We start from the raw sequence: 72,089 nt of genomic DNA, 5'->3' as shown, positions 1-72,089 counted from the left end.
ATAGTTTAATTTGTCATTGTTTTCTATGTACTTATTACATACATACGTACATAAAGAATATATAGTTTTGTGTACATAAATAATATATAAAAATACATCGTTTTGTGTAACTAGTTTATAAAATAAACAGTACTGTAATGTGACTATTGGTCTACAGCTTGCATTTTTACTTTATATTACACCTTGGAGATCATTCCACATTGTGTAAATTTTTTTTTTTTTCAGAAACCTCCATGATGTTTTCAGTAGTGGCAGCACTGATTTACATTATCTTTTCTTTATTTAATTTTTTAATTTAATTTAATTTATTTTTTTATACAGCAGGTTCTTATTAGTCATCAATTTTATACACATCAGTGTATACATGTCAATCCCAACCTCCCAATTCATCACACACATACACACCCACAGCTTTCCCCCCTTGGTGTCCACACGTTTGTTCTCTACATCTGTGTCTCAATTTCTGCCCTGTAAACGGGTCGTCTGTACCATTTTTCTAGGTTCCACATATATACATTAATATATGATATTTATTTTTCTCTTTCTGACTTACTTCACTCTGTATGACAGTCTCTAGATCCATCCACGTCTCAACAAATGACCCAATTTCGTTCCTTTTTATGGCTGAGTAATATTCCATTGTATATATGTACCACATCTTCTTTATCCATTCATCTGTCAATGGGCATTTAGGTTGCTTCCATGACCTGGCTATTGTAAATAGTGCTGAAATGAACATTGGGGTGCATGTGTCTTTTTGAATTATGGTTTTCTTTGGGTATATGCCCAGTAGTGGGAATGCTGGGTCATATGGGAGTTCTATTTTTAGTTTTTTAAGGAACCTCCATACTGTTCTCCATAGTGGCTGTATCAATTTACATTCTCACCAACAGTACAAGAGTGTTCCCTTTTCTCCACACCTTTTCCATCATTTGTTGTTTGTAGATTTTCTGATGATGCCCATTCTAACTGGTGTGAGGTGATACCTCATTGTAGTTTTGGTTTGCATATCTCTAATAATTAGTGATGTTGAGCAGCTTTTCATGTGCCTCTTGGCCATCTGTATGTCATCCTTGGAGAAATGTCTATTTAAGTCTTCTGTCCATTTTTGGATTGGGTTGTTTGTTTTTTTAATAGTGAGCTGCATGAGCTGTTTATATATTTTGGAGATTAATCCTTTGTCCGTTGATTCATTTGCAAATATTTTCTCCCATTCAGAGGGTTGTCTTTTCATCTTCTTTATGGTTTCCTTTGCTGTGCAAAAGCTTTGAAGTTTCATTAGGTCCCATTTGTTTATTTTTATTTCCATTACTTTAGGAGGTGGATCAAAAAAGATCTTGCTGTGATTTATGTAAGAGTGTCCTTCCTATGTTTTCCTCTAAGAGTTTTATAGTGTCTGGTCTTACATTTAGGTCCCTAATCCACTTAGAGTTTATTTTCGTGTATGGTGTTAGGGAGTGTTCTAATTTCATTCTTTTACATGTAGCTATCCAGTTTTCCCAGCATCACTTCTTGAAAAGACTGTCTTTTCTCCATTGTATATCTTTGCCGCTTGGTCATAGACTAGTTGACCATAGGTGCATGGATTTATCTCGAGGCTTTCTATCTTGTTCCATTGATATATGTTTCTGTTTCTGTGCCAGTACCATATCGTCTTGATTACTGTAGCTTTATAGTATAGTCTTAAGTCTGGGAGTCTGATTCCTCCTGCTTCGTTTTTTTCCCCTCGTATATACCTTTCTAAGAATTTGTCCATTTCTTCCAGGTTGTCCATTTTATTGGCATAGGGTTGCTGGTAGTAGTCTCTTAGGATGCTTTGTATTTCTGCTGTGTCTGTTATAACTTGTCCTTTTTCGTTTCTAATTTTTTTGATTTGAGTCCTGTCCCTCTTTTCATTTATGAGTCTGGCTAATGGTTTATCAATTTTGTTTATCTTCTCAAAGAACCAGCTTTTAGTTTTGTTGATCTTTGCTATTGTTTTCTTTGTTTCTATTTCATTTATTTCTGCTCTGATCTTGATGATTTCTTTCCTTCTGCTAACTTTGGGTTTTGTTGGTTCTTCTTTCTCTAGTTCCTTTGGGTCTAAGGTTAGATTGTTTATTTGAGATTTTTCTTGTTTCTTGAGGTAGGCTTGTATAGCTATAAGCTTCCCTGTTAGAACTGCTTTTGCTGCATCCCATAGGTTGTGGATTGTCATGTTTTCATTGTCACTTGTCTCTAGGTATTTTTTGATTTCCTCTTTGATTTCTTCAGTGATCTCTTGGTTATCTAGTAATGTATTATTTAGCCTCCCTGTGTTTTTGTTTTTTACGTTTTTTTTCTTGTAATTCATTTCTAATCTCATGGCATTGTGGTCAGAAAAGATGCTTGATATGATTTCAATTTTCTTAAATTTACTGAGGCTTGATTTGTGACCCAAGATGTGATCTATCCTTCATTATGTTCCATGTGCACTTCAGAAGAAAGTGCAATCTGCTGTTTTTGGATGGAATGTCCTATAAATATCAATTAAAACTATCTGTTCTATTGTGTCATTTAAAGCTTCTGTTTCCTTATTTATTTTCATTTTGGATGATCTTTTGATTGGTGTGAGGTGTTAAAGTCCCCCACTATTTTTGTGTTACTGTCGATTTCCTCTTTTAGAGCTCTTAGCAGTTGCCTTATGTATTGAGATGCTCCTATGTTGGGTGCATATATATTTATAATTGTTATATCTTCTTGGGTTGATCCCTTGATCATTATGTAGTGTCCTTCCTTTTCTCTTGTAACATTCTTTATTTTTAAGTCTATTTTATCTGATATGAGTATTGCTACTCCAGCCTTCTTTTGATTTCCATTTGCATGGAATGTCTTTTTACATCCCCTCACTTTCAGCCTAACGTGTCCCTAGGTCTGAAGTGGGTCTCTTGTAGACAGCATATATAAGGGTCATGTTTTTGTATCCATTCAGCAATTCTGTGTCTTTTGGTTGGAGCATTTAATCCATTCATATTTAAGGTAATTATCGATATGTATGTTCCTATGACAATTTTTTAAATTGTTTTTTGTTTGATTTTGTAGGTGCTTTTCTTCTCTTGTGTTTCCCACTTAAAGAAGTTCCTTTAGCATTTGTCGTAGAGCTGGTTTGGTGGTGCTGAATTCTCTTAGCTTTTGATTTCTGTGTGGAATCTGAATGAGATCCTTCTCGGGTAGATTAATCTTGGTTGTAGGTTCTTCCCTTTCATTACTTTAAGTATATCATGTCACTCCCTTCTGGCTTGTAGAGTTTCTGCTGAGAAATCAGCTGTTAACCTTATGGGAGTTCCCTTGTATATTATTTGTCATTTTCCCCTTGCTGCTTTCAATAATTTTTCTTTGCCTTTAATTTTTGCCATTTTGATTACTATGTGTCTCAGAGTGTTTCTCCTTGAGCTTATCCTGTATTGGACTCTCTGTGCTTCCTGGACTTGGGTGGCGATTTCCTTTACCATGTTAGGGAAGTTTTCAACTATAATTTCTTCAAATATTTTCTCTGGTCCTTTCTCACTCTCTTCTCCTTCTGGAACCCCTATAATGCGAATGTTGTTGAGTTTAATATTGTCCCAGAAGTATCGTAGGCTGTCTTCATTTCTTTTCATTCTCTTTTCTTTATTCTGTTCCACAGCAGTGAATTCCACCATTCTGTCTTCCAGGTCACTTATCCGTTCTTCTGCCTTGGTTTTTCTGCTATTGATTCCTTCTAGTGTAGTTTTCATTTCAGTTATTGTATTGTTCATCTCTGTTTGTTTGTTCTTTAATTCTTCTAAGTCTTCGTTAAACATTCCTTGCATCTTCTCGATCTTTGCCCCCATTCTTTTTCCGAGGTCCTGGATCATCTTCACAATTGTTTTTCTGGAAGGTTGCCAATCTCCACTTTGTTTAGTTGTTTTTCAGGGGTTTTATCTTGTTCCTTCATCTGGTACATAGCCCTCTGCCTTTTCATCTTGTCTGTCTGTCTGTGAATGTGGTTCTTGTTCCACAGGCTGCAGGACTGTAGTTCTTCTTACTTCTGCTGTCTGCCCTCTCCACATTATGTAAATATTGATATATCTTATCCTTTTCAAGAGCTACATTGAATGATTTTACATAATCATTTTTTTGTTGATAGGACTTAGTTTGTTTTCAGTTTTCAGTGTCACAGACAATGTCACTAAGAATGTCATTGTATATGCCTTCTGCACACAGATAGGTATTTCTTTAGAGAATATATCAAAGAGTACAATTGCTGAGTGATAGCCTAGGATAGTTAAAAGTATATTTTGACTTCTGATGGTACTTATGAATTATTTCCTAAAAATCTGTGCCAATATACACTTCTACCATTAATGTATGACAATAGCAAATATTCCACAAACCCAATATGTGATAGTATAAAACTTTAAAGTGTTTTTCTTATTTTCTATGATTTTTAAATTGATTTGTATAAGCTCTGTATCTGTTGTTGGAAATAATCCTTTTCCCATTATAAAGATTCAAAAATGTATTATTCTCATCTTTAGCTTTTCTATTCTGGATATTAATCCCCTCTCTGTTATATAGGTTGACAGTACATTTTCCCAATTTGTAGCTTTTTATTATCTATGTATCTATCTCTTTTTCTATCTATCTATCTATCTATCATCTATCACATCTTCTTTATCCATTCATTTGTTGATGGATACTTTTGGTTGTTTCCATACCTTGACTCTTGCAAATAATGCATCATTTAACAGGGGAGTGCAGTTGTATCTCCAATATTATGTTCTTATTTCCATTGTATATATTTCCTGAAGTAGGATTGCTGGATCACGTGGTAGTACGATTTTTAATTTTTTGAGGAATCTTCATACTCTTTTTCCTAGTGGTTACACTAGTTTACATTCCTACAAACAGTGCACAAGTGTCCCCTTTTCTCCACATCGTTACCAGCACTTGTTATCTCTTGTCTTTTTGAAGATGGCCATTCTAACAGGTGTGAGGTGCTATCTCATGTTGGTTTTGATTTGCATTGCTCTGATGATTAGTGATGTTGATACTCTTTTCATGTATCTGTTGGAATGGTATTGTATTTTTAAATTTCGAATCCCTTTTGTTCATTCCTGGTATATAGGAAAGCCTTTGACTTTTCTATGTTAACATTATGTCCTGAAAACTTGCTTATAGTTGCTTATTAATATCAGGAGGTTTTTTTTTTCATTAATCCTTGTATGTTTTCTACATGAGTCATCATGTCATCTGTGAACAAAGTCTTCTATCTTTCTTCCCTATCTATATGCCTTTTATATCCTTTTCTTATCCTTTTACATTAGCTAGTATCTCCAGTACAATGTTAAAAGGGGGTGGAGAAAGGAGACATCCTTGCTTTGTTCCTGATCTTAGTGTGAATGCTTCAAGCTTCTCCTCATTGAGTATGATGTTAGCTATAGTTTTTTAATAGATATTCTTGATCAAGTTGAGAAAGCCCAATCAGTAGCTTTGTGTTTTACTTTTTGAAGTTTAAATTTTGGTGTAGTCAAAATTTCAGATGTTTTCTTTATGGCTTCTGTGGTTCTATATTGTTTTTAAAAGCTTCTATCCAAAGATATAAGCATAAGTTTCTATAATGAATAATATAATTTTTCTTATAATGTGTTTGAGGGTTTTTTTTACCTTTATAGCTTTAATTCATGTGGAATTTATTTTTTGCCAATGGTGTAAAATAGACATTCAACTTAATTTTTTCTCTAAATTTGAGAAAAAATTCAGTACATGTCTGTCCTCTCCCCATTGAATTGTTTTACTGACATTATCAATTATTGCACATTTATTCATATGTGGGCCCATTTCTGGACTCTATGCCTTTACAATAATCCATTGGTCTCTTCCTGCAGCAATACCATGATGTTTTAATTCCTACTTCCTTCTGACTTTACAGTACCTGCCACTTGCATGTTAATATTACCAAACTAAATACCATGTTTCCCAGAAAGGATTCTGGCACAGAGTAGGAGTTAAACTGACATTTATTGAATCTTTTTCTTTAGACTTCGAGTTGCCTTTGGCAGACTAAAAAAGTAATGTACTTGAGAATAAGATAAATTGGCTTTTCTATTCTGTTCTCCATCTTCCCATCATAGAAATTTTGGATTCAAGTAAACCCATTTTATTAATCCCCACCCAGGGGAGAAGCTGGTAAGTCACAACTCTTGTATTTATAAATAGTTGTGTTTACAGAAAGATGTAATGGGCTGGAACCTCCAGTAGCCCCTATCATCAAGGGTTTAAAGAAATTGCAGTTCTTCCTTTTGATTGTTATTACATATCTTTAAAGAAAATGGCATGATTTGGACATGTTAACTAACTGAGAAAAATATATTCCACAAACATTGCTTTCAAAATGTTTTATTGATGATTTTAAAATTTAAGTCAATGTCAACAAAACAGCAGAATACACAACATGAAAGAATCAAAAGTTAAATAATTGGAAACTTTTGCTAAAAGGGTGAGTTAGATTAATAACAATATTGTGAAAAGAAGTCCTGAATATGGTAAAAAAGGAAAATAAACCTAAGGAGGATAAGGGCTGAAATAAAATAACCCTAGAGACGATTACCCCGTTTGGAAATTAAGTCATTTCTCATTGCTGGTGGGAAGTAATTTTATTTTTAATTTTATTAACTGTAATCCCTTTTCAAAATCATTTGGATTTTGGCCAGAATAAAGAGCAATATACTTTTAAGTGTTTCTAAAATGTACATTAGAAAAACTTACTGCTTAAATGAAATAATTAATGCATGATAACATTCTCCCTCTTGTATTCTTATGAACTTTTCCTTTTATTATTCATCATGGAACTCTTTTGCATTTATGACCCTTATCCTTTCTGAATGTTCATGCTAAAGCAGTAAATTTAATGTATTTGATATTGTTACCTTGAGAAACTATGGCTACAAATAAAAAAATCATTGGTCATTATAATTCATCAGACACTGTAGACAGTAGGACGTAGAATAGGAATGGTGCCTATGTATGCTGTACTAGAGAGTTGAGGGAGGCCAGGGTTGGGTTTTGGGGGAAAGGAAAAGTGGGTCTTGCTCTTTCTACTTCCAAGGTCTTTCTTTTGCTAAAGTCTTTAGGTTATTGATTCTTAATCATGTGCCAGGCCTAAGAAGAAAAGCACTTTGCAGCAGTTGGGAATCCAAGTGTGACTCTGTGTGACACTGATCAACCACATTTTCTTTGGTCCTGCTAGACTTTCACTCATATTCTATAAGATATCTAGCTATGGTTGGATATTTTAAAAATAATGAGAAGACATTTAATTGAAATTTAGTTCCTATGATAAAAATTACTTCTTGAAAATCAAATTATTTCAAAATATGTTCATATCTTAAATTGATCCTATTTAGTGTTTAGGGGTAGGGTGAAAATTTTTATTTTTTATTTGCATATGTTGATGTATGCTACTGCCATTTAAATAATTTTAATCCCATAGTGCTTTGCATTGCTATTAGATATTATTGAAGCTTTTAAAAGTTCATCATCATATTTCCTAAAATAAAGGAAATAAAAGCAAAAATAAACAAATAGGACCTAATTAAACTTAAAAGCTTTTGCACAGCAAAGGAAACCATCAACAAAATGCAAAGACAACCTAATGGATGGGAGAAAATATTGCAAATGGTATGACTGATAAGGGATTAATATCCAACACATAAAAACAACTCATTTCAAATATTAATTAAAGGTAAATTATGACAAGGGTATACCTCTTAGTCCTAGTTACAAATACTTTTTCTTGTCTGAGTTTTTATATAGATTTGGCAAAATTAATTATGCATCAAGGCCTTTCCAAGAAATTAAAGGTAAGAAAATATTTGTAGATTTGAAACATTAAGCTTACTAGGGAATCAAACCTAGTATCAATTAATTGGAATTAGAGACCAGTACAGGAAGAAATAGTGGATAAATAACCTCTTTCATCTTATAAATAATAACCAGTCTGAGAAACCCCTTGATCTTCCTTATCTGGTAGCTTAGACTCATATTAATACTTCAGTTACAGCCTAAACAACTTTCAAACACAGCTGTAAAGAGAAATGTAAAAAAATATGGATAAATGTCCTACAATTCTGTACATTATTGGAAATTCCTACCCAAGTGACACATTTATTCAAAATTTACCATCTTAGTACTTTGATGCCTTTAACCACTTAATAATATAATTCATTAGGGGATATTTGTTGATAGTGCTTAATGTAACCACATTCCCTCATTTCAAATGAATAAGTGAATATGAAATGTGGTTGTTTATACATTAGTCTAAGTAAATGTAGGATTAAGCTCAAAGTATAGGGAATAAGTTCCCTCCATGAACACAATCATTCAAATATGTTCAAGTTCAAATACAATATTTTTGGTATTCATTTACCCATGGGAGGAATCCACATTTGCAAAGAAAAGAAACAACTTTCTGAGTGCATTTCAGAAAAAGGTCACTTGGGTGACAAGCTCTGGATGGCTATGAACTAATTGCATAACTGAAGGAACAGCACTGGAGGTAGATTCTTAAATATAAAAAGCTGTTTGAGGGACTTCCCTGGTGGCACAGAGGTTAAGAATCCACCTGCCAATGCAGGAGTTGCAAGGGACATGGGTTCGAGCCCTGGTCGGGGAAGATCCCACATGCCGCGGAGCAACTAAGCTATAAATAAAAAAATTGTTTGACTTTGAAAAATACCCCATAAATACATAACTTTGGATTTGACCTAAACACATTGGCTCTTGCAATCTTGGGGTAATTGGGTGGATTTAGACTCATCCCTGAAATCCATTCATCAGAAAGAATACTAAACCCAGTATACATATAGTAGAAGTTCTCTATTGTAAGTTATAATTTATAATTGTAGTTTATCAGTTAGTCACTTAATTTGGCTTGTGTTAGTTCTCGATCACCTTTAAATCAGTTGATTAAAGCTCAGGTTTTCTCACTGGCTGTTAAGGTAAGGAGGAAGGTAATAAAAGACCCAAATATGTGTTTCTACTGACTGCTGAGTAGTTCTCCTAAAGAGGAATGAGGGTCACGTAGCTTAGTGTGGAGTCACTTAGCTTAGTGTGGACCAGGACAGAGATTACGTACATAGTTCCCTCATTACTCTATTTTGGAACAAAAAATTGCTGGACTCTCTAGAGGAGAAAGTGAAAGGCTATATTTTAAACCAGGCAAAGACAATATATAATCAAATAATGAAGAGAGGCCAAAATGAGAGAATCATTAGCAAATTAATTGGACATTTTTAGTCAATTCTAAATATATTGTTTAACTTTGCTTTAGCATTGCTGCTTAAATAAGAAAACAATAATTTAGTCACAAGGAAAGAAAGATGCAAAATATAGACTCAATTAACTTCATTATTGTGACACTAAGAAAATTAATCTCATGGTTATTTGACTTAAGAAAAAATTCAATAGGGCTTCCCTGGTGGCGCGGTGGTTGGGGGTCCGCCTGCCGATGCGGGGGGCGCGGGTTCATGCCCCGGTCCGGGAGAATCTCACGTTCCGCAGAGCAGCTGGACCCGTGGGCCGTGGGCGCTAGGCCTGCGTGTCCGGAGCCTGTGCTCCGCAGCGGGAGAGGCCACAGCAGTGAGAGGCCCACGTGCTGCAAAAAAAAAAAAAAGTGCTTCAGACACGGAAAGAGATATTATTATTCTTTGTTTCAAAGCCTCTCATTTGTGCAGGTGAAAAACCCTTGAACACCCACACTCAAAAAACAGCTGTACAGTAATTTAGGACTGTCTCACACCTCCTACTTGATGAGGGTTGGAAGCAGATTTACCTTATTTTGTTTGCTTTTTTGTGAACCTCTTGCCCAGTAGGTTTTCTGTCTTTTCTTTGAATTGTAATTTGTATTGTTTTTAGACTCTCCTGTTGCGTTTACAGATTATTATCATTACTGGAGTTTTCTGATGCAGGCAAGTTCTGATTTTCCCTTATATGTAATTCACTTCAGTGCTCCTAGAGGCTTGCACAATATGCAGATTCAGGTTAAACAGTAGCTCAAAATTAAGTAAAATCAGATACAATTTTAGATTATACATTTATAGACAAAGTTTTCATTTAAGTTCTGCTTCTTCCATACAATCTAAAAATAGTTTACCCCCAAACTCTTCTGGATGAACATGAATGGTTCACCAATCTCAAGTTTCAGTACTTGAGTACATGATAGATATACTTTAAAAAAAAGAAAATTATTGGTTCACATCTCTCCATTCCCTTCTGTTACACCGATCCTTCAAACATGCATAAATTGGACTTTGGAATGCTTTGGAGGGAACACAAGTTTTGAAAAGTCTGGTTCTTGGACCAGGGACCATGTCTTTGTATTAAGCACATTCCAGGTACATAGTAAGTTGCTCAGTGAACACTTGTTGGTTTTGAGTGGGGTAGGAGAGCATACCAGAAATAAAAGAAATGCACAGGTTGTAAAGTAAGTCTTAAAAACCAGAGGTGTATGAGCCATGTGAAGAAGTCCAAAATAGAACTTAGGATGAGTCAGAGTTCATACGATATAACCAATGCTGTATTCCATGGGGAAACTGGGGTCTGAAAGATGTGTTCAGCAAAGCTAGCTGAGTCTACATGTTGGCAGAAGCAGAATCCAGGGTTCTCAACTAGAGTTAAACGATCTCTCTTTTAGAGAAGGCTGGGGAACATCTTGAGAGAAGGGAGCAATCAGAGGATCCTAACTACAAAGATAGTGGGTGAGCGAGAACCCGTCTGAGTATTGTGATAGGAATAACTAATGCAGAGCAGGAGGAAACATAATGGCAAATTGTACATGTCAGGGTGAAGGGTGGAGACTGACCTAGTAGCCTCTCTTCTGTACTTCCTACTTGGACATCAAAAATGTCAAAAGTCACCTGTATTGTAGGATGGTCAAAATGCAAAAGCTGTCCTGTAAGGAAGAATGCCAGGGTCGGGTTGAGAGAACTGAGGCTGATACTGGAATACAAATCCTGGAACTGAAGTTTGGCCTTAGGACAAAGACAAATAGGATAAGGTATATTAAAGCTATTTAAGAAAAATGCTGTAAGCTTTCTAAGACCTCTAAGCCTTATCAGAGGTAAATCATTTAACATTAGATAAGACCTCATAGGACATATTTTTAAAGAGAATTCCCATAATTAATATACTTTTGTACCAATAGAATACTGTTTTTTCATTTATAATTTAATATTTCCATATTTTAAAGCCCTCAGAGAGTTAAAGGATTGGACCATATACAAAAGAGAGTATGTCTAACACTAAGAGAATTGTAAGAAATTCACAGAATTATGGAAAGGCTGTTTTTACAGGTATATACAGACCAGGAGCAGTGCAGAGTCAATCAGAAAGTGAATTGGAGACAGAACAAATGGGAGGCTTTTGATCTAGCTAGAGCTTGACAACATTGCAAATATGGTATCAGAGATAACATTTGTATAACTAGAGCACTAGAGAATCTAATTTACCGTAGTGACATGTCTTATAATTTCTAGTTTCTAGAACTAGCCATTTCCTCACAGATATTAAGGTCTGTTTCTTAGTATCACAACCTGTTTTGAAAATCACTGTTTTTCTGATAATTTATTCAAACAAAATACCATGGACAGGGATTTAGATCGAATAAGTTCTGCTTTGGATACATACCACTTGTTTGAACAGATCAGAAAATGGAAGGCATTGCTGATATTTGATTTTTTATGCTATGTTTTCCTTCCCATACTTATAACAATTATATGTTTTAAAAGTATTGTTTGTTGTATGCATATCCAATATAACTGTTTGAAGAAATGGCTGAGTTTCTTTAGCACCGGAAATATGTATTTAATTATAAGCTACTGAACCTCAGAAATAATAGCTTCATGAAGTAATTGAATCTCATTTCCGTTATAATAGAAGATATTTTGATTAGTACAAGATACAATTACTTCACTTATTAGGCATCTGATAAGGTCAACTTACACTTTTAAATACAAAGCAATTTAAATGTCTAAGAGACATTAAACGTCTGGCATACATTTCAATACACAGTCTCCCCTGAAACGAACACAAAAATGCATCCATCAATGGAACATTGTACTGAATGCAATAAAATCAAGTTACTGTCTTGCAACTTCATGCTATTACAATCGTTCTTCAAGAAACCTCAAAAGGAGTGATTAATGTGAATTTTAACTGTTGGAATATTTATATTTGTCTACACTAACATGCATTCCTTATATTAAAAGGGCACAGGAAATACAATTTATTGATTTGTGTCATGAATCTACCCAGAAAGTATAATGTTAATGATGGTTACAGTCAAAATTCAGAAGAAAAGGAAAACGACCAGTATTCAAAGGATATTGATGTTTTGTTTCAAAACTTTTTTTTCTAGAAAATTAGACGTATTTGAGCATAGGTTTTTTTTTTTTTTTTTGCGGTACGCAGTCCTCTCACTGTTGTGGCCTCTCCCATTGTGGAGCACAGGCTCCGGACGCGCAGGCTCAGGGGCCATGGCTCATGGGACCAGCTGCTCCGCGGCATGTGGGATCCTCCCGGACCGGGGCACGAACCGGTGTCCCCTGCATCGGCAGGCGGACTCTCAACCACTGCGCCACCAGGGAAGCTCGAGCATAGTCATTTTTGATCTTTCTGTTCTCTTACGTGTGAGATACCTACAGATAGCCCTCCGATTCTGATTAGGGTGAAAAAGCCCCTTCTTCAGTTGAATGCACGATTATCTGGTATGTAAAAAGCATTTAGGAATAAGACCCAATGTGGTACAAAAATACAATTCTTTCAAAACAGAGAAAAATTTCATAAGCATAGGCTTCGATCAAACTGTGGCTTTCTTTGCTGACCAAAAGTAGTTAGGGTAGTAAGGACTGGTCGATTTTTCCAACAACCTTGAATGAGATCACTGGGTGTGCTTGGGGAAGCTAACAAGATTAGGTGGATCCACAGAACTTGAGTTCGCAATCCATTGGTGATTATATCATGTGAAAATTTATAATGCATTTTAAATCTAGGAAAAAGTTGAAGTTAATAATTTTTATAAGAAAGAGTGATAATGTTACTTATTTTGTAGAATTACATTTCCCACTCTGTCTGGATACACACGTATTCATTGGGACAAGTACATACAGACTCATATACATCTATGTACATGTACAATCTTATTTTTCCTCAAGATTTTGGCACTTTTGATTATTCTTAAAAGTTTACAAAATACTTGAGGACTATAAAAATTGTTTACATGACTTATAAGATATATGGGCAGCAAAGGAAAGCATATCTTAACATGCCTTTAAATATTTATATATAAAACTGAAAAGCCAACAGAACTAATAACAGAGTACAGTTGAATGATGCAGTGCAAGATAAGCATGCTAGCATTATTATATTTCATGTACAATAGCACAAAAACTACACAGTTCTATCTGAATAACTTGTCACTGTACTGTTGAACATAAAACTGAGCAGAGTAAATGTAGATACTTCCTGTGTCTCTGAATGGGAAGACTAAAGGGTTTATAGATGTAAGTTTTCCTTAATTAAATAATAGCCTAATGCAAACAGTAATGGGGATTTTATGGGACTTCAAGCTGTTTCTAAAGCTTATATAGATGAGCAAATAAACAGGATAGTAATACACATTTGAAACATTTATATTAAAACATGCTATTTAAAGACTGTCAGTGTGGAAACAGAAAAACAAATGAAGGAACCATAGTACAGGGTCCAAAAATAGATCCATGTACCTTTGAAATTTAATTCATGATAAATAAGATATTTAAAATTATCAGGAAAAGGGTAAGTGCTGAAATCCAGCTGACTTTCTATAAAAAATTCCTACCTCACACTAAACACACAAAAAATGCCAGATCAATTAAAAGCATAATATAATTTAAAGACTATTTAAGAAAAAATGAAATATAGGGGGATTTTTTTATAGTCTTGCAGTAGGAAAGACTTCCTAAGTGAGACACAAACTCAGAGGCCACAGAAGAAAACGGACATATTTTGACTACATAAATTAGGGTAACTATATGGCAAAAAAAACCATAATACAAAGAAAGTTAAAAGATAAAGAATAGGTTGGGAGATTATATATATATGTTCAAAGGATAATATTCGTACGAGAGAGTTTCTACAAAATCGTATTAAGATGCCAATGAAAGAAATGGAGTCTAGATAGTTTATATGGGGTTAATAAATGTTTTTTTAAAGGTATTGTGAAATTTGTTGTGGGGGCTAAAATAAAAAGTATAGCCCAACTCTACATTTTTCTTTTAAAATATTCAATGTATTCTCTCTTTTCACCATGTAACTTGCCAGCCTGCATCTACATGAATTTTTAATTTTAGTCTTCTATTTTTACACACTGACAGGTACAAGATATCTGTTTCCTTAAACCTTGATTCATATGTTATTTTTCTAGCAATTCTTCTTATTGCAGAAGGGTATTCAAGAAATGAACTTTCATAAGCCTGCTATTATAAAATATCTATTTATAGGTAAATGCAACTGGCAGAGTTACCATAGAAACTAAAACAGCAATCAATTCAGAAACCATAAAAGTGTAAGTAAAGATGTGAGTATTATGAATAGAAAGCAATAAAACACAAAATCCCTCATAATTATTAGAAAAAATGCAAAATAGATATTTTTTTCAAAGGATGATAACAGAAGGAAGAACAGTTTACAATTACGGTTTGTCCACTAGTATAAATTCGTGCAACTGCAGCGAAGTTTGGCATACTCTCATTTTAAGATGCTGTCAAGAAATCAGAAGAAACTGGATAAATATAAAACTCTACTGTACTTTGAGAGGCCTAAATCTTAAGACAAACCACTATTATTCTTCTCTCTTAATTTCCAGTATTAGACTTATCTCAAGTGCAATTTCCAAATCATTTTGATTTGATGGAGAGATATCTTGACCCAAACTCACACTTGCAACTACCATTACACAGACTTTGTGTTAAATCCACTGGTTGAAACTGAAGAAGAGGTTAGGAAGTATAATATACCACCACCAAAGTGATAAAATCCCATAAAGATTAACTGCATTTGTATTTCCAGTGGGCACTTTTGGTGCACTAATGCAATCATTCCTGAATTCATGACTGTGACTCACTGATAAGACTGCAGTAAGAATTACAGCTAATTCTGGTAGGAATGGAATTTATTTTCCCTTTTAAAAATATTTTTTAATTTATAAAAGGTAAAAGAAAAGAAAGCAAATATTCCATTCATAAATGTTTAAATGAATGGATTTTTCTCACTTGTGGGTATTCAGTGTTTTAACATGGAGTTGTATTAAGGGAATGTCAGAAAGTCAAGATTCTTTATTCAGTAAGTCAATATCAGTTACCCTAAACTCCAAGGCAACTTGTAATTGAATCTCACATAAACCAATATGAGTACCTGGATTTTTTCCTAAATAGCGAAGAAAGTTTATAATTTACTAAAGAGCATAAAATAATTCATATATCTGTGAATATCCTTTTGTTTAATTAATGGCTTCACAAAAGTTGACTTGGAAAAACCAGTGACTAGTGATTGCTTTCCCATCTGTCTACTAAAGGAAAAGGAAAATGATTAGAGTGCAAGAATAGATACTTAATTATGCTAGCTATCTCCAATGGTCAAGAGTAGGATTATGACTCAATATAGACTTGTTCAGCTGCAGAAACAATGCATTCCATTCCCAAAGGGAAACAGCTCAGGTAGCTACCACCATACTCAGGGAGCTATAAACTACATTACACTGTAATTCAAAAAGGATTACATAGGAGGACAGGGGAATTTCAGAGTCAGTTGTTCACCTCAAAAATAATTCTCTTACTGAAATAGTAAACTTATTATTTGACTTATTATTTGAAAATGGTAAAGGTCTCCCATTCATTTGAGCACCCAAACAGTACATGGTAAGTATGAGAACTAATAGAACAATAGAGGCCATTTTAACTAAGTGTAATGAGAAAAAGAACGGTGGCTGGCAATTCTCAGCATAAGAAATCCTGATAATGAAGATATTTTGGTGGTGACTTTTATGAATCAAATTAAAGACAAAGGAAAATATTTCTTTTGTTTTTATTTGAGCTTTTAATTGAAATATAATAGACAGTATGTGTGAACAAATTCTGTGTACAGACCAGTGAATTTTCACCAAGTGGACACTCAAATGTCAACAGTGCACAAGTTGAGGAACAGAACATTGCCAGCATCCCAAAGCTAGCTTTATGCCCCTTACCAGTTACTACCCACAACTCCCAAGGCTAAACATTACTAATAATATTACTCTGACTTCTACCACCATGAAATAGTTTTACCTGTTTTTGAAATTTATATGAATAGAATCATTCTGTCCATACTACTTTATCTGTGGGGTTCCTTTTACTCAACATTACCTTTATGATATTCATCCAATTTTGCATGCATTTGTATTTTATCCATATTTATTGTTGTGTAGTATCTAATTGTGTGGCTATGTCATATTTTTAAAAAAATTTTTCTGTTGCCAGACATTTAGGTGTTTTTTATTTTGGCTTTCACAAATAGCGCTACTCCAAATATGATTGTACATACACAGTTTTTGGTCAACATATGTAAACATTTTGCAGGGTGTTCACTAAGGAAGTAAACTGCTGAGTCATGGGCTATGCACATATTCATCTGTAGCCATTACTGCCAAACAGCTCTTCAAAGTGCTTAAACCAATTTAAACTCCCACCAACAGTAGCTGAAATTTCTGGTTGTTCCACATCTTTGCAACACTTGGCATTTCCTGTCCTTTTCATCTAGCTATTCTGGTGGGTATGTAGTGAATTCTCATTGTTTCTAATTAGCACCTTCCTAATATGTGATGAAATTGAAGACTTCTGCATATGTATGTTAGCCACATGGATCTCCTTGCTGTGAAGGGCATACCACAACAGTGATTGCTTCAGAAGAGAAATCTGTAATTTGGTTTACATATTAATGATTCTACATTTTAATGAGTACCCCTGGTAGTGATTTTTCATGCTAATATATGGCAACCTTCGTACAGGCTGTATTCACCATCAGGACAGGGACTGTATTTTTGTTCCCATTGTATTCTGGTGTCCAACAGAGTGCCTTGTTTCAGATAATTGGCTTTGCGGTTAAATATGAACATTTTAAACTATACATTTCTTTCTAAGTACTGCATTAGTACTTCTTTAACTACATCCTGCTAGTTTTGGTCGGTCGTGTTATTATTATCATTTAATAAGAAATATTTTCTAATTTCCCTGTGGTTTTTTCTTTGCTCCATTAATTATTTAGAAGTTAATTAATTTCTGAGTATTTGTAGATGTTCTAGATATCTTACTGATTTTTTTAATTAAATGCAGTTGTGATATGAAAACACATGATTTCAGTTTTTTAAAGATTTATCATGACTTGTTTTATGGCCCAGCATGTGATTTGTCTTAGTGAGCATTTCATGGTGCACTTGAAAAATGTATATTCTGCAGTTTTGTGTAATGTGTAAGTATCAGTTAGGTCAAGTTTGGCAGTGTTATTCAAAACTTCAATGTTGTTACTTATTTTTTTTTGCCTGTTCTATCAATTACAAAGAAACGGATATTAAAATCACCACCTGTGAATGGGGATTTGTTAATTTCTCCCTTTAGTAGTGTTAATTTTTGTTATTATATCTTCTTGATCCATTGATCTCTGGCCTGGTTCATCTGGCTGGGCTAACATCAGCACCTTTAGTTCTTTTTTCTTGTGCCAATCAGATTCCTCAAAATGAATTTTTCAGTCTTTGACCTGGAGATTATTAGTCTACTTGCCATCCTTCTGAGATCCCAATGGGGGAAGAAGTTGGGTTTTCAAAATTCAGTATATGACCAACAGACTTTCACTTAACTTTGAGTTTTTAATGTGATTCCTGCCTCCATCTGTGATGTGTCCAAGGGACAGACTTCTTATTCTCAAATAAGCCTCTGTCTCACCATCTCAAGGACAAATGTTCAGTCTTCTGCAGAGGTGGGGAAGGGACTGTGAGGAACAGTTTTTGGTGGCTCTTGCTGATTCTTAAACAGCCTCTTGTTTTCAGCCTCACCTTGTCTCCATTTTAAAGGTACCCCCCGGGGGAAAAAAAAAATGTACCCAGTGCTGCAAGCTAAGCATTGTGGGAGAGGTGGTGAAGAAGAAATCAGGTTGCTTCTAAGTTTCCAAAATTTTGTTGCAGAGCTGTTGGTTGTATGTGAAGAGCTAGTTGCCAAAAGTGTGCAAATTAAGAGACTGTTGCAGTCTACAGTTGTGTTATTGCTGAAATTCTAACATCATTGATTTATTCTTCCTATGAATATTCATTTGTTTACTTACTTAAATAAAAAATTGTTTCTCCCATTTCTAAATGATCTGAATGAACAAATTAATTTTTTTGGATTATAAATCTCCGTTTTAAATTCAGATCACCCTGGGTGGGAAGTGTAACACACTGACTGCCCTATCAGTCATTTACATTATATTGTAAAATCATTTTATCAGTCCCTCCTGGCAAACAAATGAGAAACTGGCCAATTTGGACTGGGAGCGAGGGCTAGTAAGTACAAGAAAGAATTGTGATTCTGCTTGGAGTGGAAGCTTGCCGGGTGGGGAACTAGAGCAGCTGGGATAAAGGGGTACTCGAGCGTGGTCATGGGTTAAGGATGAGTATTGACAGAACACAGAATTTTATGAGGAGTTGGGTGTGGAGAGAGAGGAAAGAAGAAGAATTGAAAGATAATTCTGAGGTTTCCAGAACTTAACTGTTGTCATTATTTTAGTACTTAAATACTCTTCAAAAGCTATAAGCAGAAATTTTAAAGTTTACGTGAGAAATTTTTCTAAAATGGAACTTTTCCTCTGGGCCCTTAAAATATACTACAGTTCAGACTTGTTTCCTTATATTGATTGTGAGAAGTTATTTGTAAGTTACCAATTTTTCTTTTAAATTGAATTTTTCCTATCAGTTCATCTTGTAAATTTAGAAAAGCTTTACAAGTTATTTATTACTTTATTCTTATTTTTGATTCTTCAGGCTGCCTATCAAGTACCTAGTGTGTTTTACAGTTAGATGTACTACAGAGTTATTATTTAAGAAAAAGTAATTCTTTTGTAATGCCTTAATTTTCTCCTAGAATATCTATGCTTCAGCTGACTTCCCTGCCACACACACCATATTCAAATGGTACTAGCCCAAATAAAAATATTGTTAATTTTCTGATTTAAAATATTTTTATTTTCAGAGGCCAGATAGTTCATGTTTATATGGTAGTTCACTATGGAAGATTTTTAGATATGACTCTTGAAAATGCAATTGAATTAGGTAAATGTATTGTTCTTAACACGCTGGTGGTACGAGTTCAGTTTCCCTACAGGCAATACTCTAGCTTTAACCGGTTTTTTCCATGGTTACCTTCGTTCCTGGGGAAACCGACCTCTCTTGCACTCTTCTCTCTCTCTTTTTATCACTTTAGAAACAGGTTACAGAAGCAACAGCCAGGAGGAAACATGAAATATTCATACACCCACTACTTAGAAGCTTCAACTAACATACTAAGAGGTGTATGTTTTCTCTTAAAGGCTATGCGCAGGCATGCACAAACCCACACACCACATATTTATATATATCTAACAATCTAGTCCACAAGAACTGAAAGAATTTCTCTGGCTTGGTAATGAAGCTACCCAATGATTATGCTCCAGGGTCTTGCAAGACATGTGTGGAAGTGGACAGAGCAGGGATAACAGAGCTGAAAGGTGATGGTTACCTACTGGGAACATTTCAGAGACCATATGAAGGCATAGGCTCCTGCCGTGCTCCTGGTATCCATCAATTAACAAAAAAGTTAGAAATTGATTAAAAGCTCAGTTTAGAGATAGGAATCCTGATCTGGATAGTCTTGGATTTTGGAAGAGCCCCTTAATTTTTTTTCCCCTAAGACTACTTCTAAGGGATTCTAAATAAACTGTAGTGTTTTTTTTTAAATGAAAAAAAATTAGTAAATGATAAACTGAACTCATATTAGAACAAGGCCTCTGTTCAAAAGTCCATTATCAAAAGAAGCCATACTTTTTCTGCTATTGACAAGGAACTTTACAATCTAAAGTCCTTTGATGGGATTTTGGTGGATTAAATTCTTTGCTCCACCTCCCTCCAAATCTGCATGTCTTCTCCAGCCTGAATGAGTGGACATTTTTGAGTCAGATACTCACCAAGAAGGAAGAAAAAAGTCAGATTTGGGGGGAGCACCATCATAGACATAGCTGCAATTGCAGAACCTGGATTTAAAAATCTGGCTTGTCACTAGCTAGTTAGTGTACTTGACAGAGTCTTCTAACTTCTTAGAGTTTTTGTTTCTCATTTTTCAAGTTGAAATAATAATAACTATTAAGTTGTGAGAAGAATTTAATAAATTCATATGGATGATTTTGAGTTTCTCCAACACCAGTACACTGTAGTTGACACTAGAAATACAATGGAAAAACATAGTCCTTGTCCTCCTGGTGAATACTGCCCATGCAATGTTTTCCAAATGCTAGTGTGAATGTTTATCACCTGAGGTACTTATTAAAATGTAGAATCATTAAGATGTAGACCACATTACAGTTTTCCCTTATGAAACAATCACTGTTTTGTATGAAATTATTTATAGCACTTTCCTTCAGATCCATGGCTGGATTTTATATTTCTTAAAGTCCTGCTTTAAATGCCACTTTCCTTATGTTATGAATTAATGAAAAAAATGATTCCTTTCAGAGAAAATTTCATCAGTAATATTATGTGTTTTAGACATGGACTAAAATTTTAGGACAAGAAAATTTAAGGCATTTGTTTAATATAAACTGACTAAGCAAAGTGAAGAAAAAGACTGGGGGAGGAAGGATTACTCAAAGAGACAAGAGAATAAGGGTACCCCTTACAAATATGCTTTACTTCAGTAACCACATTTGGATTGAAAAGTGAGTTGCAAAGACACACTTTAACATCTTAGTAAAGAGATGTGCAACATTTTTTTTTCTCAATATTTTTCCCCCTTGAATTAGAAGATGAATTGAATGATCAAGGGTAAAAGTAAAGACTGAAAATCCAATCAGGAAGTAAAAGTCTATCTCCTTTTTATCAAATATACAAAATTAATAATTTAGAAATAAACCTTTAAAAATTGTTAAAAAGAGAATTCATAGTTTGAGATGTTCTATTGGAGAAACCTTCCAATTATGTGGAATTATGAATTGTCTCTTTAGTTACTATGATCACCAAAATGTTCATGTCCACTAAAATTGACATGTGGAAACCTAATGTGCAATGTGATGGTATCAGGAGGGTGGTCTTTGGGAAGTGCTTAGGTCATGAGGGTGGAGCCCTCATAAATGGGATCATCACCCTTAAAATGCAGGACTGAGGGCTTCCCTGGTAGTGCAGTGGTTGAGAGTCTGCCTGCCGATGCAGGGGACATGGGTTTGTGCCCCGGTCCGGGAAGATGCCGCGGAGCGGCTGGGCCCGTGAGCCTGCGTATCCGGAGCCTGCGTGTCCGCAATGGGAGAGGCCACAACAGTGAGAGGCCCATGTACCGCAAAAAAAATGCAGGACTCAGAAAACTCCTTTTCCCCTCTTCCACCATGTGAGGTTACAGGGAAAAGATAGCCATCTAGGAAGGGGGTTCTCACCAGACATCAAGTTGGCCAGCACTTTTTTTCTTGGACTTTTCAGCCTCCAGAAGTGTAAAAAATAATTTTCTGTTGTTTATAAACCAAATAATAATAATAATAACAATAATTTAGAAGTAGCCAGAAGAGGCCATTTAACAAGACTCTTTACTAAGTTTTGGAAAAACAAGAAGTTTCTTGAAGGCAATGATCCACTCTTATTCACATTTTTTTTTTTCTGTAGAGCCTAGTTTAGAATAGATCCTGGATAGCATTTTTAAATTTTTTGAAACAAGGCTAAAGGCCTTTAAATGACTCAGGTCGTAATATTTTCAGAGTCCTGTATAAACCATGTACAGTTCAATTTGGGGGACTTGAACTGGAATTTTTTCATAATAGCATTATCTATTTTATGATTTTTAGAATTAATAATAATTTTTTTAAATTAATAATACATTTTAAAATTAATAATAAACCAATAATAATAAAATAATAAGGGTTATATTATCTATAGGCAGTCAGTCATGGGGCAAGCTCTGCACCTAAAGAGCCTGGGTTTGAGTCCTAACTTATGACATTGGGCAAGTTCTCAATCTTACAGTTCTTCAGTTTGCTCATCTGTAAAGTGGAAAGAATAACAGTGTCTACTCTATGAGGTTATCCTGAGGACTCAAGTACACTGCTACTGCAGGTGGTAGGCACCTGTTGAGTTGGTGCTGGAGTTCTGCACAGGTGCAAAGAATGTCTGCTATCTGGTTTCTAGTTTGTCACAGCATTGAGCGCAGCTTGTGACAGCAACAGCAATACTTGCAGTGCCTCTTAAAGCAGTTGTGCTGGAGCCTGTGTGGCCCCGAGTCCCATTGTTTTGACAGGAGGAGAGGAAAGGAGCCACTTTGTTTCCACATTGAGGTGGCAGCAGTGGCTTCAGGGGCTGGGAAAGCAACTCCTTCCTGGTGCAGAATGGAGTTTGCACTGTGTTCTCCCCTAACTGTTGATTTATACAGTGACTAATATTAGTGTAAATAAACCAACAGTGCTTTATGGCTGGATCTTATATTTCTTAAAGTCCTGCTCTAAATGCCATTTTCTTCGTTATTATAAAAATGTATTTATTTAATATTTGAGCAGTAGATTTATTATGATTTTAATAAATATCAAGTAGCTTATTCATTGTAATTTCAATTACTATACTGAGATAGTCTAGTTACATAACACAAATGGCACTCCTATCTCCTGGTGGCAGCCAGCTGAATTACAGGTAGAAATACTCAAGCATTGAACATAACTTGTCAAGCCACAGATATACTTGAACTGTTCACTGAAACCATTTACTTGACTATATCACAACTCATTGGATTTACAACCTCAACTATTTATAATGAGGAAGTTAAAATGTAAAGGGGATAGCAGGGCAGATAAATTAGGAGTTTGGAATTAACATATACACACTACTGTATATAAAATAGATAAACAACAAGGACCTACTGTATAGCACAGGGAACTATAATTAACATATTATATTAACCAATAATGGTAAAGAATCTGAAAAAGAATATATATATATATATATAAATATATATAAACTGCATCAGTTTGTTGTACACCTGAAATTAACACAACATTGTAAATTAACTATACTTCAATTTAAAAAATGGGTAAAAAAACCCCACAAAGTATCTCCAAATAAAAATCTAAGCTCATTCAAAAAGAAGTAAGTTTCTTAACAAACAAACCCTAAATTATTCTCTAATTTATATTCATGTCATTTATTAGTCTGTGGTTTTAAAAGAAATTGTACATGTATCATCCATTTTATTCTCAAAATTCATATTCAACTATCAAGAATAATTACAAGGCATACCAAAAGGCAGCAAACACAATTTGAAGAGACAGAGCAAGCATCAAAACCAGGCATGGCAGGAATGTTAGAAATAACAGAATGAACAGAAAGGCCACAGACTGGGAGAAAATATTTGCAAAAGACTCATCTGATAAAGAACCATTATCCAAATTATACAAAAACCACTTAAAACTCAACAATAAGAATACAAACCAACTGATTGGAAAATAGGCCAAACACCTTAACAGATAGCTCATCAGAGAAGATATACAGGTGGTAAGCAAACATATAAAAATATGCTCCACATCATGTGCCAGCAGTGAAATGCAAATTAAAACAACAAAGAGACACCACCACACACCTATTAGAATGGCCAAAATCTAGAACAGCAGCAATACCAAATGCTGCCTAGGATGTGGAGTAACAGGAATTTTTATACATTGCTGAGGAGGATGCAACATGGTGCAATCACTGTGAAAGACAGTTTGGCAGTTCCTTACAAAACTAAACCCACTCTTACCATGCGATTCAGCAATCACACTCCTCAGTATTTATTCAAAAGATTTAAAAACTAATGTCCACACAAAAACCTGCACATGGGTGCTTATAGCAGTTTGTACACAATTGCCAATACTTGGAAACAACCAGATATCTTTCAGTCGATGAATAGATAAATCAACTGTGGTATCCAGACAATAGAATATCATTCAGTTTTGAGAATAAATGAGCTATCCAGCATGAAGAGACATGGAGGAAATTTAAATGCATATTACTAAGTGAAAGAAGCTGATCTAAAAGGCTACATATGGTATGATTCGAATTATATGATATTCTGGAAAAGGTGAAACTATGGAGACAGTTAAAAGATCAGTGGGTGATCATTTCACAATATATACAAATATCAAATCATTATATTGTACACTTGAAACTAATATAATGTTATATGTCAATTATATGGCAATGAAAAATACAAAACCAAACCAAATCAAGAAAAGATCCGTGGTTTCCAGGAGTTGGGGAAGGAGGAGAGCAGGATGAATAGGTGGAGTACCCGTCTATAATGGTGGATACATGTCATTATACATTATACATTGTGTAAACCCATAGACTATACATCACCAAGAGTGAACCCTAATGTACACTATGGACTCTGTGTGATAATGACGCGCCAGTGTAAGCTCATCTATCGTAACAACTGTACTGCTCTACTGGGGGGTCATTGATAATAGAGAGGCTATGCATATGTGGGGGAGCAGGGAGTATGTGTAATATCACTGTACCTTCTGCTCAATATTGCTGTGAAACTAAAACTTCTGTAAAAAAGTAGTTTAATTTTTTAAAATCCTGGAATATTTGTTTAAGATAACAGGGCAGTAAAGATGTCTCCGCACAGTCTTTCAACAAAGGGTAGTTTCCCGAAGAAAACTGATTTTAACTTGAGGCTTAATCAGAAAAGGACCGGCCTGGGACGCATGTAAAGGTTTAGGTTTTTTTTGTTTTTGTTTTTTGTTTTTTAGAGGGGGACTAGATATCCAGGAGGACAGAAAGAAACATAATAAACTGAAGATTAGTGAAGACTAAACCGAGGAAAATATTGTCATAAAGATTAATGAACACTTGTTCTTGAATATCAAGAAATAAACAATTCTCTGAGAAGAGATATAAAAACTCAAAGAGTCATAAGAAAACATAAGAGAATGAAAACAGATAGCGGTGCTTAGGAAAGAAAGGAAGGATAACAGAAATATTCGCTTTATAAAGAGACACACAGAGAGAGAAAGAGAGAGATTGATTCAATAGTTAACTGGTGAAAGAATCAATTGTCCTATGTGCAACTCATTCTGATTCTCAAAGGGTCCAAATTTAAATTTCTTGGTGGAACTTAGGCAACGTTCTTGCCACACTGTTCCCAGAACCTCTCTTCCTAGGACCTCATTCTAACACTTAGGCAGAACTTAAGAAAAGATAGATGGAATGGGCTGAAACTGGCCCCTGTCGGTAGGAAATGAGAGATTTGCTAAAGGAGATTAGAAAAAAGAAAAGGTGTTTCAATAATAAAGAAATTGAGGTAGAGTGAGAAACTGAGGCAATCAATCATGGACCTTTATGAAGAGTTTAACTTCCTAGATTTTTTTTCTTTAATTATAGGAAATTAATTTTTAGCACAAATTGTTAATATTTTTTCCTCCTATGTTTATGCTGATAATTCCCTATGATTATTTGGTTACATCAGTATAGGCTCACATGTATAGTAGTGTGAAGAACAAAAGAATGGAGCAATAACAAGAATTTTGCCTTTCCTCATTCTTCCTCCCATTAAACCTAGGTGAAAAGAACAGTATTGTATTAAGCCACCATGTCTAATCGTCCTTGGTGGTGACAAGAAGAGAAATAAGAACGTAACAGCACAGCAGGCTGAGCAGCAACTGGTGGATGGAAAACTCAAGACATGATCTGAGGTAATGATCAGCCTTTATTTCCTAAAAATACTAGGACATGACTCTTAAAAAGGTTGACAAAAATGACGGTTGGTGTACACATTTATAATCTTAATTCTCACAACAAAGCATTTTTAAATAAATTTATAATTTAAAAAATAATAAATACAGAGTTCTCAGGAAGGGTGGAAGAGTTGCTCAAGGTCACAGAATTGTTGAGTGATTGAGCCAGGACTGTACTCAGTGCTCTCCACTTCTAAAATGTGTTTCCTCTTCACCACTCATGGCAGTACCATGATGAATGGTAAGGGAAAAGAATGGATTAAGTCATAGTTTAGATATATATTTTTTTCTTTAGCCATAGTAGTGGGGGAGGATAGTTTGCTCTTATTAAGATGGAGAAATAAATTTGGGAATATAAATCAGAAAATGTATTTTGAGAATGTTAAATCTGAGATAATTATAGATATTTAAGTAGAGATATCAATCAAGTAGGCAGTTGTATATTTGGTTCTAGAGTTCTAGGGAGAGATGAGGACTAGAGATAAAGAAGTCAAAAAATAATGCCCAAGATTAAGAACTAATATACTGCCACACAGTGTTTTAAATGCTTTGCCTATATTTATTCATTTAATCTCCATAACAATGCTAAATTATTATCCTTATTATACAGAAAAGAAAACGGAGGCACACAGTAGGTAGAGCTGGAATTTGAATACTTGTCAGCCTGACCCCAAAGACTCTTTCGCTACCCCATAATTCTGAAAATAATTGTGATATCCTAGTGGCAGATTGGGTGACAATACGAGACCAGTGGACATGCCAGATCTAAATAAAGTATTGATACTCTAGTCCCTGGACTCTAATATCTAATTTTGAATTTGAAAAATACCTTGAATGCTGACTACAAAGAGGGCTTTCTACCTTTTTTCTTTTAATGATAAAGTAAGTATTCTTTATTGGCACTTGCCTCTACGGAGATTACTGTGGAGGTGGGAACGTTTGAACAAACAACTTTTGCAAAATCTTATCTATTGTGAGGAGACAGCTTGTTCCAAAAAATCTGGCTTAACAACATGTCAACATTTTTAAAAGATGCTTCAAATAAGAAAAAAGAGAAAAATATAGATAAATTTGGCTTCAAAGTCGTGAAGGGATTTCTGAGAACTATGGGACTTCAGGGAACAATTAAATGGACAACCATTTTTTCTCTTCCAAACACCCTCATATATTTTCCCTTGTATAATATATTCTATTTACTTATTTTCATAATTTTTTTACACATAGTAGGTAGAACATACTGTATTCATTCAATTATTATTATATTTATTGATCACCTATTGTGTTAGGTGCTACTTATAAAGAGCTTACAATTTAGTGTGTAGTAAATATTCAATGCCTTGTTAATTAAGGTGATTAATTGTACAAACTATATAATTGTGAAAACATTGGCCATGCAAAACACAGATCTATAAATATTCTCAAAAGGGAGAGATAGCTTAGCCTTTTTGAAAAATGTACCAACTCTGGTGTCATAATGTTTCATTCATTCATTCATTTCAAATGTTTATTGAGTGTCTAACCTATGTGGCAGGTGATGTGCTAAACATTAGGGATTACAAAATGAACAGAAGATAGTTGTTCCCCTCTCTCAGTGCCCTCCTGACCTCTACCAGTAGTGTGACTTTGAGTATATCACTTCTCATGTGTTTTACTTTTCTCATGTGTAAAACATAGATAATTATAGTGATTTTACCTAAAAGGATGAGTGATATCTCAAATCCCTTCTAGCTCTAAAGTTGTATAAGGGAAGATTGAGATTTAGTCTTGAAGGGCAAAATAGATTTAAAAAGCAGTGCAAAGACTCTCTGGAAGGAGAGTTAAAAATAAACCACATGCACACAGGCAAACACACACACAAATGAAGAAGTGAAGCCTGTTGCACCAATAGGTTTGTATGGAGAAGTAGTGGCCTATAAAGGTCTGTAGGTTGTACTGTGAAGAGTCTTGGAGCTGTATGACAGAGACTGATCATTCTCATCTAGGAGCCATTCTCATCCTTTTCCATCTAGTTAGAGAAGACACAGACTTTTAGCTGGTAATAAGGCCTTTCAGCTAGAGACTAACTACATCTTCCAGACTTTTTTGCAGCAAGATGATCTAGTTTGCTCCAATTGGGTAGATTATACATGACAGATACAACTTCAGTGTCATCTTCTTAAAGAGAAAGCTGCTTATCCTTGACTCCCTCCTTCCCACCGCCAATCCTGCTGGGAAATCATGACAACTAGAGAAACTTTGGAAGCCATGAGTTACAGAGGGAAAAGCTACTTCTCCAACTACTGGCTGCTCATATCTGTATTATATGGAATGGAATCATACAGGGTGTAACCTTTTGGCTTTTTCATTCAGCATAATTCCCTGGAAATTCATTCAAGTTGTGTGTATCAATAGTTCATTTCTTTTTATTGCTGAGTAGTGGTCCATGGTATAGTTGTATAACAGTTTAACCATTCACCCAAGGAAGGACATCTAGATCATTTCCAGTTTTTGGCTATTATTAATAAAACTGAGATGAATACATAGGTACCATTTTTCTTATGGACATAACTTTTTATTTCTGTGGGATAAATGCCCAAGAGTGCAATTCCTGGGTAATGTAAGTGTATCTTTAGTTTTTTTTTTTTTTAAGAAATTGCCAAACTATTTTTCAGAGTGGTTATACCATTTTACATTCCCACCAGGAATGTGTAAGTGATGCAGTTTCTCCACATTCTTGTTAACATTTGGTATTATCATTATTTTTTTAATTTTAGTCATTCTTATAAGTATGTAGTAATATCTCATTATGACTTTAATTTGTATTTCTCAAATGGCTAATAATGTTGAACATCTATTTGTGTGCTTATTTACTATCTGCATATCCTTTTTGAAATGTCTGTTCATGCCTTTGCCCATTTTTTTATTTTTGCTGTTTTTCTCTTTTAGTCTTTACTGTTTACTGTGTTACTGATTTTTTACTGTTGAGTTTTGAGGATTTTTTTAATGTATTCTAGACTTGACTTTCAAAAAACAGCACATAAAGAGAAAAGATAAATTGGACCTCATCAAAATTTTAAAACTTTGCTCTTTCAAAGACCCTGTTAAAAGGTTGAACAGATAAACTACAGACTGGAAAAAAACATTTGCAGACACTGTATCCAACCAAGGACTAGCAGCTAGTCTTTGTTCTGTATCCTACAGATTTTCTCCTGTGTTTTTCACTAAAAATATTATATTTCTACATTTTACATTTAGGTCCTTGACTCATTTTGAGTTTATTTTTTAATACCTCTTTTTCTACTTCCAGAAATATCTGTGATTGTTTAATTTAGACACAGAATAGGAAAGATTGGGCTGGGGGTGGAGTGAATTAGTTTTCCTAATACTCAAAGATGACATATCTTCATATCTTTTCTCAGAAGGCTATCACAGGCTAGAAGGTACAAACCACACAATGGGGGGTAGGGGGGAAGTTCCTACTATAGAGAATATCTGGCTTGTTTTCTATAAGGTAGTAGCCAGGTACAAAGTGTACGGAGGTGATTAAGAGAAAGGGAGATTTTATATTAATACAATTTTCATATTTTTTTCTTCAAACTCATTCACCTACTTGTCAATTGTACTATTTTTAAAAGCTACCATTAGAGTTTAGATGGATTTTTCTCATAGGCAATGGCTGAGAATCTTAAGGTAGGGGGAATAAAGGAGATAAAATGGGCACTCAACAAGTTTGTTAAATAGAATTGGTGGCAGAACTATTGTTTTGTTCAGTTTGCCCTTCTTTATCATTGACAATAGTGCACAAACACTAGCAATCAGGGACTTTCATTGACCATTGTATGGTCAGTGAAATGGAAGTCATTTCTGTATCAGAGGACTCATCTAGACATTTTTTTTTTTTTTGCAGTTAGGAAGCATGGTCACTGGGAATTTCCTATAATTGGGTCTTACCTATAATATCATATACTATTACTGAAATCTATACTTCCTTCAACCTGCAGCATTTGACCCTAGAGTGTTTTAGAAGCTTTCTACAGAATAAAGACAGGAGACACATTTAATAAGCAGGGGAAATGAAATATCCAGTCACAACAGACCATTACCCATTTTCCAGGCCACATTTTCCTTTTAGATTAAACCATTTCAATTCCTTTTGGTTTCCTTTAGTTATTTTAACTAAATTACTCTCTGAATCATGCATAAATTTCCGTATTCCATTTGAACTGCAATATGAAATGACCCATAGATATCAAGTAAAGACTTGACCTGTAAAAGGCAGAAAAGATATTGCTCTAATGATAGTTTCTTATGTATGTAACCCAGAATCCACTCACCTGATACATCATGAGAAAGGTACTAGGATCAGGGGTACCTGTATATAAATCACCAATTTTGATATATTATGTAGTAAAATGGTTGATGTAGGCTTTTAGCAACCCCATTGGCTTGCTTATATAAACTTTATGGTCAAAGATGATAATACTTGTTAGTCATTTTAGACCAGCAAGTTATTTCCTATTTTCTTGTCAGTTTTTGCTCTCTGGATAAAATACATAATAGTAATACATAGAAAGAACATTAGGATATCCTTTAGAAAAGATAATATAGCTGAATGTCCCCTTTCCAGAGAGGAAAAATTCAAAACCCAGAGAGGCTTAATATTATATTTCAGCCGTTATAAGGTACACATCAATTTTTCACATGTTAATGTTTCTAAAACAAGTATGTTTTCTATAATCAGTAGCATCTTACAATGGCTCTTGGCCAGGTGGCTGTCATGGTGTAGTTGCATGGTATGCATGAATTTGGTTGCTGTTGGCACTTGCATGAACTTGGTGGCATCACTGGACAACTGTAACTTCATGTTTTAGTGAACCAGCCACTTAAGGATAATTTGATTAAATCATAAGTCCTGGCTGTGGTCTAAAAACTTGTGTGTTAATACCTTCTAGGGAGATGGACAAAGTATTAGCAGTATAACTCATATAACAGGTGTTAATGGCTTGGAAAACAATCCTGGAGTTAATAATAAAGCATTCTTTTTAAGAGAACCTGACTCAGAGGGTAATAATGCACATCAACTACTCTTAGTAAAAAATTAATTGAGAACAATTGACCCTGACTTTTTCATATTTTCTTTTTCAATACTCTATAACATTGATATATGAAAAATCTATGTCTAAAAAAATCTAAAAGAGCTTCTTTATAAGCATAAAATCAAAGTTCTAAAAGATAAGGAAACATTATATCATAGTTTGAGAAGCTTTTCCTTCTTAGTACAATACTCTTTCTTCTAAATAATTATGAATATAATCAGTCTGAGTCATTCTTATTTCTTCAGCTGTTTTCCTATAAGTCAAGTGATTATCCATTCATACTCCATCTGAAGTAAAAGATCAAAATGCTCCAATTTTGATGAAGAAATCTAATCTTTATTTCTATGATGTTAGCACAATATACTCACACAATAGCTCTGATCTGTACTTAACAAAATACATTATAGCACTTTACAAACTTTATCAGTTTGGAAAACATTGCATAACATTTTATTAAACACAATACTTTATATATATATATCATATATATTTTCATAATTTTATTTACTTTAAAAAGATAATTAACTCTCTTTATTCAGTACTTGATTTTATCAATAAAGCACAGCCTAACAAGGGAAGAAGTGCTCTCGTTAGCAAATAAGATAAATAGAACACTAAGAAGAGATAACACCTGTTAGTCTCATTTATTTTAAATTAAGGTACCAGTGGAATGTAAACAATTTTTTTTGTAATTTTTTTATACAAAAGATGTGTTATCAAATATACATGCAGAGGTCTGAGTTCTAGTGACTATCATTATATTTCCTTAACAGTGTGGTACAATTTAAGTCATTAAAAACTGTAGCCTTTGGCACTTTGAGTAGAAAACGAATATATCAATATTTATGTAAAGAAAAAAAAACTTCGATGACTAGAGAAGTACTTTAAAATCTTCTGTTAAGAAATAGGAAAGATTAGGAAATATCATACTGCACCTGAAATGCTGCAGCTTTTTTTTTCCTTCAGAGCACTAAAACCAGTCCCCCTTCCTCTCTATAAATTGGCAAAAGCCAGTAGGAGTGTCATAATGGTGGTGGTAGTGGTTAAGAAATGGGGAAGGCAACATTGTACTCTCACTCCCCTCTCTGAGATGGAAATTGCCAGAAGGGGTATAGTTGAATCTGCATTTTATTGCCAGAGTTTTCAATTCTGCTGGTTTCAGCTAAATCCCTAATGCTTTAGGAGGTTGGTTACTCTACAAATCTCTGCCCTTTTCCGGTAGACGTTGATAAGAATGTGGTACTACTCATCTCTAAACAACTACTTCTGTTCTCACTGAAAATTAAACTGAGATCAGATCAACCAGCATTGTTGTTACCTTTTGTCCCCTTGGCAATCATCAAATGCACATTAGAATTCTTCAGAAATAGTGTAAAAAGGTTTAATACTATGGGCTTCCCTGGTGGCGCAGTGGTTGAGAGTCCGCCTGCCGATGTAAGGGACACGGGTTCGTGCCCCGGTCCGGGAAGATCCCACATGCCGCAGAGCGGCTGGGCCCGTGAGCCATGGCTGCTGAGCCTGCGCGTCTGGAGCCTGTGCTCTGCAACGGGAGAGGCCACAACAGTGAAAGGCCTACATACCGCAAAAAAAAAAAAAAAAAAAGGTTTAATACTAAATTACAGGAACCAAATATTTCTTCACACTTAAAATAAAATTTTAACTTGGAAAACACTTCAAAATGTTTTGTTTTTATCTTCTTATTGATAATATTGGTTTTGTTTGATTTAAGTTGAAGGCTTCATTCAGGATAGGTAGCAAAAACTGTCATTTGTATGTTGAGCACAAAAACTGTGCCTATCTAGATATTTTGAAGAAATACATTCTTAACGTATACTGTGATTTTCTTCTTAACAATTTACATCTTTTTCAGATTCTCCCTGTTGGTATCCAATTAACAAAAATACTTTAGAGAAGACGGTAAAACCCAACTACTGTGGCTCTAATTTACTGGTTATTAGGATATAAAAAAAAGTTAATAATCTGGAACAAACGAAATTTTTGGATTACTTAAGATAGCAACATAAGCCAGTTGGCTGGAAACATCTAAAGTTAGACATGACCAACACTGCTGTCAATGTAACCCACAATGTCGAGTTTTGGTTCATATTCCTTGTTTATAAATTCACAGCAGTATATTTTGCTCAAAGAATGTCAACTGTTATTTTTGCTTTAAAAATAGAACAACATATCTATAACATAAAAAATTTAAATCAGTAAAGGAGAAGGCATAAAATGCAAAATATGATCACAATTTCAAAAGACTCTCTAAAACAGTATTTTTTAAATTATTCAAATTTACTCACTAAAAACAGATTTTTCATTAGCAGTAACTATATTTAAATAAAAAGTAAGCAGCAAAAAGCTATGCAGAAAAGTATTCTCTTTCACTGAAAATATCCCTATCAATTTTTGTTGTTGAAGAAAGCATAATTTTGAAGAAATGCACAAAACCTTTTCATTTTTTTTTGACTGTGACAGAGCCACTACAGAGAAGCCGCAGGGTGTCCTATTCTAACACAAAGAAGCCAACATCTTCTTAATACAGTAGCATTTCTTTGACAAGGAGTTGCACATCACTATTTCACAGCTAAATAGAATTTGAGAGTTTACATGGTATACGTACTATAATGATCAGCACCACCCGTATTGAGCTCTTGGTGCAGATTCTGCAAAATGAATATATAATACTGCATGGCCTCTGCTATAGGGAAAACATGTGTTCTGGATTCCCACAGCTAATTATAAAGAAAGATCCCTAAAGTTGGCACATTCAGGAAGTACAATAGTATACATTGAAGGAAACCACTTTCTTTTGATACTACCCTCTGCAAACCATTTGAGTTTGAAGGTAGGTCTTAAGAAGAGTCTTCACATTATCACATTAGTTAGGTTCTTGCATTGTGCTTTTCCCTCCCCTTGATGTGAAGTCTACAAGCTTGGGTAGAGTAGTTCTCAAGAGTCACTGAGTTCCGGGCTGATGGTGTATAATCTAGTTTGGTGAGAAGGTTCTCGATTCGCTGGAACAGAGCACTGGTAGAATCTACACGTGGTCTTTTGGGGGTGGCCCAAGTGATTGAATGGCCATCCCTCAATCCTTATAAGCCCGCGTTGGGGAGGTTCCTTTGTAGAAGATATTCCTAGTGTTTTCAGGGCTGCTGCTTCTTTCAGGAATTAAGATGATGTTGCCCTTTCTCCGCAGGGTGGAGTCGCGGGAGGAAGAAATGGACAGGGTCTCTGAACCAATTTCGCTGCCCTCTACTGGGGTGACACGGATGGTGGTGATTCCATGGTGGTGATGCTCATGGTTATCAATGTTGCTTCTCTTTCGATCTCCAGAACCATAACTGTCTTTCAGGGACTCACAGCTTTCGGAGTCCCTGTTGAGATCGTTGAGTTCATAAGTTTGGCGAAGGTTGCCCTTTTCAGGGGCTTTCCATTTCCAGGAGCCACTGCCTTCACCTTCGGTAGACGGGATCTGTATGACGGGCCTGTTGTTCTCCGGGTGAGCCTCAACCCTCACGATCCCACTGGGCTCGTGGTCTGTCAAGGTTTTGTAGCGGATGGAGCCAGTGCAGGAGACCGTACTGCCTTCGGTGTTCTTGGGGCTGCTTTGGAGGACGCCCTGCTGCTTGGACATGGCTATGACTTGCATGATTCGAGGCTGGCTGTTGCTTCTATTACAGGCCACGGTCTTCTCCGCAGCTTTCAGCCACTTGGCCCGAGCGGAGCTGCTTTTGGGGGAGGTGCTTATGTTTTCCTGCGTCTCCTCAGGGATGTGCACTAACTGTGAGGACCCGGGGCGGGACTGAATGGACACTCTTGGTCCCCCAGGCATACTGTTGTTACACCCGGGGACGGTGCCAGGCTGGATCTTGAGGTACTGATTGCCGGGACCATGGTGGTCTCCATTGACCCCCACCCTCGACGGCTCCGAGCTTGACCTCATTTCAATGGATCTGGGTGGTGACTGTCCAGGCTCGGTCTCTATAACCTGCAGGGACAACTTACGACTTTCATTCTTATTCTTCCACTGGGTGAGGAGCTGCTTGGATCTAGCAGAATCCATAGAGGCATGAATGGTGGCGTTTCTTCTCACAGGGTCTTCCACGGATGGGGTGTTGGCTCTAGGCAAGGTATTGCTGAAGGTAACCATGTTTTCCTTCCCCATGGGGCTCCGTGGAGTGATGATTTCTACATCAGCATTTGCCCTTTTGAGGTTTGTCAATGAGCTAGCATCTCTATGGTTTCGGTTGAGGATGCCTTCTGTGTGAGCAATTCCGTCACTACTGCTACCATTTTTAGCAGATAAAACTCGGCTGGGGTCTTGATTGAGGTCTGTCAGAGACCTGAGGGCTTCTCTGTGCTGAAACATACTCTCTTCGCTAGGCAGAAAATTCCCCACAGCATACAGACCCTAATGTTGGAAGAAACAATAAATATCATGCATTAGAAGACATGGTTACTGGGAGTTTGCCTTGGAGGATGTACTGAGGCACATAAATAAGTGTGTGTTCTCTATAAACCATTGACTAATACAAATAACCAAAACCTAAAGGTACAATTACTCAGGAAATAGTTTGTAAGTTATATCATAAATCACTGAACTAACTGTTCAGAACTATGGAGTCCATTACTTTTTTTTTTTTTTTTTTTTTTGGCGGTACGTGGACCTCTCACTGTGTGGCCTCTCCCGTTGCGGAGCACAGGCTCCGGACGCGCAGGCTCAGTGGCCATGGCTCACGGGCCCAGCCGCTCTGCGGCATGTGGAATCTTCCCGGACTGGGGCACGAACCCGTGTCCCCTGCATCGGCAGGCGGACTCTCAACCACTGCACCACCAGGGAAGTCCCATTACTTTTTATTATTAGTTGGATTTTCTCTCCTTTCTCCATCCCACTGGGATGTTTTTGACAATCTTGTCCTCTGTTTTGAGAAGAGAAGTCAGACAATGAAAGAAATCAGAGCATTCTTCCCCTTTTCAAAGGAATTCATTTTTCTGGATTTATGAACCACTTGTTGAGTGACACCTCAAATGGCTTAACTGATTTATATTGTCTACCATTTTCAATCATACCTCATGATGGAAAGCAGAACAGATGTGGAAATACAGAACAATGAATCATTCATAAAACATGATATCAGATTTTGTAGTGGGGCCAGAGACACATATTTTCACAACTCACATGGAGCACAGCCCTCTGTTCGACATTTTCCAGAATGTTCTTGGAAGAGAGGGCAGAAACTGTCACTAGATTGGGGCATTCATGTTCTTTCCTGATTTAAACCTGGTCTTAAATTTTGAAAGCAATATTTGATCAACTCAGTACTATTACAGTAAATTTGAACCAAACTTTATTTAATCTTGTCTTCATACTCAGGTCGTCAAGTTTTTGTTTGTTTCAGATTTGGGGGATAAAAATCTGAAAAAGCCTAAAGTTCAGCTTCAGAAATTTTAGGCTTTTGACACATAGATGCTCTAATCCCTGCTGGATTTTTAGTTTTTGAGATGTTTAGTTTAGAGATAAGAGCCAGCAGCAAATACCTATTTGCAAGCTAATTTCAATAGAAGGTAGCCACTGTCTGCTTTTCAAATCAAATGGAAGGAATTTTACGGATTTGACATTTTATAGAGTGCCTAAAAATGAACAACAGCATTGGCTTAGAACTGATAAATTTACAGTTTCAGGGCAGAATGTAAACAGGAATGGAATATAGTCAAGATTCTGCCTCTCCAAGTACTTTAATTCCTGTTTAAAATCTTCTTCTAAATAATACCTATCTACGCTCACACTGCCAGAGTTTCCAGGATGAACAGTCCCTCCCTAATGTTCCATTAATAATTACTGTATAGCACAGGGAACTCTACTCAGTACTCTGTGATGACCTAAATGGGAAAAAATCTTAAAAAGAGTGGATATATGTATATGTATGACTGATTCACTTTGCTGTACAGCAAGAACCTAACACAACATTGTAAAGCAACTATACTCCAATAAAAATTAGTTTAAAAAATGATTGTATTTAAATTTGTTAAGTCTAGGACCATCCTCCACTAGACTGTACATAACCTCTGCTTATATTGTTCAAAATTCAGTGCCCAGCAATGGGCTTAATAAATATAGCTGTTTAATCCTTCTTATGATACGAGGCAGATAGTTATTATCCTCATTTTACAGGTGAAGAAAACTTGGCCAAATAGCAGGAGAATTGAGATTCAAGCCCAAACCCTTGGGACTCCAGGAAACCATGAAAATCAGACATGTACAAAAGCAATACATGAACTGGAGAGAAACAGTTCTCAGTCATACTCTGTAACACCCGTTGCCAGTGAATACTCCCATGGGCAACACAGGCTTATGCACAATTCCTGACACACTAACTTTCATTTGATGGCTTTCTCCTCCACCGAAGAAAGTATATGAGGCAGTATGAGATTTGAAGTGACAATCCTGACTATGCTAGAATATAAAAATGAAAAAAAAATAAATCAATGCTCACTTCAGTACGTTTACTATTTTTTGTAAGCATTTTCTCGTAATGCCTTTCACAAGTACACCAAGACCACAAGATTTAGAATGGTTCCAATAGACAGTTAATTTTTATTTCTCTGTAGATCCTCTTAGTTTCTTTCATTGTTGCCTTTTTTCTTCTGCAGGCGGCTTGCATATTGGTGCTTCCCTGGCTCCTTTTGTTCTTAGGACCTGGCAATTTTATATACCGCCATAACTATAATGGTACTTCCACCGATAATGTCCATGATTCCCGAATCTATTCTCCACCACTCATTGCTACTTTAAGCTCCAGACCCAACTATTCAACTGCCTGTTGATCCTTAAATTGAGTTTGTACACCTCCTTTGCCTCCACCAGTTTGCTTCCTCTATTATTTACCAGGTCAGCTAATGAAGTCACCATCTGCCAGTCTTTCAAGCTAGAAACCTGGCCACTATCTCTCATTCCTTCTGTTCCCTCACCCTCCACTTAGACTCGCTCATTCACATGTCCATCTTTTTGCATATGCAGTTTCTTCAGCTTGGATGCCCTCCTTTCTTTACCCTAAGAAACTCTCATTTTTTAAAAACCGTATCACTTCTATGAAGACTTCCCTAACTTCCTTGGGCAGTTTGCTATCCTCAGAGCTCTTTGTTCATACCTAATACATCATTTAACATGTTGTAATCATTTATACTTTTATTAATCTTTGCACTGAAACTCATAAAAGATGTACCTTATTTATTAGTGTTCCGATGCTCAGTATAGTACCTGGCATGGATCAGATATTGAATAAATGTAAAATGAATGAATGAATGAAATGGACAATCTCAGTTTCCTTATGTTGAGGGTATTCTTGAAGGAAGATCGGCCTTGAAAATAGAGTACTGCTAAAGAATTCAATATTAGTTGGATCATAGTTATATCCAGATGCTACATTTGTGATGTTGGGCAAAGTATATAATTTTCCATTAAACTTTCACTTTCACTAACCTTACTTTCCTTATCTATAAAATTATACTAGTAATAGTAGCCCCTGACTTTTGTTTTTGGTGGGAGGGGTAAGGGTAAAATGCAATAATCTTTCTAAAATCACAGTTTCTGGCCCATGGTAAGAGTTTAGTAAATTATTTTACTGAAAGTGGGATATATGTTTTGGCTTAGAATGGAGATGCAGTCAGAGATTTTCTCATAGATATAAACTATATTGCAAGTAAATCATTACAGTGCAAAACAAATTTTCTGCATGTTTTCCGTTTTAAACTGTGCTTTATTGAATAGTAATAAATTATTTACCAAGTATAGAGCAATTCCTCCTCCTATTAAAAAGCCACAATAGACATCAACTGGGTGGTTCTTATACTGAGTTATCCGTGTTAGCCCACAGATGATTCCACAGATGATAAAGGTGAAGACCAAGAGAGGTTTCAGAAGCTTAGAGGAATCCGTTAGTGTGGAATTGAAGTACATCTTTAAAATGAAAGAACTGGATTAAGTATGTAAGAAAGGTCATTTTACTATTCAATTATAATCAAATAAAAAGGTAAACTCAAAAGTCTGATACACGTGACATCAATTTTACTGTTCCATTCCCCCTGCTATGGCTATATTCTATACCTGAGAAAAAGGAAATACATGACAAAATTCATCAAATAAATAACAGATCTCTCATATAATTACACAAAAATCTGGAAAAAAATTGAAGCCGTAGAATTATCCAGATAACGGGTTAGTCTCCATGTTATTTGTCACGTAATTTCAATCCATTTTTTTCACATAAGATCTAGTGGACTATTAATCAGATATGGTGACAATTCATTGTATAGCATTTATCAACACTGACTTAGAACTCACTGTTACATAAAAACTGAAATGAAAATGTGTGGTGTGTGTGTATGTGTGTGTGTGTGTGTGTGTGTGTGTGTGTGTGTACTTAACACAATTCTTTCAATTTTAGAATTTATAACATTCATGTAGTTTACAGTATCCTCCCGTGAAGTATAATATTACATTAAAGAGGTATGAGGCTAAATAAACATTATGACTGTGTCAAAAAATTACCTTACTCTTTATAGTAGCATCCAGTTTCTATTTCTGATGCCATTGTATTGAAGGACTGCTGTGCTAAAGTTTACTGTTCTTCTATTACACAGCTATATAATCTAATTAGTCATTGGAGACAACACTCATTTCTCTGATTTTCTCTAGAACGCAGTTTGACAAAAAAGACCCAGTTACTTACCGAAATGTACACAGCTGCAAAGGCTGCAAGGGTCGCATGTTGTGAAGGGAATGATTTTCTGCCAAAGGAAAAGAGTCAAATTATGCTTTCTGTTTCTGAAATACTGCTAACAATCATCTCAAGAACACTGGGTGGTTACAGTGTTCAACTTAAAAGCCTCAAGATAATAAGCAGTAACTTTAATTTCTGTTTAGTTTTCTGGAGGAAGATCTGAGTGATAAAATAAACACTGCTAATCACCATTACTACTAAAGTAGAGTAGTGATGCACTTTCCAATGTAAAGTGTTAGCTTTGTTAGGGATCACTTCTTTATACCATTGGAATGATGGTTGAAAGTAGAAATGGAATGGAAAGCATTATAATTGTTTATTGGTATTATAATTATGTCAGCTTAAAGGTTTATAAAACCTAAGATTTTAAAGCTTTTAAACTTTTTCTATGCTCTTAAATATATGGTTTCATTTACATACAAATTTAAAAGACAAAATTATTTTCTCACAGCGGCGGGTCTCGATGTGTTTTTTTACACTCTAGAGAGCATCAAAAAAGTCTAATTTTAACAAAACGTTTCTCTATCTATCCCACTTTAAAATAATCATTATCTCCAAAATCACAGAGTATATTATTTAGTGAAATAAGAAGCAAGGTGGGAGAGGTAGAACAGAGGATAGTGAGAGAGACACTGTAAAGGACAGACAGATGGAGAATAGAGATTTCTTTTAATGGATAAAAAATGGAAAAAATGAAATGCCGTTTTATTAATGTCCTCCTAATTATTTGGTACTCAATAAAAAGGACTACCATTCAACACAGACAAGAAAATGTAAAAGAATTGAGAAAGAATAGAGAGCATAGGTCTTAAATGTAGGTTCAAAATTATTGAATTGAATGGATCGTAAGATCGTGAATGTATATAATTACATAATATAAGTCTCTGATTCTTCAAGTGTACTTAACTTATTTTTGACTCAATCTTTGGGAACTCAGTGAGTGAAAAATACAATTCTTATATCTTTTTTTGTTACCCTTCATCCTTCTGTAATTTATTTCTTTTGGACTTCTCTTTTCCATATAAGTTTTTTTTTTTTTTTTTACTTTATTGATTGAAAACAATTTAATGTCTTGGTAGTTTCTTGGGTTTTTCAGTTTTTATTTTCTGAAATGCAAGGTCAGAAGCTGTACAGATTTTCTGAGTTTACTCAAAGAAGACATATGCAATCCTAGATGCTATTTCTTTTAAAACACTACCAAAAGGAAAATTCATATGATTTCTTTTTTTTTTAAATAAAATATATAATGAAGCTGGAAATATCATAGATATTTTAGTCTTCCACTTAAGTCACTACATGACACATACTGACTCTAAGCCATGACTAACTATAAATATCTAAAATAAACCAATTGTGATAACCTAAAACCATAGGTAGTACAGGGTAAATCACAGAACATGATTGGGGTTTGGTGATATGAAGATGAGTGGCATGAATGTGAGGCTGAAATTTGGAGACAGACAGAAGGATTCAGAATGAACCACTAGTGGGTTTCTATGGTATTATCCCTAAAGAGATCACTGAATTGAAAAGAAAAATAAAACCAAAATCATTATGATTGAAAAATGTATGCCTGCGATGATACCCCAAGCTATTAATGAACAATGAAAACACTGACATGGAAATTTTCATAATCTCCATTTCTAACCTGCCGCTGTTGATAACTGTAAGATCAGATCCTGAGCAAATATCTTCTACAATGTAGGAATTCTCTTTGCAAGACACATTCAGAGAGGTATAGTTTGGCTTGCACACAGTCAGAAAGTACGGTGCCTGGTAGCCTGTGGACAGCTGGATGATATCTGTGATGAGAGCTGTAGAGCAGAGTCCAAACACATGAACACCTATAAGCAAAAGGAAAGAAACTGTTACCAAGCTAGTGCTTAATGCTGATGTGCCATCATCAACCATGCTTATTACACATTAACATGACAATCTTCACATCTGTTGTGATCATTTTCTCTGAGTTCATTTCAGGAAGATAGTAAAGAAAATGCCTGAACTTTCAAACAGATACTGAAATCCAAAATAAGGGCAATGAGTATTTCCAAAGTAGTCATTTGAGGTATTTTTGTCAGTTGGGTTAAACTGGGCCAATTCTTAATATCATGAACCATATATCACTTGACAGACACTTGGAAAATGTTAAGGTGACAGCTGTGTGATTTGAGAAGAATTAAATATGGGGAATGAAGCAAAATTCAAAATCGTTGTAAATTGCTTAGCACGTTTGAGCTTCCAGGGCTCTCTCTCCCCAGTAGTCCCTATCTACAGCCACAGTTGCCAAAAATGTTCATCATACCAGGAATTCTAATTAAAACAGAGAAAAGGGCAGGAAACAATAATCATACAAGTACAGAGCTGTAGGGAGGCTTCCTTCATGTTTGGAATTCGGAGATGATATTCTTAAATATCCCGGTTGAAATTCTATCTTTCTTATCTCCTGGGCCCAGTATGACACCATAAACTCACAAACCCTGATGCAGGCTTGGACACTCGAACTCCATTCCTGCTTCAAGTCCCTTGCCTGGCTTTATCCTTGGGAATCTAGCTCTGCTCACATACACATGATCTGAACTCACCTTCTCCCTCTGCATTGTCTAGACACCCTGGAGTCACTCTGACTTGATAGCCTGGATTCTGATCTCTGGTTTGCTCATAGAAATCACTGTGACAGGCACCTGGGTAACTCATCAGTGGATTCCTCTAGACCAAGATGGTTGGCCTGTATGTTACCTCTTTTTGCATTTTCCTTCTCTGCTTATTGTCACCTAAAAACCACTCTCCCAATTATTTCTCCACCCACTCACCCGTATTCATGACACTGGACTTTTATTTATACATTCTAATTCCTAGCAGCATGTAAGATCTTGGAGAGTAGTATGGATAAGTGAGGAAACCCACTCATTTTTACCTTTGGAGAATGAGAATCTCTAGGCCCCCCAGGGGATGAGCGTTGCTGACTCTGGGGCACGCTTCTCTAGGAAAGGATGGCCCATCCTCACCATCATGAGGCTTTTCAGAGAGGTTATGTGCCACTTTGCCACAGCATTTTGTTACAGTAGGAAAACTTTTCCTGAGATCAGCTATATGTCCTGAAGTTTTACTTCTTTGTCTTAGTTCATGACCCTGGTAAGGGGATTATTCTTGCCGTACAGTCCTTGTGTGGCAAAGATGTGCCTTTCATAGTGGGGCAGTCTAGGGCATGATTTAGACCAGATGTTTTCCTCTAGTGGGAGAGGTGATTGTATTTAATTATCTACTAGGTATTAAATGAAGCTACCTATTCCTTTCAGCTGAGACATTAAAGGTAGAAATAACTTTTTACTGATTTACAGGGAATCAATTAAAGCATTTACATTGGGGTGATGTACTTCAGCTTGACTTTTCAACTCAGTTAAAAAAAAAAGGTCTGTGACTCAAACAATATTAAGATAGTCACATGCTAATCAGAAGAGATGAAGGCTTAGATCTGGCTTGATTCTGATGCAGGCCCACTGATTTCCTGTAGGTCTCAAAAAATAGGAGGTAAAGTTAGATGATATAACCAAGGAAAAATAGCCTTGATGCCGTACTCTATGGTGACATTTTCATGGGCGGTAACTTCTCGATGAAAACACTCCAGGACAATTGAAATGGAATCACTGATGTGGCTAAAGTAGTTTCCGAAGTGTTATCCATTCATACTGGCCTGCTGACATTTATTCTCCATTTTAAAAAATGAACATAGATCCAAGGAACTATTTTAAAGTAAATTCATGCTTCTACCAGAGCTAAGACAAAAATATACTGAAATGCATGGCATGTTGGCTCTCAAACAGAGGTTATAACTGTAAATAACACATTTTAGATACAAAACTCAAATTTGGGTGTTTTAATGGGATTTTTTTAATAATGTAAAATTCATCATGTATTTGACATTATACATCTAAATTATAGATTTAAGGACTTAATATCTGTAATTAAATATAACATTTCTATTTGAAAAACATTTCCTTTCTTTGTGGTTTCCCACACCTACCAACGAATCTGACGGCTCTTCTAAGGAAAGAGTTGAAGTTGCAGCCTCCGGCATTAATATTGGGCTCCAGGCCAATTCCATTCCTTCTTTTGGATAGGCAACAGTAGAGAATTCCTTCCCCTACCATAATCTGCAAAGACAAGAGGGTGTTCAAATTGGATTTAACGGGTACAAATGAAGTATAAGTTATCTCTTAACATGCCATATTTTCAATAAAGTCAAGATGTATTTTTCGTAAGGCCTTTAGAGATGTGAGCAGTGTCTCCTGAGTATTTGAGGAAGCAGTGAGAAGTAAGCAATCAGGGCACTGTAAAGAGCACTGTTGGATCTTCTGTGCTCCTACATACTGGTCAAGGGTGTGACAGCATCCTGGCATTTTAACGCGGTTGCAGCACCCAGACTGTGACCCTATGTCCAGCAATACCCAGTGACACCTAACTGATTAATCACATAGTGACTGATTCTGCTCTAACTCTTAGAATCTTGACATTTCATTCTTGAAACCATGAAGGCAAGGTGCCTGAGGGGAGAATAAAATACGTACTAGAGTTAGAATCAGGAACATTTTATTAGCATATTGTTTCAATAAAATAATTTGGGGATTGAGCAGAAGGACCAACCCATGAAAAGCAAACATGAGGGAAGAAAGGTGCTTCCTAAAGCAGAGCTGTCCAGTAAACTTTTCTGTGATGATGGACATATTTTCTGCCTTGTCCGATATGGTAAACCACTACTGAGCACTTGAAACAGCACTGCTGACTACTGAGCACTTGAAATTTAGCTACTGCAATTGAGGAGCTGAATTTTTAATTTCATTTCATTGTACTTAGTTAATTATTTAAAATGTAAATCAATTAGATTTAAAATGAAATAACCACATGTGGCTAGTAACTATCTTATTGGAGAATGTAGATTATAAGAGAATCTAGGTAAGCAGGAACTTCTGGGTGAAAACCCTCCAGGGCAATTGAAATGGAATTGATGTGGCTAATTTCTGAAGAGTTATCCACTCATACTGAGTAATATGTCTTAGGTATGAAATATTTAGAAAATGTGTTTACAGTGAACAGAGGACCATACTTAAGATAAGGAACAGGGCACTTGCTGTAGGATTCTAGGACATAGGACATCAGTGAAGAAACTCAATATATTTAGGCATCATTTCCTTCAGGAACTTTTCCCTGAAATTCTTTACTATACCCTAAATTGAATTATGTCCCCTTCCGTGTGGCTCTCTTAGTATCTTGTCCTTCCCTCTCGCATAGCTTGATTAGTGCACTTTGATTATTCATTTGATTATTTCTCACTTGACTATGACCCTCTGAGGGAAGACCATTTATTTCTTTTTTACCTTTTATCCTCACTATCTAGCAAAGTGCCTGGCATTGTGGGAAATGCTTTTGTTACCTTCGCTGTAGGATTCTCATTGGCTAATTACCTTGGGCATTTGGGCTGGTAGCTATTCTGTGTAAGAAAAGCAAGATTTGAGATTATGAGTTTTATTTGTGCAAAAAATCTTAAATATTTGGGGTTACTGTGCCAAAGAGATTACTGTGAAATTAGAGTTGATATGGGTAAAAATGTGGAACTGAGAAAAGTAGGGAATGGCAGTCCCTTAGGTATGTGATCATGTCATTTTAAAGATTATCACCATGATTATTAGCTGAAACACATTTTCCAAGGGAAACTTCCCAGTTCTCAATACCAACTTAACACTTATTTTATAAAGTACTTAAAATTATCTTTTTTTAAACTAATGACGGTAAGTCTATGACCTTATGCTTCAAATGTTCAATCTGCTATATTTAGTACCATAGGCAATATGGTATGTGTACAATTATAAAGAACCTTTATTTGTATAAAAATAATTTTCCTAATGAAACTACCAGTCACCATACATGTGTGAAAATCTTGTGGCATACATGATAAACTCCTTTATGAACAATCAAATAGAAATAATCAAGAGGAAGTTTTTTCAAATCATTGAATACTAAATTAATTATTTATACGTCTTGAAAAATATCATACTACATTATCACTTTGTTAGACATAGAAACACAACAGGTTATTCTGCACAGAAAGACGTGACATGACCCACCATGCATGTAGAATATTATCATGGTTATCTCAAATTCATCATTTCAAAAAAATTAACCACTCATTTCTGAAATGTGTTCTGAAATGCATTGAGATTGATTTCATCTTCACTTCTTCAATAATAATTCTGTGAATAATTTTGTTTCTTTCTTTGTAATCATACATGTAAATAGTGATTCACATCTTATCCATGAATGCTAAATTATAGAAGAATTTATTTGTTCAGTGCCATTACGGAAACGTTTCTTGTACAACACCACAGTTATTATCTCAAGGGATCTTGAGACTTCAGGAGTTTTAATTTAGTCGTTTAATATGCTCAAAACTCATATGTCAGGAGAGCGCTTTCATACTCTTTGGCTTGATTATGGATAGAGGTTTCTTGTCAGTATTTTGACTTCACCCAACTTTGCCTCTCTCTATGGAGCACATTAATTTTCTCCTCACACTACTATTCATTTAACCTTGACCTACATGTCATTGTATGAATTTTCAAAATGATTTAATTTGCAGTTATTTTTTTTAATCTTTTGTCTGTGCCACGTGGCATGTGGGATCCTAGTTCCCCGACCAGGGATTGAACGAGCACCCCTTGCATTGGAAGCGCGGAGTCCCAACCACTGGACCTCCAGGGAAGTCCCTTAATTTGCTTTAAAGATAGAATTATCTTCAGGGAAAGGGGAGCTGCTTCCTGATGTATTTCCAAATGCTCCTGCTTGTTTCCCAGTTCTGAATGGCACACTGTTGTGATGCAATTTAGTTTCAGGGATTAGGTGTTGACAAGAAAATTATTTGTTGATCTTGTCATTTGTAAATATAAAACAGTCTATGGCAAGCATCTTCTCACAATATTCTGTTTATGCTGTATACAAGCCTGAAAAGAAACAATACCATTTTTTTTTGCATGTCAAATATCATGGACAGATTTTTGGAAGAGATTCTGAAGTGACTCAGCTTCAGGGGAGATGTAGAGAGGAAATGTATTGCTTATTATTACATGGATACTGCCCTTGGAATAGCCACCTAAAGGAGATAGTATAGTCTCCTAAAGCTTAGGTTACCTTCTAGAAACTATAATCAAACTCCAATACAGTTCTTCTATAAAATTAGATATACTTATCCTTTAATCATATACAATAAAATTTTACTTCCAGGGAAGAGAAGAACATATACATTTTTTCTATTCATGTAGACTTCATGAAGATTTATGATAAGCCTAGATATTCTGTGCTATTTTCCCTGAGAAACAATCTCCAAAGGACTAAACAAAATGCTTGTTTCATTATCACTTAAAAGTAAATAAAAAGTTAATATTAAGGGTGAAATTTTCCAATTTAAGGACTATTTCAAAGAAATAAGAATATGTATTTCACAGAGACGCAAGGAATTTTTCAGTTTCTTGTACAACATCATGAAGACAAGGTATTTTTAAAACACCCTTCAAAGCATAAAAAAAGAAACTGAGAAGCAAACATTAAATGATTTATATGTAAATGCCTGTATAAAAAATCAGTTGATCTCCCTTTTGTTCATATAAACGTCCTTTTAAAGAATATAACCCATGTGTGGTCTTTTGTTTTGCTTTGTCTTCTCTTCATGTGAATGGGTGAAAATAGGAAGTGCCTCTCCTCACGCAAATGAGATCTGAAAGCCATTTCCAAAGGAAGAATTCAGCCTGCCTCTCTGCTTCCCCCACCACTCCATTTTGGAACAGATTAATACTCTGCCATAAAGATAAAAAGAAAGTGGCATCCTTGAAAGTCAGGGATTAGAGTCTGTTATTTCCACTTTCAGGAAGAGGGGGAAAGGAGTTGGAGCAGAAATGTATGTAGTAAGATTAGAGACAGAATTATGGTTCTAGAACAGAATGACTACAGACACAATAGGACCAGTGTTTCAGGGAAAGGCCTTAAAAACAGAGGAAAATGAAATTAGAAAGAAATTTAGAAAATATATGATATATGTTTAGAGAGAAAGGTGTGGAAGACAGTATCCGATGCCCTTAAAGTCAGGATTTGTTTTACCATCAAGTTGTTTACTCAAAATCCATGAAGCCAGTGTGGATGAAAAGAATGACTGACATCCTAGAATATCCTGAATGATACGGGGAAAATTAGGGATGCTGTGCTGTAAATATTTCCCTAGTTTGCTTCCTGTGCCATTAAGAGGCATTGCAGCAGCTATGGAGGCCCTGTAGAGACCCAGGAATTCAGGCAGTCTTTGTGGAAGGAGTTGGCATTCGTTTCTTTCACTTCTCAAGGCTCAAGAAAGAAAGCGTTGACCCAGAATCCCCCAGAAAGCATCCTTAATTGCATACTGAGAATTTATTCCTGGAAATGAGGGAGTCAGAGAAGAAGGAACACAGTGATGAGGCCAAGGTCATTGTCTCCAGGACATGTAACAGTGTCAGCAAAAGAATCAATGTGAGATCAACGATGCTGGCAGGGAGAGCCACAGTTAGACTTGCTCTCCTAGCCACTTAGTAAAACACCCTAGGGAAGAAAGACTTCTGGGTATATAAAAAGCAAATTATTTAAATGATTAAATATCAGCATAGTCTTTTCAGCAGAATCATGAGCATTTGTACAGTATCTTATGTATTTTATTTCAAATACTATATTAATTACGATAAATTTCTGTATTACATTCCAACTAGGAGAAATGCTTTCTGGTCTACTAGATTTAAAGCATATATTCTTCCTGCTCTTGTCAAATGACTGGATGATGCAGACTTCTTATAAGTCATTTAGAGGAATGACCAGCAAATGCTGTTATTCTGAGCAATAATGCACTTTAAATATGTTTTTATTAGTCTGAGTCTCAGCTACTTCCAAGTACATCATTAATAGTTCCAATCACCTCAGAGTTACTGAAGCTCGAATAACTCATTTATTTACAAAGTATTTTGAGATCTTTTAAGTATGATAAAGTTCTAGGGAAAATTAAGTTCCAGTTTTATCTTCTGAGAATATTTTATATAATTTAGTTATAGTGTAGATAGCATGTTATGATTATTTAATATAGGGAAATTTTAAAAAATAAATTTATTTATTTATTTTTGGCTGCATTGGATCTTCATTGCTGCTCGCGAGCTTTCTCTAGTTGCTGCGAGCGGGGGCTACTCTTCTCTGTGGTGTGCCGGCTTCTCATTGCGGTGGCTTCTCCATAGCTATATAAAAGTATAGGTCTATGCAGAGACTTTTCTAAAACTGCTGCTGTACTGAACCAGAATAAGCTCTTTATTTAATAACCACTTCCTCTGTCATTCATGAGCATGATAAAAGTAAAGTAAGGTTTCCTACTATTAGAAATAAATATTAACGCTGAAACATGTTTCTTGTCCTTTAGGTGGAGTCTGGGGGTATAAGAGATGGCGTAAAAGCTAGGCCAGTGTTATTTATTAATGAATTTATTGAAAAGTGTGTTATTCACAATGTGTATGTTAGCAAACTAAAAACAATTATGTTTCTAATTCAGTTTCAGTAGGTTAGGGCATTTCTTTATGTCATATATTTTAAAATGCAAGTGCTTGTTCTGAATCTAAAGTATTTTATTTTGTGCGCGGGGCAGGGGGCAGGAATGTGAGTTGTGCCCTCTTCACTGTACAGTTGTGGATGCCCAGTGCTCAGAATCCATAAAAAGTGCTAACCTGGTAAAAAGTGAGAGCAAAATGCACTTTTGAGAAGAAAGTCTGTTTGCTATAGAATTGTTTCTTCCCCACAGTTTCCCAGACTTCAGATATGACATGAACACATGAAAAATACGTTAATGAGGAAACATATCAGAATTTTTTTGGTTTACTTTTAACCCATTTATTACATAAATGGGATCATTCTTCATCTTCTGGGGCTGACAAACACAATTTGGGGGCAATTCTTACCGTAATTGCAGGTCCGGCGAAAGCCAAGCTAAGCAGCATGAGGAATGGAATTGCCTCCTGTGTGGGTTCAATGTATGGCATGCTAAGACTCCGGTCATAGCAGCTGAATCCAGAGTGCACAGGTTTGAAGACATCTGTGAGTTCCAGGAAATACAGGCTAACCACCGATGATGCCAATATAGGCAACTGAGAATGAAGGACATAGGAGATCAATTTATTCTTATATACAGGTCATACACAGAATCAGTACATCTTGAAATAAGAAACATGTATTTCTCCCTTTCACCGCTCCTCTCTGATCTAAGAATTAAAATCATTCATACTTACTATTGCTTCTGCCTTCAAAATAAAGCTCCAATTCATCCACCTCTGTCACCAGCCTGCTCTGAACCCATGTCATGCCTCCCCTTTGCTCTTGGATCACCTCCTAAATGCTGTTCCATTTTCACGCTTACCCTCCCCACCCCATCTATCCATTTTCTACCCAGCATTCCAAGTATTCTGAAAATGTTTTAGGTCATAACACTCCCCATTTTAACTACTCCAGTGGTTCCCATTCTACTTGAATAAAATCCAAATGTCACACCATGGAATGCAAGTTTCTGCATGATCTGGCTCTTGCTTCAGTTTCTTACATCTTTTTATACCATATTTATACTATTCCCCAGCTCCCTACCCACTACAATCCAATGGGACTTCACTTTTGTTTTAATTGAGAAATAATTGACATCTATCAATCTAAAACATTATATTACTTTCAGGTGTACAACATAATGATTCAATATTTGTATAAATTGCAAAATGATCACCACAATTAGTTTAGTCAACATCCATCACTACACAGTTACAATATTTTTTCTTATGATGAATACTTTTAAGATCACTCTCTTAGCAACTTTCAAATATAAATACAATATTATTACCTATAGTCCCCATACTGTACATTAATCATCCCCAGGACTGATTTGTCTTATAACTGAACGTCTGTAACTTTTGACCCCTTTAACCGATTTTCCCCACTGCCCATTCCCCACCTCTGGCAACCACCAATCTGTTCTCTGTAGCTATGAATTTGGTTTTTTATTGCTGTTGTTGTTTTAGATTCCACATATAAATGAGATCATCCAGTATTTATCTTTCTCTGGCTGCCTTATTTCACTTAGCGTAATGCTCTAAAAGTCCATCCATGTTGTCCTAAATGGCAATATTTCCTTCTTTTTGAGGGCTGGATAATATTCCATTGTATATATGTACCATATTTTCCTTACCTATTCATCCATTGATGGACATTTAGGTTGCATCCATGTCTTGGTTACTGTAAACAATACTATAGAGAACATAGTGGGGGCATATGTCTTTTCCACTTGGTGTTTTAGTTTTCTTCAGATAAATACCCAGAAGTGGAATTGCTGGATGATATGGTAGTCCTATTTTTAATATTTTTAGGAAACTTCATAGTGTTTTCCATAGTGATTGCAGCAATTGACATTCCCAAACAGTGCACAGTGGTTCTCTTTTCACCATATCCTTGTCAACACTTGTTATTTCTCGTCTTTTTGATGATAGCCCTTCTAACAGGTGTGAGGTGATATCTCATTGTGGTTTTAATTTACATTTCTTCATGGTTACTGACGTTGAGCATCTTTTCATATACCTATTGGCCATCCATATGTGTTCTTTGGAAAATTGTCTATTAAGATCCTCTGCCCATTTTATAATCAAATTGCTTGGTTTTTTTTGGTTTGTTTTTGTTTTTGGGGTTTTGGTTGTTTTGCTACTAAGTTGTATGAGTTCCTTATAAATACTTTGGATATTAACCCCTTATAAGGTATATGATTTATAGTATTTTGTCCCATTTGGTAGGCTACCTTTTCATTTTTTGATGGTTTCCTTTGCTGTGCAGAAGCTTTTCAGTTTGATATAGTCCTATGGTCTTCACTCTTTTTCTGTAACAGTCAAATTCATTTCTACCTAGGGGTTTTTGCATTTGCTGTTTCTTCTTCCTTTTGTGCTCTCCCCTAGCTCTATGTCTGACTGGTCTCTCCTCATCCTTTAATGATGACTTCCTGTTCCATCCAAGGTAGTCATTGATCCATCTTTCCCTCTAAACCCTTATCATCTTGCTTGATTTCTTCATAACTGAAATTGCCTTGTCAATTGAATACTTCACTTATTTATTTTTCTTCTCCCCCCATCTCTCACTGAAATACATGCTCCATGAAATAAGAGTCTGCCAGTGTTATTTATTGTTAGGTCCCCAAGGCATAGCATTGTTCCTGGTGCATGGTAGGCATGCAATACATCATTTAACAATTTAATGAAGCAATAATACTTGTTGATAAATGACTAACTGAAAAAACAAGTAAATATTAATTCATTACCATAGCTAGACAAGATTTACCAGATTTAGCTAATGAAAATATAGGTCACTCAATAAGATTAGAATTTCAGGTAAGTAATAAATCATTTTTAGTGTTAGTGTGCTCCATGCAATATTTGGGAGATACTTATGCTAAAAATTATTTGTTGTTTATCTGAAATTCTAATTTCACTGGACATCCTCTAGTTTGTCTGCTAAACCTAAACTAGGCACAATTTACTTTTTAGACTTTGTTTTATGGATTCAGTTATTCATTCCTTCAACCTACAATGTGCCAGGTACTATGTGGGTCCTTACTATAATATGGCAAACAAGACACGGGCTTGGTCATCAAGGATCATAAGCTTAGTGAGACACCTGCTCTCGGCTAGAGAAAAAATACTGCAAATATATTGTTGATGCTATTCCTTTCAGAATCTGAAGATGCAGATTTGTGTAACACCAAAAAAATTATCTAGTTTAAGGCTTTGTTGCTTGTGGAGGATACAATATTTATTTAACAAAACAGCAAATTTTGTTAAAAATATTATTGACCATCCATGATTTCTGTTCACTTGGTTTAAAAAATAAACAAATTTACAAGGCAGCATTATGTCTTCTATTCCCAAGAGGTTTCTTTTTGAGGTGAGAATTAGGTTTATTGGAAAAATTAATAATGTATGAAGATTAATCTGGCACTTTCTGTTTTTCAGATGGATGCTTTCCAATAAAGAGAGCAAAAAGCATGTCAAAACACTTACATTTTTCTTATTAGAATCCATTATCATTTGACCACTCTGAATATCTGGTCATTCCTCCTCACCACTTCCCTCTCCTGTAAGGAATAGTAGCTTCCAGTCTTGACCAATAAATCAATACTTCATGGTTCATGTGAGCTATTCATATTTTCCATTTAAATCCACTTAAATATATTTTAGTTTTAATTTAAGAAATACTTGAAATAGCACTTAATGTGCCAGACAACATTCTGTTTTAGAAATTTTAATTAATTTTATTCATTGATATTAACCCATTTAACTAAAAACTTTCTATTACGACATAAGTGCTACTATTAATCACACTTTGCAGGTAGATAAGGCCAGTCTCCTCTAGCAAGTGGCAGAGGTTGGATTTTGAAGCCACGAATTGTAACCTCTACTAAACCACTACTCTATGCTTCCTTTCCAAAAACGGGAGTAGAGTTTTTGGGTAATGAAATACAACTAGCATCAAAGAATGGGGGTACAGTGTAGCCTACAGTTCTGTTTAATGAAGAGTTTCTATTTGCAAATCTGTAGTTAAAAATATGTATCACTTAGCATAAACTTTATCTTGAAAATATGGTTTCAATAAGTTTAGATTAAATTTCTCTCCTTTAATTTGAATGTTAAATATTTAACCAGATTTGATGATCTACATTCTTTCCTTGATGCCATTAGTTCATATTTTAGGTCTTCTACATAAGACATCACCCAGGTAACAACTGATTACCTCATTTTTAAATGTTCATGCCCTAGTAAAGTGAGTTTGATGTCTTCTATAGAAAGGTGAACAAAACTTTATCAATTTGGTAAATGTAAAAATTAAGTAAATCTTCCCTATTAAGGGCATTCTTCACCATTGAATTTTGTCGATTACTTCAGAATCTGCTCAAATGTGCCAGTGAAGATGTTACATAGCCATGGAATTAATGTGCTATTCCGTGTGTGTGTGTATGTGTAAGTGGGAAGAGACACTCAGAATTCTACATACTGTAGTGAATCCAGTGGGGCCATATGGTTTCCAAGTCACCTAGGAGGTTCTTTGAAAATAAGCTCTTCTGTTCACTACCAGTGTAACCTTGGAAATGGTTTTCTTAAACCTGTTTTCTTATCTATGAAACAGGTACATTGCTAGTACCCATCATCACAGGCAGTTTAAAGGATTAAATGAAGTATTACAAGTCATATTCAACAATACCTGGAGTGAAGACTAGTTTGTAAATGTTAGTTTTATTGTTGCTGTTATAACTATTAACAATAATATGCTCATCAAATGTCACCTTTTTCACTTTCCTTACTAGGTGATCCTTTTTGAGAGTAATTTCCTCTTTCTTAATTCCCCAGTACTTCTTTTTATGAAATTTCTATACACTGTTCTTTATTATAGTTATCTGGTATAGATTAGTTATAGCTTTTGTCCTGCTTCTCAAACGAAAATGTCCTTAAGATAGAGACCTAAGCTTACTCGTTTTAATATTTAAACTAGTAATATACATCATAGTGTCTTTCAACTATATATGCATACATATAATAAATTAATATATGAAAGAAAATATGTCCTTCATTAATATTATGTATTTCAATCCTTTCAGACATCAGCCTTCTTGAAACTGCCAATTTTTCCAGTTTTTTATCCATGTATTTTTCTATCCATATATTAATATTTTTATAGTTCCATTGAAACATGTTTCAAGACCTTCTTCTGTCTTCAAAATAAGAATCATATTTTTCTTCCCTTTTGATATTTGTTTCTCTGACTTTTAAAAAAAAGTGTCTTTTATTCTTTCTCTTTTACATCAATTTTGGTTTTCAAGAAAGAGGGATTTGAACAAAATGTTTATAATATTTGAGGAAAAAGTAATTTTAGACATTGTTTTCCTATACTGTATTTTACTACTGGTCAGTGTGATGGATTAAATGACAATGTTTGCTTCAAACATCCTTGTCTTTCAAAGGTATCTTTTATCTTTTGAGGTACTCCATGACAACCTTCTTTTGAATGTAAGAAATTTAACAGACGGTGTGTGCTAGCTTTGGCATAGATATAGAATTGATATATATGTAATAAAATCATCTTTTGATTGCATTTAAAATGAGATTTAAAAAGAGATTTTAAAAGGTCTATATAATCAGGCATTAGGAATTTTATTCTCTAGTTATGTTGTAGCCAAGAAAAAAGTTTATGCAGCAATACAGAGAAGGGAAATTATCTGAAGATTAGGAAAACAGTTTTCAAAAAGGAAAGAGTTATTCTTATAATTGTCTTCTGCTAAGGAACTTGTGAGTAAAAATAATAGAGCAATTTTTAAGGAGAAAAGTATAACAGTTTTAGAAAACGGCAAATGGAATGTGTTTCAAAAGACGGCATTTGCTAGATAATATTGATTTTTCTGATGCCAGTTTGAAAAAGACAAATATAAGGTATATATCAATGTTAGTGAAACATTTTATGGACTCTATCATGACATTTTATCTAAGTCATATAGCTTATTTGCTTTTAGCATCTTGTTAATAACAAACTTTTACTTCTCATTCAGGTAGTTCACTTGCTTTAAGCCTATAGACATGTCAATTCCATTCTTTTCCTTTTTCATAACCATGGTAAATTCAGAGTGCTCTGAGATACTCATAAACTGGTAGGATCATAGTCACAGAGGGTCAATTACCATATATGATATTTATGGCTCATTAACTTATTCAATCAACAAATATCTATTGAAACCTACTAGTTCTAGGACTTGTTCTACATCCTGGGAATACAGCTATGATAAAACTCCAAGTCCTTATTCTGATGAAGATTTCATTCTTGCTGAAGAAGACAGATAAAAAATTAAAAATTATAATACTAGAAAGAACATATATTATAAAGATGATAAAACAGGGGGCTGTGGTAATTGAGTGCCTGGATTGCTATTTTAGATCAATGAAGGCTAACTTAATAGGAATCATTTAAACAAAGACTTGAGTGGGCAAGAATGAACTAACCATATAAAAACCAGGTAAGAGGCATAGTCAAAAGGGAGCAGTGATTGGGCTTCCCTGGTGGTGCAGTGGTTGAGAATCTGCCTGCCAATGCAGGGGACACGGGTTCGAGCCCTGGTTGGGGAAGATCCCACATGCCGCGGGGCAACTAGGCCCGTGAGCCACAACTACTGAGCCTGCGCGTCTGGAGCTTGTGCTCCGCAACAAGAGAGGCCACAACAGTGAGAGGCCCGCGCACCACGATGAAGAGTGGCCCCCGCTCGCCGCAACTAGAGAAAGCCCACGCACAGAAGCGAAGACCCAACACAGCCATAAATAAATAAATAAATAAATAAAAAATTTAAAGTGACATGTCATTTGAAAATAAAAAAAGGGAGCAGTGATATAAGATGAAGTCAGAGAGATGGATTTGGGACCAGACTTTGCAGAGAATTGAAGGCCATGGCAGAGAATTGAAGGCCATGGCAGAATTAGTGTTTCATTCATTCAAAGTACGTTTGAAAGTAACTTTGGAGAGTTGAAGCAGAGGTGCAGTAAGACTTGAAATATATTTTACAAAGATCACTCTGGCAGTTGGGTTGAGAATGATTGTGATGGGTCAAAGATAGAAGCAGGGTAAAAATTAGAAGGTTCTTTAAAACCCAACAAATACTTATCTAGTGCCTGGTATGTGCTAGGCACTGCCCTAAGGGTGAAGAATATAAAGGTAAACAAGATAGAGAAAACGCCCTGCACTCGTGGAGTTCACCTGCTAGTGGATGCTTGGCACTTGCAGTAATCCAGGCAAGAGATGATGGCAGGTTTTACTAGGATGTAGAGAAATTTCCAGATTCTGGATATAACCTTAGAGAGAAAAAGACCAGACTTCTTGATGAGTTGGATATTGAAGAAAAACCAGTAAGGGTTGATTTCAGGGATTTGGGGCTTGAGCATTTGGGCTGGGGGTGTTATTTACTGGGATGGGGAAGGCTGGGAGAAGCTTAAGTAGGAGGAATCTAAGGTTTTGTTTTAGAAATAGGAAGACTGAGGTGCCTTTCACTTATCAAAATGTCAAAAAGAGAGTAAGATGCCAACCTTGGGCTAAAGAGAGTCCAAGGCTGCAGGTTGATACATGATGACTTAAATAACATCATTGATGTATGATGATTTAAATAATATCATCTTTACTTTTGAAGAACAACACTTGCACAGGAAACTTCAGAGTTAAATTAACTTGGTTTTGATATGACTAATGTCACAAGAACCAAAGAATATAATTGTGTATCTTCGTACTACTCATATGCAAGAGATAACCTAAGAGAAAAAGAATGTTTTTTATATTAATAACAGATTTTAAATGGGAGGCTTGGAATAAATTCTGATAAGTATCCCCATTAAAATGTGAACTTTAAAACATAAATACATTATATTCAAATGAAATTAAAACAGGAAGAAATATTAGCAGATCAAAGTAATTTTATTAAAGCTGGTGGCTGATAAGCATGTTGTCATAGGTCAACACACACAGTGATGATAGAATTTTCCATTTCCTACAGTACAATCTTTAATGACATTCCTTAGCATTTGTGCCTTGCAGCTAATACAGATAAATGTTTCCTTTAAACATTGACAATAATAATAACTAATAATATAGTATAGGGCTTTGTGGTTTATAAAACTACTTCACCATAATTGTAGCATATTTAGGTTAACTATATAGATTATAAAAAGCACACTAACACTTGTAGGGTCATTAAGAGTAGGTCAGAATGAGTCTATTACATTATTCAAGGTCTAAAAATCTAGTTTTCACAAATAGAATGGATGTGGCTTATATGACATGCATAGATACCAATTAAAACAGGGCAGTGTAATTGAGGAAAATCAGTGCTGGCCTCAGAACCAGCAAAACCCAGTTTCTTCCCTCATTTATTCCACTAGCTTCTGGGATTTGGAGCAAGTCACTTAACCTTCCTGGGTCTTACTTGTCACCAGTGAAATAAGGGGCTTTTTACATTGCCATTTAGTTCTAGAATTCTCCATGTGCTGTCATGAAGTAAAAAACATTCCTCACATTTCTTTGACAGTCTCACTACCATATATAATGTACTAGATTTTTTTACCACTATTCTCTCTACAATTTGGTTCATCTTTCACAATGCTTCCAGGCTAGTTTTTCCTAGAATTCACATCTAATCATGCCTTTAATAGTGCCCCACTAATTACAAAATAAAGTACAAATTTCCTAGAATGACCTTTTGCATTATGCACGATCTTTTGTATTATAGCCTCAATCTGCCTTTCTTGTTTAATTTTGCTCTTTACCTACTCTCCACTCTTTCAACCCATGAACACCTATGTTCCCATTACACTGATGTTCCAAACAGACATGTTCTAGTCTCTGCTTTACATTACATTTTCACATTTGTTTCCCATAAAAACTGTCCTCATAAAAGGTAAGATCACATAATTTTTTCTCCCTGAAACCTTCCGCATGCTCTCCATTCAGAACCGAAGATTCTGCCTCATGGACTCCATATATATCTTTATTGTAAGACCTGTTAGTCTGCCTTGAATTGTAGTTATCTGTATATTACCAGCCCTTCCCTTAACATCTGATACTGCAAAGTGAGGCCTTTGTAATTCACGCAGTGCTTTGAAAATTTTGGGTGTCCAGAAAATATTTGCTGAATTTAATTGAAAGAAATCAGGACATTACTATTAAATAAACAGAAAACATGGACAATTTCTTAATAATACATAGAAAGTGTTGAGGACTTAGGTGCCAGAGACAGTGCTAAGTTATATAATAGATTGCTGCATTCAATCTACACCTTATAAACCGTCTATTGGTATCGTAATTTACACATGAGAAAACTGAGACAGAGATAGGTCACATAAATTGGCCAGTGAGTTGGTGAGTGGGAGCATCCAGATTCCTACCCAGGTACCTAAGTCCAGGAAACATGCTCTAAACTGCTTTGCTCACGGGTCTCAAAACGGTTTCCCTCTCGACATTGCCACATTGGTTGCAATTCCCAAATGGGAAGAGGGCTTGCAGAGGGTGCGCGTGGTTCGAAAAAAGTCTCCCTTGCTCTTAACTCTTAAATACTCTTATTAAACAGTTTCTCCGAGGACTTCCTATCACTCAAACGTGAAAATTGCTTCTTTTGTGCAAATCTAATGTCTGTCCTTTCTAGAGGTCGTTTCACTTTGTTACTGAAAGAATTTATTGAACACCTCCTCTTACATAAAAAGAAAAGAACATTTACTGACTTTTAACTTAGACATTTCCCCATAAATTATCTAATTTAATACTCACAACCTACCTGGGAATTTTAAGATACATTTTAACAAGAAGACCCTGCTCCAGATAAGGTAAACAGCGTGTCTGGCTTACAGCAATTGGAACTTGATCTGTTAAATTCCTGGAAGCTTGAATCCCACTACACCCTGCTGCCACTTTGGTACATTTCACCATTGCCATCTGGCACTAGTCTGGTGCTTTTCAGGAAAAAGTAGCCCCAGGATTCAGTGGAAATGCCAATTTAAAGGACAGAAGTAAGAGATAGCCACGTGTACAAGGGGTTTGATGGCACCAAGAGCGAAGGGGTGGCAGGCACTTTCAAATCATGTTCTTAATTTTATGGTGTTCCAAGGTCTTGAATGTTCTTTCCTGTGCAGTTTTCTCCAATGTTATTTTAATTTTTTGGTAATATCTCAAGAAACTTTAATTATATCTTGGATGTGGTCTGCTTTCATCTTCACTTCTGTTTTCCCTAGTGAATGACTTCTAATATAAAATATCAGGAATTGGGCACATTTCAAGCTCCAGATGCTTTCCCGTCCTGTTTCCTTTGGATCACTCTCTAACTGCACAGAGATGGCCCGATGAATGCCTCTGTCATAGCAACTGTCATATGGAATGACAGTTGCTCCTTCACCTTTCTCTCTTATTCAATGAAAAGACCCTTGGGAACAGGGAAATTGTCTCTTTCACTTCTCTATCCCCAGGGCCTTATATTAGGCAGGACCTGACATACTGCGTACCCTCAATGTACCAAATTAATGCATGTATGGATGATGATTTGAACAGAACTGTTTACACAGTTCTCATAGTGTAGTTAACATGATGAAAGAAAAATCCCCAAGTTAAAAGATCCTTGTTTACGTCCACCATAGAATATGCTCCTACTGTGAATTTCTAGAATTCTAATAATTTTTGTTAACATTAAAGAACACAAAAAGCTCAAATTGAGTCCTCCAAGTAGCAATGGTAATTAATAGGGAAGAGAGAACAGATCTAACATATATGTTAGGTTTAATGGAAAAAATGTGTTCTATGTCCAAATATAAATTACATCTTTACAGCTCTAAAAAGACTAATTACAATCACTCGATGATCTAACAGTAAAGTTTAAAATAATGGTATGTGGCTGTTTTATTACCTGAATATTGATCTAGCATTAGGCTTGGAGTAGTAAACTCTGCCGTCACCAGCTTTAACCTCAGGTCCTCATTTGTATAATTAGACACAAGTACTATATGTATTGCCTTGGAAAGCATTTTGTTCTTTACACCTAGAGACTAAGACCTGAGGTTGGGGACTTATATTTCAATTCTTAAAAGTAATTGCTTTGAAATCTTTCCTTACAGCTGTAATTTCTTTACCCTTAGAACATATACCTGTCTTTTAAAAACATGGGTATGAATCACAATTTAATTCTACTAATATTTGCCAGGTACCATTTAAAGGTCATACTTTTACATTTCTGAACTCATCCAATCTCCACAATACCCCTTTGATAAAGGTACTATTATTATCCCCATCTTACAGAAGAAGCAACTGGAACATGGAAAAATTACATGGTTTGTGAAAGATCATACAGTTTATTAGCTAGATTATAAACTCAAGAAATCTAGCACCTGTTTTCACGTTTGTAGTCATTATACCTACTACCTCTTGCTAAAAATTTTTAACACTGACCTTACCTTCCCAAAGACATTGAGAAATAGCAGAAAATAATATAATGTACATTTTCTTTATATACTGTGAATGTCACCCGACAACTTTCACTATTTTCACTATTAGTGGGATTACTTTATTTATATAGAAAAAGCAAATATATTTTGACCTGAACAGTCTTATAAAAGAATACATAGTACCTTTGGGGTCCAACGTATATTTCTTAATACCAAACAAAATAGTAGTTAAGGAAAAGAAAATATTGTCATTGTAATAATGTCAGAGAAATGAAATTAACCAAAAATTCTGTATTTGAGATATGGAATAAGAAAAACAAATTTATGATTTTGAATCTAATGTGATAATCTTATATGCACATAAATTAGTGAATTAAAGACATCAATATTTTTAAATTACTTTTTTTGAGTTGTTTACTAAATTCAGGTATCAAGTTTATCCTTATACCATTTTATTTAAGCACTGTAAAAGTTTATATTTTCTCTTATGTAATAATTAATTTATCTAACAAATATTTATTGAGTGTGTACTATGTGCCTGATATATTTCATTTGATCCATAAATTATCCAGAGAAGGATTTCTAATCTATTTTCAGAGATGAGAATTTAACAATGTATCATGAATCACTCTCTTTTCCCAAGCTTGTCTCCTACATACTTAGATCATACTTAAATGTACATTATGAGCCCACTTTCAAGATTAATGGTTTTCCAAGGCTGCTTAAGACCTTATTTACTTGAATGTATCTGTGAAAGGGATTGATGAATATAAGAGATATTGAAGAGAGGCTTAATGTGGGACATTAAGAACTTTTATTTTCCAACATGTTAAAGCTGTGATTAAATTAAGTATAATTGTACTATGTTTCATTGTGAGATGCATCAAAAAGTCATGAACAAATATATAAAACAAATACAATATAATATGGGATACAACTATATCTGACAAAGAAGCACATTTATTACTAAAAAAAAATGTTATCGTTTGTTCCACATAGCCACAAAAAAATTGTCTTTGCTGGCATGTATACGTTATGTAACTAAGATAATTTTCTATGAAAATTAAAACTATAAGTCCTTTGTTTAAATGATGCCTCTCTTTGAAGAGGCATCTCAAAATCTTTTGAATGATGCCTCAAATCTCAACTAATCCATAGGTATGCTCTAAATCATAAAATGAGCATAAGTATTAGTAAGAAATGAGGCTCACAGACCTCGGAAATGGATTTAACCTTCATCACCACTTATTTTATAGATAAAAATGTCTCCACTGGCTAAGAAAAGTTAAGGAAAAATTTATAACTATCAGGCTTGTTTTACTCCATCCATTCAGGCAAACTTTATTGAAATCCTACTATAGATTAGGAAGTATGCCAGTAATGATTCCATATTATTTCCAGTAATTTAACGAAAAGGTACATAGTAAGAAATAAATAAATATTTATTCAATGACTAAATGAATTTTCATGGAAGTACAAACAGAATACACCCTGGTATTTTACTTTGGCACCCCTTTTTGGAGTGTATTTAATATAAGATTCTTCTCTTTTAGACTCTCCATGAAGACCCAGTTTCTGAAGCATGATTAGAACTTTATTAAATGGCAATTTAACCGCTAAGGCAATCCTACAGCACAGGCTTTGGTGAGGACATTAAGTTGTAGACAACATATCCACACATTTTTCCATGATTCTCACTCCCCAACAACAGTCCACTAAATGTACTGATACCTTGTTTTCCTTTTCCTGAACACACATTGATTTTAAATACCTGTATTTCCCCTTCTCTTTAATTTATACCTCAATGGTCTAATATCAGTTTTAGAAGAATGTACAGAAGCCATCTTATGATAGCAAATAAGAAAGCAGTTATCCTCCTTTATGTTGATTAACGTAAATGTTTTGTGATTAAAAACAACCAAACAGTGATGGACCTAAGAGGCAATTGATTCAGTGTCTAATTACTGACAGGAAAAACAACTCAACATTAATTGTGTCAAAATTAGCATTTCTGTCCTTGGCTTTCACATTCCAAAATCCACTTCACTGTGAGGAAATGACTCCATTCCATAGTAATCTGGAAGTACATGTCTCACCTAACTAATTCTAGAAGAAACCAAAGAAAGCTGAGAGATTCATAATTAGACATTTCACAGTTTAAATACAAACATTTTTCTCCTTGTGGCCCACAGGGGAAAAGAGCACTGCTTGGGTTTTAGGCAAGTTCTTGGACCTTCATGAGTCTCAGTTACTTAATTTGTAAAACAGAAGTAATATCTACTCCTCAGTTGTCTTTAAAGGATCAAATGAATCAATGTATATGAAAAAATTACATTAAACTGTAAAAGAAAATTCAGTTATTTTGTTACTGATGTTGTAAATTGTATCCTCACTCCCTCCAATGTTTCCACTTTCCTTTACTGTCTGTCAGAGACCTCATGTCCAGGGAAGTAATTGTGAAATTATAGGTAGACAGTCGGGCAGTGAGAAAGAAAAATATCACGTCCAATTTTATGATTTTTAGCTGTAACCATGCTTTTCAAAGGGCCTAACAATTTAGAAAAGCAGAAGATCCATTCGTAATTGCTTTAACATGTTTAATGCAACGTGGTATTATGAAATACATAAAGGTACTTAGATGGAACTTTCAAACAGCTGGCACAGTTTGTTCACGTGTAGGATTAGAATGACCTGTATTGTGTTATAATCCAGGGGGGAACCCTCTAATATAAGGAATTCTACAAATAGTATAATTAGAAACGAGCACTAGAAGTGGGGGGACAGGCTCTATTCTTGTCTGATACTAACCATAGTGTGTTTTTAGGTAACTCAGTTAACCTTGTCAAGCCACAGTTTTCTCATTTGTGATAGGAGAATCAAACCAATGCTGTGATAGGAGAATCAAACCAAATGTCCTGGGAGTACATGATTTTATTAGACAATTCTGTAATAAGACATTTCCTCACTTTTTGTTGTTGTTGTTGAGAGCTTGCATGAGAAATAGCCTGTGATGTATACACATACTAGGAGGAAATCATTGTGATAATATTTGTAACACATTCCTAAAGTAAACAGTAACAACTGTGCACTAAATGCTTTTTATTTAACAAGCTAACTTAAAGACAACTCAAATGCCTAAAGGAATCTCCATGGCTTACTCACAGATGCCCATTACCCTCACATGCCCTTCACTCCTATCTTCTATTTTTCTCATGCTTTTTCTCCTAATCCTCCTTGGCCTGGCCTCTCTCTGTTTCTGTTCTCTTAGGAATTCTTTCCTCCACGCTCTATCATTCTCATAGACATACACAGTCTACTTTTCTAAATTTTCTTTCCGTTCCAACTCTTCCCTCTCACTCTACCCGGAGCTCCGTGTTCAGTCTTCCTCTGCAGAAGCCTCAGGGGTACCATTTGTGCTTTCCCAAAGGAAGCAGCTTTTTAGGTAGACAGTCATTGTGTCATCTACACAGCCATATTAGAATTAATTCAGTTACTCTAGGTGAGAGATAGCATTAAGAAAGCCAAGTTCAGTAGCTGAATGAAGAGAAAACTCTATTCCACAACTCAGACAGAAAGAACCTCAACAGGCATCTTCCACATACACGCCTTCAGACACCACAAAGCTAGCCAAGTCACAGCAGAGGCAGGTCTCCCCATCCCACTCCCTCATTAAGTTTAGCATTATTATTAGAGTCATGTGTGAGGTGGAGTGGGGGTAATGGTAATGCAGGAGGAGATGTACATGGACAAGAACCCAAATCGTGGCTCCTTCACTTAAGTGCTGTGTCACCAGAAAGATATTTAGCTCTTTGAGTTACAATTTGCTGGTTTAAAGAAAGAAGGATAGGGCTTCCCTGGTGGTGCAGTGGTTGAGATTCCGCCTGCCGATGCAGGGGACACGGGTTCGTGCCCCGGTCCGGGAAGATCCCACATTCCGCGGAGCGGCTAGGCCCGTGAGCCATGGCCGCTGAGCCTGCGCGTCCGGAGCCTGTGCTCCGCAGCGGGAGAGGCCACAGCAGTGAGAGGCCCGTGTACCAAAAAAAATTTTTTTTAATAAAAAAATAAGGATAATAATGCCTTCTCGATATTACTTTAATACAAATAATCCAGTTCTCAGGATTAAAGATAATGTATACAGGGTCTGTCATATAAAGGAGGCTTGAAATTGACTATTCCTTGTTATTATTGTTATCATTATTATTAATATCCCTTTGAGATTGGTAGAAGGCACACATTTTTTTCCTTCTAGAGGAAAGTAGGACAAAGATTACTATGAGTGATTCATCCATGAAGACACAGTAAGATAGTGGGGGAGCCTAGCAATAGTATAGAATTCCTTAACGGCGGGTTCTATGTTCAATACTTGGTCTCGGTATTTGTGGAAATGTCCTCATTTAGGCTCTGTGAAACTTAGGACTCTATTATCATCTGTACTTCATTTGTGTTTTTCACCAAAGGACTTTGCACATCGTGACCCTAAAAGAGGAGGAAAGATTTGTCAGCTCATCTCTGTTGGTGGGTTTGGACTACATCTTTGAGTGGACTGTCTATGCCACCTAGAAAAGGGAAAAAACCTACAGCTACTATTTTGGTACGTGCAATACAGAAATGTTGTCATTTTGTGCTTCCTACTGATGCTAAAGTTTATGTAAAAGGAAATCAGCTAGCTATATTTTCCAGCAAGATCATATGAGTTATATAATTTTCACATAGATCTTGAGCTAAAACAGAAATCTTGTGAATTAATGTTTGCTACAATTAAGATACAGTGGACACTTTCCAGTGGGAAAAAAATAGAAAACATATTAAGGTCTGTCAAGACACCATAACGTCTAGGCATGACGTTCAGACTGAACTAACCAGGTTATCTTTGCTCAAACAAAGGCTTTTTGGACTTCTTCAGTCAGGATGGTAACAGAGAAATGATGGCTTTTACTCCTGAACACAATGTCTATTTTACTGACCCTAAACTGTAGTAATTAACCTGCATGAACAAAATCCTGAAACATATCCATTGTTAAGTACAATATTCAAATTAGTGAAAACTTTCTGTATAATTTCAAGTCTGTCGTGTTTACAATATTTTGAATCTGTAATACTTCAGGTAGAGTTATTTTGCACTCAGTGGAGAGAGGCTATTCCTACTCCCTCTGTGTTTGTGCATGCCTCTGTGTGTGTGTGTGTGTGTGTGTGTGTGTGCTTGCGTGCGTGTGTATAAGTGTATGAAAAACAAGAAATTTCAAACTATCTGCATCTATAGCTTTATAAAAATACTTTGCATATAGGTCCAACACTGCTCTTTTACCTCCATAAAGTAAACATTAGATTAGTAATAAAAATGTATGCCATCAAGCAGAATGTTTAAATGAGAAGAATCTTTTTCCCATTTATTTATTAAGAACTTGTATCTTTTTGGTTTAAAGGGTAATTTATCATTTGTTTGTATTACATACTGAGTCAATGTGAACCCATATCTTGGAACAGGATGACTAATGAGAATGAAATTGTGAGTCTGAGCACAGGTGGGACCGTTGTAACGCTTGTCGTAAAGGAAATGCATTAGGCACGCAGACAACCAGCCTTCTCACGTATAATATTGGGTTAGTAAGCTGAAAGACCTTTTACTATTTCTAGACGTGCTGCCGGGTGCGATTGCAATGTAAGTGATACAGCCATCACTTGGAGAGTGCTTTGCAACTTTAAAGGCAAGAGAAACCTTTTCTTCAGTGGAATGTTCCTTTTAACTGGCTTTCTGTTCAACCTGATAAAGCTTTGGATATGCTTGTTTGAGAGTTCCTTTCATAATTTGACTTTTCTTTTCCCACATCGAACAATGCAAACCTGAATTGTCAAACTTGTTTATAAAGTGAGGTACCATCTTGGAAATCATGGTGTGTTTTCAAATCACCATGTAATATTGATATTTTTAATTACTGTCAACCATAAACCCCTTTATCAGCATAAACAATTGGCAGCATAAACCAAAGATGTAAGAAAAAATTAGTTCTATCCATTAACTTAACGTTTGTTTAATATCGAGTTTGGTGGTCAGCTGGGACATGATTACCTGATTTTAATGACTGAACACCTTGGCCTATATATAGGATATAATCTCTATACCCTGACACCATGCAAAAGAAACTGATACATCCTGAGTGCCTAGCTCAGGTATGATATATGGTATCTTTCATGCTTTAACCTCATAATATAGCCTAAGATATATGGTTATTATAATTTCTATTATATATGAATACATATATTTATATTACTTCATATAATTTCTATTACGTATGTAGAAACTGAGGATGAGAGAAGTAACTTGGCCAGAATTATCCAAGTAGTATGTGGCACAGGTGATATATGAACCGGGTCAATCTGTCTGTAAGGCCCAGGTTTTTCTGCCTTAATTCAGTCTAAATTGATTTTAGCCTCCTCTGGTTGGAATGAAAGTTGCTCCTCAGTTTCCTAGTTAGTTTCTTCATATTTCATGCCTATCATGAATAGCAATTTGAAACAGCCTGAACTGCTTGAAGAAAGGCAAAGTTTAAACTGTCCATGGTGTCACTGACTTGAGACCCAGAGACTGTTTTCTTCTCTAAACTTTCTTGAGAGCATCTTCTGTTACAGAGAAACTTTATTTGGGATGGTAGAAAGATGTGTTAGTCTTTTCCTGTATTATTTCTGACTTTGGTAATATGTTAAGAAAGGCCTTTCTCACTGTAAAATCTAAAAATATACTTCTGTGTTATTATTATTATTTAGTTTTTTAACTGTTTCTTAAAAATCTAAATCATTGGTCTGTCCAGACTTTATTTTTGTATGGTATATGGTAGGAACCTAACTTAATTCTTAGGTCCTATTTTCTCCTCAAATTCTGGTCCTTTTTGCCTCTTTTTGTTCCTTAAATTATTGTCTGAAGTAACAGAAAAGGCTTAAAATATGTTCTTTGGGCTGATATGTGATGAAAGATTCACTCATGTTTCACTTTTCCATTTTAATTACAAAGGTCTGGGGAAACTATGTTGGAAGCAAAGTGCCATTACTCTAGAGCACTTTACTGACATGTTAATTCATGCTATATTTATTCGTCCTCCAAAGCAGCTACAAAGCTCATTCTCACTGGCCTCAAAATGAATCATTCCAAAGGAGTTCAGTAGTGCATTCTGTCAACCCCTTAAATAATTGGTGTACTAATGTCTTCCCCCATTTTCTGGAGGCTCTTTAGAGGTTCATCATGCATTTAAGTTTCAGAGAGATCATTTGCAATCCAATTTTGTGGCTCTCCGTTTGAAATCTGTTACCCCCAAGACATAATGTCATAAATGCGCATTGAAATTCCATGAACTGTCCTCAAGTAATTGTTCTATAGCTTGCCCTGCTAAGGAATTTGTAGAGGGTATCTGAATGGGTCAAAGTGAAGGTAATGATTTTGGGCTATTTCCACTCATGGAAAAGAATTAACATTTGTGAGATATTTGTTCCTACAGACACATTTCAAATGCATTATGAGGCATTTTTACTTTTAAAATTTTAGATTAAAAGATAATGTACTCCTATTAAAGGTACCTCAAAAGTGCACACATAGATTCTTTTAAGGCACATCCTTAATTCTCTGGTTTGCGTCCTCTTTCATGAAAGTATTTTCCTCGAAGCCATACAGCTGCAATCCAAATGTGGTCAGCTTCTAGCTGACCTCAGGTGCTCCGTCCTGGAGGCAGAAGCCAGCAATTAACTGATGTCTCCTAGACAGATGTAATAGATCCAGACGTGAATGAAAGTGCTTTTGGACAAAACCACAGTGGATTAGCAATGCGACAAGTGGCCTGACAGGATTTAACTTCAAGGCAGGGATCCTTATCTCTCTATTCCTTTACCCCTTTCACCATGGAATCTTCTGTGCCCATAGGTTTTTTCTCGATAAAACTCTTCATTAGCTTTCAACAAAATTATCTAAACCATGGCCTCAAAATCCCTTGTGAAAAGAGGAAGGGCAAAAATAAATGAATCAATTAATTACTTTAAATAAACAGGTCAATTTTTTTCCTTCTTTTCTATGGGTCATGGATGAAGGAGTCACCCATCATTTCTCTGAGACTTATGCAAATCACGTACATCTTTCTTAACACTGAAACCATTTTTAAAATTTGCGAGACCTAAGAGAAACTTGCACATATACTACTGTCTATAAAAACAATCTGACAATGTCTCTTCTCCCAAGTTTCAAGACAGTAACTATCCCTCAACACAGATAAGCCTCACAATCATCAAATACAGAATCTACTATCTGTACTTGGAAGTGCTAAACCTCCATATTTGGCTGAAAAGACAGCCAAAGAAGGATATTTATAATTCAGCAACAGTCTTATAATTCTCTATGCAATCCAGGCTCTAATTACACAGAATATAGTTTTATGCTTAAAACCATATGATTTCACTAAACCTATCCAATACATCTCCTCTCTACCTATGATTTAATAAACCTCTTGCTTAAAAATGTCTTCCTAATGCAACGGACCACAGTGCATGGAATCACTGTACCTGTCAATCTTTATAACCCTCCCAGAAATTTTTCCTTCTTAAATGCTGCATTTGGTAAGTTAGCGGTTCATTTATGAATACATCTGCATGTTAACTGCTTATCTGTAATACTGCTCAGCACAGAATAAATGCACACATACAAATCATGTAAAATCAGATGATGTCACTTATTTTAAAAATATTATACATACATACATATACATATGTATACATATACATATATTTGTGTATATGCAGATGATTTTTGTTAACCATGGAAAAGGGCCAACCAATTGATGCCTAGAGATGTGGACCCAATTTTAGAAGCTGATGTGAGCACCATAGTAATTTTAATAGGGTTAGGGCTTTTGGTTTTGTTTTTTGTGTAATAAAGCAATCAATATTCCTAATCCTACGTAAACATCCCCAGCCCCCATACACCCCGGGCATGGCTGTGTGTATTTGAATTCCTATAGAAAGCTCACAGAGTTCTAGATACGTAGTCGCAGGTTGAGGACACAAATCCCGAAATATCGGTATCATGGCCCCTCTGGGCCACTGATGACGCTGTGCACCCAGGCGGTCCAGGAGGGCCAGGGAACTAGCCCCACACTCACTCACACAGGTATCTCCCGTCTGCAGGCCACCTAGCAGTGGCATCGCTACTGTTAATCACCCCTGGCTAGCGGGCACTCACAGGCACACTCGGGGGAGCTCCCGAGAAACCTGGGGGAAGGGGGAGCGTGGGGCATTTAGGGGCAGCAGCGCGCACCCAGGCACGGGCTCCGCGCCTCCAACACCGTCCGGGACCCGAACTGGCTCCGGAGCCACCCGGAGGATCTGCATTATGCCAAGGCGCTGGGCCAACTCACCTCCACGAAATAAAAGCAGGGCAGGAGGGTCACGCTGTCCTTGATCACTTTGCCCTTTGGCCTCTCCTTCGCCGACATCCCTGCCGCCTGCCCGGGTCTGCGTTTTCCCCGGGGCGAGGTGTGCACAGCGCAGCCGAGGCGAGATGCCTCCTCCAGCCGCAAGCGCCCGGCGCCGCTGATGTCACATTCCCCGCGGGCACCGCTGGAGCCAGCGCGGTGCAGGCAGAGCCCCCGCCTCTCTCCGCCCCTCTTTGCAGCAACTCAGAGGCTCCTAGAGACAGCAGGTCCTCTGCCTCCCCTACTCTGGCTCCCACCCCCGGTTTTTCTCGGCGGAGACGTCCAGCTCCTTCCTCCAAGCTGTTGCTGCAATGGCTTCCCCTCCCCACCACCCTCCCTCTGCTCTCCAGCGCCCAGGCGAGGCTTCGCGGCGGTCGGGGCTTGACGTCAAGAATCGGAAAAGAGGGACGCACCCCTGGTTTCTGCAGCAGCGAGGCTGAGGAGACTAGGCACCCACGCCCCCTTGGGAAGCCTCCTGGATCCCTCTAGGAACTCTAACTTCAGGATTGCTGGAGAGCAGAAGCCAGGATCTTGAGCACTGACCCACAGCGCTAAAACTGACCTCTATCTGCGCGAAATTAAAACTTGGATCGCATACTGAAAAGTAGGCCGTGATGGGAACTCTTTGAGAGCTGGCTGCTATCCAGGAACGACTTCCCCGACTGAGGACTCTCTGCCTAGGAGACTCCCTGGCTCCCTAGGATATGCCGACTCACCTGCTGATAAACATTCACTATTGCCTGTCTGGGAATGATGAGTCATTAATAGAGGCGGTTGTGTGGGCATCCTCATTGAGCCCAAAAGCCAGGGTGTGCTGTTACCTCATCATCACACCCCCGGAACCACGTCAGTACTACAGTCATAACCGTAAAAGTAGGCACTTCTCAGACATTAAGAATACAAATTAAGTCCTTCACTTTTTGGTGATGTTCTTGGCTTGTCTCAACTTTATGATTATTCTGGCAACCCAGAAGAGTCCAAGGATACAGAGGAGAAAAAGCCCAGAAAATATAAAACGTTGTATTATACTAATTAAGGTAACCCACTTCCATGATAACATGCCGCTGGTCATTTCCAATATCTTCAAATTCTCCACTTCGAGCATCTGAGGGCCAATTCCTACCTCACCTTTCGACTCACTTCTTCAATTGCCAGCTTTAGCTTGGCCTTCTATCCAACAAACAAATAAACAAACACATAGACTGGGTAGCAAAAAAACCAGACATTTGTTCCTCACCATTCTAGAAACTGGAAGTCCCAGTTCAGGGTGCCAGTGTAATCAGGTTGTGGTGAGGACTCTCTTTTTGGCTATATGCTCACATGGAGGAAAAAGAGAGCTACTTTTCTGTTCTCTTCTTATGAGGGCACTAATCCCATCATGAGGGCACCACCCTTATGACCTCATCTAAATCTAATTACCTGTCAAAGACCCCCACCTCCAAATACCATCACTTTGGAGGTTAGGGTTTCAACATATGAATTTTGAGGGGAAACAAATACTCAGTCCATTGCATAATCCAGTAGATCTTTGGCAGCATCAGGACAATCTGATCTACCAATGTGCACATTTCTGATCTACCACTGCCACTACCACCTCATGCCCTCACCTTCTACCAGGCTTAGATTTCAGAGTCCAACAGTATAATCTCTCAGTTCCCACTCCTTGTTCACCACACTCACCTGGCAAAATCCCAGCCCCAGTTAAGCCCA

At 36.0% G+C, this 72,089-nt stretch overlaps 1 protein-coding gene across 2 annotated transcripts; it reads right to left on the bottom strand.

Moving 5' to 3' along the window:
- Positions 1 to 34,176: 34,176 nt before the first annotated feature.
- On the bottom strand, positions 34,177 to 70,538 carry PLPPR4 (phospholipid phosphatase related 4). Of its 2 annotated transcripts, XM_024751264.1 has the most exons (7): positions 70,323 to 70,538; positions 49,870 to 50,055; positions 43,893 to 44,022; positions 41,520 to 41,715; positions 39,821 to 39,878; positions 38,875 to 39,048; positions 34,177 to 35,502 (listed from the first exon to the last, which is right to left on the bottom strand). In XM_024751264.1, the coding sequence occupies exons 1-7, from the start codon at positions 70,398 to 70,400 to the stop codon at positions 34,177 to 34,179; spliced, it is 2,148 nt and encodes a 715-aa protein (XP_024607032.1). In that variant the 5' UTR covers positions 70,401 to 70,538. The 2 variants fall into 2 exon arrangements, with proteins under 2 accessions (XP_024607032.1, XP_024607033.1); XM_024751265.1 differs by lacking the exon at positions 38,875 to 39,048.
- Positions 70,539 to 72,089: the final 1,551 nt, after the last annotated feature.

This window comes from Neophocaena asiaeorientalis, unplaced genomic scaffold (assembly GCF_003031525.2).
Source record: "Neophocaena asiaeorientalis asiaeorientalis breed wild unplaced genomic scaffold, Neophocaena_asiaeorientalis_V1.1 scaffold147, whole genome shotgun sequence".
NCBI lineage: Eukaryota > Metazoa > Chordata > Mammalia > Artiodactyla > Phocoenidae > Neophocaena > Neophocaena asiaeorientalis.
Note: the sequence above shows the minus strand (reverse complement) of the source record. Positions and strands in the feature narration are given on the sequence as shown.

What these genes read in the sequence shown, in the direction of transcription:
- PLPPR4 (XM_024751264.1), bottom strand. Translation starts at nt 70,400, where the DNA reads ATGTCGGCGAAGGAGAGGCCAAAGGGCAAAGTGATCAAGGACAGCGTG. An exon ending in TCGCCGGACCTGCAATTACG is followed by an intron (nt 44,023 to 49,869) that starts GTAAGAATTGCC and finishes TTGTCTTTGCAG; the next exon opens with ATTATGGTAGGGGAAGGAAT. An exon ending in TTGCAGCTGTGTACATTTCG is followed by an intron (nt 39,049 to 39,820) that starts GTAAGTAACTGG and finishes TTCATTTTAAAG; the next exon opens with ATGTACTTCAATTCCACACT.